Source organism: Anastrepha ludens, chromosome X (assembly GCF_028408465.1).
Source record: "Anastrepha ludens isolate Willacy chromosome X, idAnaLude1.1, whole genome shotgun sequence".
In the NCBI taxonomy this organism is placed as follows: domain Eukaryota; kingdom Metazoa; phylum Arthropoda; class Insecta; order Diptera; family Tephritidae; genus Anastrepha; species Anastrepha ludens.
This window is the reverse complement of record NC_071503.1, coordinates 33287396-33359484: the sequence shown is the minus strand read 5'-3', so window position 1 is coordinate 33359484 and position 72089 is coordinate 33287396. Positions and strand designations below refer to the sequence as shown.

At 39.1% G+C, this 72089-nt stretch overlaps 3 protein-coding genes and 1 pseudogene across 3 annotated transcripts in view; 1 reads left to right on the top strand and 3 right to left on the bottom strand.

The window, feature by feature from the left end:
• Nucleotides 1-2037, bottom strand: part of LOC128869913 (uncharacterized) — a 3696-nt gene extending 1659 nt beyond the window's left edge. The window contains exon 1 of the mRNA XM_054112512.1: nucleotides 1-2037. This exon is cut by the window's left edge and continues 1659 nt beyond it. Coding sequence (XP_053968487.1) covers nucleotides 1-2037 — 2037 coding nt within the window.
• Nucleotides 2038-21758: 19721 nt separating this feature from the next.
• LOC128869912 (uncharacterized) lies at nucleotides 21759-22634 on the bottom strand. The gene has a single exon (XM_054112511.1). It carries the CDS (start codon nucleotides 22632-22634, stop codon nucleotides 21759-21761), a length of 876 nt encoding a protein of 291 aa, XP_053968486.1.
• A 69-nt stretch (nucleotides 22635-22703) lies between these two features.
• Nucleotides 22704-23048, bottom strand: LOC128869662 (uncharacterized). Its single transcript, XM_054112241.1, has 2 exons — nucleotides 22968-23048; nucleotides 22704-22922 (listed from the first exon to the last, which is right to left on the bottom strand). Exons 1-2 carry the CDS (start codon nucleotides 23046-23048, stop codon nucleotides 22704-22706), a joined length of 300 nt encoding a protein of 99 aa, XP_053968216.1.
• Nucleotides 23049-66446: 43398 nt separating this feature from the next.
• Nucleotides 66447-67753, top strand: LOC128869649 (cytochrome c oxidase subunit 3-like; annotated as a pseudogene).
• The last annotated feature ends 4336 nt before the right edge of the window (nucleotides 67754-72089 follow it).

Sequence of the window (72089 nt, the reverse complement as noted above, 5' to 3'; positions counted from 1 at the left end):
ATTATTACCGCCACCAAAAATTGTCCACCCTAATCTTGTTTTCGCCCCTACGGGATCTGGACATCCACCTTCACGTACCTTCTGTGCCATTATCAAATTGGGGTTATTTACACCAATAATTAGCTTAGGAACTATGTCAATAAAGTTTGGCAAGGGAATGCCTTTTAAATGTGCATATTTTGTTTTCAATTGGTCAGCAATCAATGTTGATGATGACATATTTAAGCTACTAACCGTGTAAACACCTCGGAGTGGGTATATTTTCGCACCTTGAATATTACCTGAAATTCGTAAATCGAGTCGTTGCGAATCAGCTTCATATCGGTTTATGTCTCCAGTCCAGTGAATGCATAGAGGATCGGGAACGCCAGCCTCACCCAATTCATCTGCAAGTGTTTGATCTATAAGTGTTAGTGTAGATCCATCATCCATAAACGCGTATGTGGATATTGTTTTATTTCTTCCATACAAAACTATCGGCAAGATTCGAAAATATGTGGTGTTGTTGCTGGAAATCGAACGGTGGTTATTCAGCATCGTTGAAACTTCACTATTTTTGTTAGCATCAGAATTGTGAAGGAGTTTGTGGTGACGTATTGTGCAGCTATCCACCCCACACGACTTATTACTCCAGCAGCGGCGAGAGTATGTTCCCAAACACTGGCGGCATAGATTTTTCCTCTTAACAAAGTCCCATATCTCATTCATAGTGAGTGCTTTAAAACGGTCACACTGAGGAACCTTATGCGGGTTATTACATACTGCGCATCTGGGCATAGATTTTGCTTCTTCGTATTGTTTTAAAACGGCATCAGATTTATGCGTGTGCAAATGAGCTTCACGCTTGTTAAGTTTCTCTGAGAGTGATGCCGGATTCGTAACACGGCAAGCTGCTTCAGCCAATGTGGACAACCAGGTAGAAAAATCTTCCAAGCAAGGGTTATTCATGCCAGTTGAATAAATTGCCCAGTTAAGTTTTGACTCCTGAGAGAGCTTCTCTACGAATTCCTGCAATAGTAATGGGCTGTTGAGGTAACCGCTTAGTTTGCTTGCATGAATTATTGCTACTATATTCTTGATAGCAAATGCAAAGTCGATGAGTAGATCAAGTTTACCCTTAGGCGATGGTAATTGACGCGCCCTATCAATAAGTACTCTAAGTATTTGCTCAGGACGTCCAAAATACATTCTGAGCGTATTTATAATATCAGGTACCATCTCCGGTAATACCAGTAAATTGCGCACGACCTCCCTAGCCTTACCACGTAGACATTTTTGAAGGCGAACTAAATTCTCATGATGAGAGTAACCAGCCATTTGCGTGCTCTGTTCATATGCACTAACAAAAATATGCCACTCTTGGGGGTCACCGCTAAATACCGGCAAGTCTTTTGGCACGCATTGCCGCGCTGCAAACTGCGAAGTCGTCAAATTACAGGTATCGGCTGATTGAGTTGCGAATACCTGATTTGGCGAACGTGCTGTACTTGTTGGTGCTGTGAATGTTGTAAATATGTTTGGTGAATTACCGTTGCAGTCTACATGTAAGGCCTGACTACGCTCTGCCGCAGTCCGCGTCGACGGCTGACGTGGTGACTGCATAACCGTATGTACCGGTACCTCACGCGCTGGACATATGTTGGTTCTGTTATTTTGTACAGGCTGCATTGGAGTAGGAGAAAATGCTGTGTTACCGCTCACATTAGTTCCACACATTTTGGTGTGGCCAATAACACATGGACCTTCTATTTCCTCGTCTGCATCTTCTGCGTTTAAAATACGAAATTTTTCCCGTAAATACTCTTCTCTTAAACGCGGGGTCTCTTCTAGTTGCTGTAAACGGAGCTGTTTTTTTCTGCTATGGATTAGCAATTCTTGTGGTGCGCTGAGACTGCCACCGTCGCCATCTAGATTTATTTGTAAATTTTGATCTGCAGGCGGTGCAGGACTAGTGACGTTATACTCACAATCATTTTGCACTACAACTTCTTCAGCCATTGTGTTTAGCGTTGCTGGAGCACCGTTTAATTCCGCCATCATTTAATAAGGTTTTTTAAAGATTTTGTTGTAAAGAAAAGAGGATTCTAATTTTTAATAGCTTCTTTGATTGATGCTTTAAAAAACCTGTAAAGGTATTTATTTATTTTATTCTTTTAGTTTTTACATATTTTTTACAATTCATAGTTTAATTATATTTCAGTTTTTCTTTACCTTAGTTTTCCTCTCTTATTCTTTATTTCTTTCAATTAGGCCTTATATGTGTCCGCGTGCACCGATAAAAATGAAATGAGCGATATAAAAGAGTAAAGCTTAGTTATAGTGACAAGTCATAATTTCGCGCAGAGTTGCTCTATTTCGTAAATTTTTACGGGTTGCTTAAGTCGGCAACAATTAGTATATGTTTATTATTTGGTTACTATAAAACAATAAATAATCGCAAACAACTTTACTTTACTTATATTTTAACAAATTTTCCCACAATACGCTACACAATCGAAAGCAAAATTGCATTCGACTCTAAATTCGGTATACAACGAAAATTTCAACAGGGATGCACCGCTCATAATACTAAATTCACATTTGATTTTCGATCTTCGACAACCATCGAATATCGAAGATCGAATCCAACTCATAATAGGGGCCTATGTCTTTTTCACTCGAGAGCACTTTCGCAAATGAACGTACAGTAAAACGTTGTGCATGTGCTAGCGTCGACTGCCCGTTATAGCTTTGCTTAGCGAATCGGTGGCGCCGGACTTTTCGGCGTTGTCACTTAACGAACAACAACAACAATGCACACACACTTTGCAAATGCGGCGTCGGTAAAAAAACGGTGTCGGCAGAATTCGTCGGGTCTGCTGCGCCGTTAGCGAGAACAGAGTGACAAAAACAATGCGTATTTCGCAAATGTATGTATGTATGTACTTTGCAGTTTTGTAGTTTTGTATTGATCATTTTCAACGATTCCGTCGAATTGTTAAATTGAAAGAAAGATTATTTTTTTGTATTTTTTTGGTATTTTCTTTTGTTGTATGCGGCGATTATAAGCGTATGATTTCGCCCTACAACATTACAAAAATAGTTTTCGTTTGCACTATGATTGTACCAAAACCAATCTGTATATAAAATAATATAAGGCAAATTTATTCTTCAAATTAACCTGATCGAAGCACTACCGAATGTGGACTGAGGACTGACTTCTAATTCTTCCTCTTTTAAACATATTTTAATTATTAAAAGCAACAACAATTGCTTGCACTAAATACGCCAGACGCAGGCGTCAGCATTTAGCAGAAGCAATAGCGTTTTACCGGATGCGTGATAACCAATATTTGGCTTGTTGCGCCAATTCGTGGAATTGGTTGCAACTTCATTTGTGAGACAGGAAATGCAAAAATGTAATTTAGCAAAACTTATGAAGAATTCACCTGTGGGAAATTCTGATTGCGAAAGTTAATATTAAATTGAATTATCAGCGTCAATTTGTTTACGAGAAATCAAATAGGTGATTATGTAAATATGTTGATCGCTGTGTTATAGCGGAATGAAAGCTACACTTTAGTTAATATTGATTTGGAATATCAGCATTAATTTGTTTATGAGGAATCAAAATTGTAAGTATGTAAATATGATATGTAAATTGCTTTATAGTGCAAACAAAAGGAAATGATTTATTGTGTGTTAACTCCTCCGCCCTTAAAATCGAGCGTCCTCGGTCGATGAGTTAACGTAAAATTTTGGTACGTCTTCGATTTCTATTTCTATTGTACTTCGATTTGGTTGGGTTTCTTTATTTATTCTTTGTGGTTCTAATTTAAACAATCTATATATATAAAAATGAAATGATGTTCGTTTGTACGCATTTTTTTGAGCCGATACGAGGCCAATTTTATTCGTTCTTTTTTCATATTATAGGGATCCACTAGGGGAAGGTTTTTAGCAAAACAAAAATTTTTTTTTAATATTTTCTTGATATAAAAAAAAGAAAAAATCAAAATATTCTACACATTTTTTTGTACAACTTTTTTTGAATAAATATACGAATTTTTCGTTATTGTGAAACGATTTGTGTCGCGTTGCTAAGTTGCAAAGTTTTTTCGACGGAGAGTAAACATAAACACAGAGGTTTGTACGCTCTTTATGAAGAGAAATGCTTCAGTACACATATGAATTAACTATATTCGACTTTGCCTAATGAATGGCATAACTATAATGATAAGTTCTTCTTTTAATATTTCTAATTTGTATTTTATTTGAAATGCAAGATCATTATCAATTTCTTTTTCTTTCTTTACGAATTTAGATATTTTATTAATATTTTCAATAACTTCGTTTATTTTCTCATTACTTAATTGGCTTATAACAACTTGCCTGTTGTTATTTTCTAAAACATTGTTCATTTTTTCCATGAGAATATTATAGTCGCTATGGTCTGGATTTCCCGCAATCCATTTCCATGGGGTTCCTATAAAGTCCAAAGATCTCTTACTAATGTGGTTATTTATCCTAATATAATTATATTTAAATACTTTTTAGATTGATTTACAACCGATATGAGGATTGGTTTTAGGAGGTGGTTTGGTAGTTGCTCGTTTATTGCTGTCTCTAAATGGTTTATAGTATTTTCGTAGTCTTGTAGTTCTATAACATACATGATTTTAAAATGTCCTATTTGTAGTTTTTCTGGTCCTGAGTCTATTGTCACGAGTTGAGTGATGAGTAGTCCAATATCTGCACATTTGCGATTATTGGTACTATCAAGGTAATCAATCTAAAAATTTATTAATAAAAGTAATACAAATTTTTATTTTCATTATTTTCTTCATTTTTATTATTAGTTACTTATTTTTATGTGTTTTCTTCTCTTTTTTTCTTTTATTGTTTTATAAGGCTTTTATGGACCACTTTACCTGACTCTGTTATGACCGTTGACGATTTGTTTTCTTTGACTATTTCTTTTTTATAACGGGGTGTAAGTTTCGTGTTGTATCTTTTATTAATTTGAATGTAGATGGTTGGTCCTGGGGAGTAATCCTTAAAGGGTGTTCTGTTTTTGTTGCGGTATTGCAAGTCTTTTTCCTGTTTGTCTTTTAGTCTCTGTATGTTATTTCGTCTGGCTGCTTCGTATTGTTCAGGTTTAATGTAAATTCTACGTCCGAAAAAATTTTCTATAGGTTTCTGTCCAGTTGTAGAGTGGATTGAGAAATTATATTCGTAAATTGCTCTGTCGAGTAATTCTTCAAAGGTCCTATCTATGGCTTCTGTTTTAAAACATCTTAAGATTTCGGCGAGGGTCGAATGGAAGCGTTCGATCTGTCCATTTGATTTGCTATTATGGGGTGGTGTTTTGTAGACATGTATTCTTAATTGGTCCTCTAACATGAACATTATTGAATGGGAATTTAGGGATTTTTCATTGTCAATGATTACAGTTTGTGGCATTCCAAATGTGAAAAGCAGTTGTCTATGAGGTTCGCGTATATCTTCTATTGATCTGGATTTGATAACTCTGGCTTGGACATATTTTGAATATTTATCTATAGCTGTAAGAATTTGTCCTGGATATTCAGGAATCGGTGTCGATTTTATTGGGAAGTAAAATTTTTCGATAATTTGTTTTTTATTTTGTCTTGCATTTCTGTGGGCTCGTTTGTGCTCGATCAGAATTTGTTCTTCGTCTGTTTGTAAGTCTGTTATTTTCGATTGCGTGAATCTAATTTTGAATGTATTAAAGTAGATGGGGTATAATTTTTGAATTTGGGCCATTATTTCCTCTGAGGTAGATAAGCAGTTTATTACACAAGGATTTAAGTATCGTCGTAGTAAATTTTTCAGATTTTCGGTAGAGTAATGAGGTTGAGAGCATTTACACCGATAACAATGTCAGCCTTGAAATCCAACGTAGAATCTCTCTTGCCAACAAGTGCTACTTTGGACTAAGTAGGCAATTGAGCAGTAAAGTCCTCTCTCGACGAACAAAACTAACACTCTACAAGACCCGTCCTAACGTATGGCGCAGAAGCTTGGACGATGACAACATCCGATGAAGCGACGCTTGGAGTGTTCGAGAGAAAGATTCTGCGTAAGATTTTTGGACCTTTGCACGTTGGCAATGGCGAATATCGTAGACGATGGAACGATGAGCTGTATGAGCTTTACGACGACATAGACATAGCGCAGCGAATAAAGATCCAGCGGCTTCGTTGGCTGGGTCATGTCGTCCGAATGGATACAAACGCTCCGGCTTTGAAAGTATTCGATGCGGTACCAGCTGGTGGTAGCAGAGGAAGAGGAAGGCCTCCTCTGCGTTGGAAAGATCAGGTGGAGAAGGACTTGGCTTCACTTGGTGTGTCCAATTGGCGCCGGTTAGCACGAGAGAGAAACGACTGGCGCGCTTTGTTAATCTCGGCCAAAATCGCGTAAGCGGTTATCGCGCCAATTAAGAAGAAGAAGAATGAGGTTGAGAGATTGTATGTCTATGGTATGTCGGAAAGGAAATTTTGAAATTATAGGAGCTTTGCTTTCCAGTAAGTAGCCAAATTTGATTTTTAAATACGTTTATTGGAGCTTCAGTTGATGGTACGAGATTGTGTCCTGCACTGTCGTCGGAATGGGTGGCGATGGTTACTGAATTTAGTTCTGGAGGTCGAGAGAGTGTATGTTTTTGGGTATGCAAAGTTAACAATGGCTTGAACTTTAGTAGGATTTGTGGTGATACCTTTTGATGAAACTAGGAATCCTAAAAATTCTATGTCTTTTTTAAAAAAATCGCATTTGTCTATCTGTACTTTCATGTTTGCTTCCTGTAGGGTTTTGAAAACCTCTTGAATATTTTGGGCATGAGTTTTTCCATCTTTACTGAAAATGATTAAATCATCGATATAAAAGTAACAGATTTTCCCAATGTGATTTCTCAATATATCGTCCGTAGCTCGTTGAAAAATTTCGGGAGCGTTTTTGAATCCAAAAGGTAAACGTGTAAATCCGTATTTACCGTTAGGTTTTACTGAAAAAGCAGTTTTTTCAATGTCAGATTCCTTCAGAGGAATCTGGTGAAAACCGCTTTTCAGATATAGGTATTCCTGAAAATAAGCTATTTTTACCTAGTTGTGCCAAAACCTCATTGATGTCGGGTATTGGGTAACGGTCAGCTATTGTTATGGAGTTGAGTTTCCTATTGTCAATTTCCAATCTGTATTTTTTCTGTGAAGCGTCTTGTGTTTTTGGAGCAATCCATATGGGTGAATTATATGGTGGTCGGGAAGGCCTTATTATTCCATCGTCTAACAATTTTTGAATCTGTTTTTCAACTTCCTCTTTTAAGGACGTAAGGTATGGGTAATATTTCGTATAAACTGGTGCATTAGAATTTGTTCGAATAGTGGCTACAACTTTTGTGGTATAGGTTAATTTTTCGTTGGGGTCGGAGAAAAGGTCAATGTGTTGATTAATTAAAGAACTCATTTCTTGTTTATGAAAAATATTCATACGCTCGTTTCGGATATTGACATGGTTGACATCTTGTGAAATAAGCTGTTTGAGTTATATATTAATTGAATTATTTATGGTGATGAAACTTTCTCTTGTGTGAATAACTGCCGATAATTCTTTCAGGCTGTCATTACCGAGGATTGCGAGAAAAGAGACAAGGGATGGAAGGAGGTAGAACTTTAAATTAATGTTCGGCAAGTTGAAAAGGTTGATTTACGTGTGATGGGTTATTTCTATCTTTCCTCCTACTGAGTTTGTCAGGAATTTATTGTCATTTGGAATTTTCTTTTTTGCTAACTGAGGCTGTATGTAGTTTTTATTTGATCCTGTATTTACTAATATTTTTAAGATTTTTCCGCTCTTCGTACTACAGTGGAAATAAGGCAACGAAGAGTTTTTTTATTCTAAAAAATGGATATCTGTGAAATCTGCGCATTCCTTGTCGTAAGGGTAATATTGAGGATCGTTCTGATATTCGGAGCTCTCGACACCATAATGGTCATAGCTGTTGGTAAAGTTATTTTCGTTAATATCTGGTGAAGGGTTTTCTTCGCCAGCGGTTACGTGGAAATTTCTTTGTGTTTTAATAGGTTGGTTTGTTAAATTTGAGTCATTTGGCCTTTTTCCGGCGTATTTCATGTTAGCTCTATTTGCATAATTAACAGCGTTGGTTCTGATGCTTGGATCAATATCCATCGGTTCCGGTTTTGGTTGTGGTTTCGGTGCAATAGGCCTTGAGGGTGGTTTATATTGTGGATTGTGATATGCTTCGTTGTATCCCTGTGGGTATTGGAGTGGTCTTGTGGGTAGGTCTGCTCTCTGGAGTTATTGTTGCCTTGCAAAATTGTAAGGTCCGTGTTGATATTGTTGTGAGTTTCCATATCCTCGATGTGGCCTTAAAAATTTTGATTGGGCCTAAATTGCTGTAGGGGTTGTGGAAGGTGCGCCAGCTCTGGATAGAATTGGGGTGGTTTTAGATAGTTTCTTTGTGGTAAGGGTGGCTTATAATCATTAAATCTATTCTGTTGGTAAGCATGCGTGCTCCTAAATTTCTGATTCTCTAGCTTTAAGCACAAATGAAGCGCTTCATTAAGGTCTTTAGGTTCTCTCATTCCTAACAGCCGTGGAAGATCGCCGTTAAGGCTTCTAATGAAAGTATCAAGGGCTTTTGTTCTATATGTTCCTGTAAGCAGTCTAATTGACTCCCGGCTGACTTCCATACAACCAATTTTGTTCAAAATTAAGGAAAGATGGGAGTATACTTTTTGGTAAAAGTCTTGGATCGAGTTTTTACTTAGACCAGTCATTTGGTATTCCAACGTGCCTAGATCTCTTTTATCGGCATAATGTGTCGGGAGGCATGTTGATATTGCTATCCAATCCAGGGGTGTATTGTAGGATTCTAGCGCTGTGTCAGCGCTGCCAACGATTTGGTTCCTAATAACGCTTAGGATTCCGAAGTACTTAGGAGTTCCTTTGGTGTGCTCATAAATTTGGAGGACTCTTTCAACACTCTTCTTCCATGAGTAGAATTCTGCTGGTTTCCCAGAGAACTCCCGCAGTGATCTCACTACGTCGGGGAATTTATCCATTGCTGTGAGGTTGTTTATGTGAATGTCGTCTATTGTTTTGTCCCTAATGGGTGTCGGGTGTGTTTCGGTTCCTATAATATTCTGTATTATGCTCCGTCCGTCAGAATTTAGTACCTGAGTCACTAAGTTCCTTACTAGGTTTGTTAAGTCGGGTGAGGGTTGCAAAACATTGTTGGGATTTGGATAGGGTTGTGAGTTGCTTACCAATACTGGTGGTCGCACGAAGTTCTTCGGGTTTGCAATATTTTATTAGTTAATACTCGTTCAAAGATAAAATTCCTAGATTGGCAACAGGTTTTCAGTAAACACCTGTAGTTGCTTTATGATTCTATCATTTATTTTGCTTTTCCAAAAATGGAAAATATTTGAATGTTTCAGAAATTTTATTTCCTCTATTAATGTTATCCGATTTGGTATTTTAAATTTAATTATTTTTTCTTTTTTTTATTATAAGATTTAAAAATTTTGATTTTCTGTAGGAATACTTCTCGCTTAAAAATTTTGAATTTTATTCTTCGCTTTCCGTTTCTTTTAATTATTTTTGAAAATTTCATAACCCTTTTACAATTTCTTTCAACTACAATACAGGGCTCGCCATCTATCGTTACGGATTTGAACTAGGTATTACTTGAAGAATGGTAACACTTAGCTGTCATTTGATTTCACAGGAAATTAGTTTTATTCTTCCGCTGAACGAAAATGGTTGTGTATACGCTCAAAGAACGCTGGGAAATGTTGCGACATTACTTTGAAAATCATGGTAATGTTGCAGAATGTGTTCGAAAATTACGTACGGCAATGGGAAGAAGAAAAGCACCGAATGAAGCGTATGTGCGTTACTTTGCGAAAAAAGTAAGAGAAACTGGATTGCTTATTGACAAACGCGTGACCGACCAAAAACCGTGCGTACACCCGAAAATATTGCTGCTGTGGCCGAGAGTGTTTGTGAATCACCAGGAACATCAGATCACCGTCGTTCTTAACAATTGGACATTTCGGAGACATCATTGAGACGAATTTTGCGTAAAGACCTTGGTATGACGCCGTACAAAGTCTAAATTGGTCCAGTTGTGTTCCATCATTAACCGGGAGGATTGTACTTCAAAATAAAAAAAAACAGTTTGGAAAAATATTGAGTAGTTCCTTTTTTATAGCATTTTTAGCTCCGTAAAGTTATATGGCGGACCCTTTATTATCAAGTTAGGCACTTTTTAGTTTCACAATTTAATTTACATTTTCCGAATTAAATTTTGGTTTTTTTTTCAGAGTTTTTGTATGTATATTCTTAAATTATAACTTACTTCACTAGGTGAATCCACATCCTTTGCGGTTCCGTGGGTTGCTCCTTTTTCCTTCTTAGCAGTACTGGGGACCCTTCCTAGAATAACTGTTGCTTCTTGATCGGGTGAATTTGCCTTAGTTTTTTAGCGGCACTTTTTTGTGGCCCTTGATGGAAATTTTTAGGAGTGGCACTTTTTTTTTGTTTCGTGGCACTTTATACAATGTTCATTTAAAAAAGAAATTTTTTAAGAGTGGCACTTGTTTTTGTGGCACTTTATACAAATGTTCATTTAAAACAGAAATTATTTAAATAAGAGTGGCACATTTTTACTTTAGCTCGACTTTTTCACTTTAGCCCACCTTTTTTTAACTTTATTTCGGCTTTTTTACTTTATCTCGGGGTTTTTACCTTAGCTCGGGTTTTTTAGTTTAGTTCGGGCGCCAAATAATATAAGACAAATTTATTCTTCAAATTAACCTGATCGAAGCACTGCCGAATGTGGACTGAGGACTGACTTCTTATTCTTCCTCTTTTAAAAATATTTTAATTATTAAAAGCAACAACAATTGCTTGCACTCAGCATTTAGTAGAAGCAATAGCGTTTTACCGGATGCGTGTGCAGTAACTTGATAACCAATATTTGGCTTGTTGCGCCAATTCGTGGAATTGGTTGCAACTTCAATTGTGAGACAGGAAATGCAAAAATGTAATTTAGCAAAAATTGTGAAGAATTCACCTGTGGGAAATTCTGATTGCGAAAGTTAATATTAAATTGAATTATCAGCGTTAATTTGCTTATGAGAAATCAAATAGGTAATTATGTAAATATGTTGATCGCTGTGTTATAGCGGAATGAAAGCTAAACTTTAGTTAATATTAATTTGGACTATCAGCATTAATTTGTTTATCAGAATTGTAAGTATGTAAATATGTAAATTGCTTTATAGTGCAAACAAAAGGAAATGATTTATTATGTGTTAACTTATGTGTATGCAAGTATGTATGTATTTTTGTTTTTTGTCAAGTTTATGTGTTTTGGTAACGATTATCGCTGCTATGGTACCGATTATCGACGATTGATTCCGTTCCATTTGGCAATGCATATCATACACATCATACACTTTTACTTTCTACTGCACTTTGCTTATGAAACAAAAAAATAATGATACTTAGCTTAATTATAAGTAGATCCATTGCTGAGCCGGCTGCGTCAGATACCATCGGGAGCTGGATGGTGTGTGTGGTGGGTTTTGCCACTATACATAAAACGTCTGATCAATTCGAATGCAAAAACAGAAGTGATTTTTTATTTCAGTTTCTTACATTTATATGTGTTTGTGTGTTTTTACAAAGAATCAATGTAGGAGAAAGTGGGGCACCTGTGACACCTTTTTTGCGAAGCCATATTTCTCGCATAACTTTCGTGAAAAACGTAGATTTTAAAAATTGATCGTAACTATTAGAAATTAATCCTAATATTTAACTGGCCAAGGAGTTACAAAAAACAGTGTAAATACCTTGTTCGGCCTCTTATTAAAAAATAGCGAATTTGTTAAATGTGCACCGCTGGAGGGGTACCTTTGACTTTTAAAAGGGCACATTTGACCATCGTGTTTTTTACTTTATTTTATACTTACAATAACGTAAAAAACAAGACGTTATTTCAAAAAACAAAATAAATATATATTTTTCAACAAAACATAAGAACATGCTTCTTTTTTTCCATCGAAGCTACTTCAAAATAATATTATAGTAAAAATTTGTAAGAGAGAACAAAGGTAATTAAAAAGTATTTGATTATTTAATATGACAGTCTCCAAAGTTACCATCAAACAAATACTTCGTCTGGCATCGAGATGTGCCAGCTGGATTAGTTGGCTGTAGTAATTTAAGTTCAATTTCACTTCTTGAACTTAGTCAAAAATTAACCGATTTTAATAATTTTGGGTTCAAAATGATCGTCATTACTTACACGAGTGATTTCATGTAGAAATAGTTGCAAAAAAGTAGTTGAAAATTTTTTATTTTGCAAAAAACGAAAAGTGCGAAACAGGGTGTTTACTCAAAAATTCATTACTCAAAAACAACTCATTTTAGCTACTAGGCATGCAGCTCAATTAAAGTTTGAGATGTTTTTTTGATTTGGAAAAAGTTATAAAAAAAAAAAAAATACACTTTTTGAAATATTGAATTTTGAAAAAATTTAAATTTTTTTTCTTTTTTGCTAAATAAAAAATTTTCAACTACTTTTTTGCAATTGTTTCTACATGAAGTCGCTTGTGTAAGTAATTACGATCATTTTGAACCCAGAATTATTAAAATCGGTCCATTTTTGACTAAGTTATGGGCATTTAAAAAAAATTTTTTCTTATATAATTAAAAAAATCGAGTTTGAGGCGAAAAACAAAATTGCCGATAACTCTTGAAAAAAATTTTTTTCGGGCGAACAAAAAAATACGTGTCTCATTATTTTGACCAGAGAGCAACATATTTAAGTTACATCGAAATCGAAGAACATGACCCGAATAGCCCGGTTGAATTGAAATGGAAAGCATCATAAAAATGAAATGATGTTCGTTTGTACGCATTTTTTTGGGCCGATACGAGGCCAATTTTATTCGTTCTTTTTTCATATTATAGGGATCCACTAGGGGAAGGTTTTTAGCAAAAAAAAATTTCTTTTAAATATTTTCTTCATATAAAAAAAAGAAAAAATCAAAATATTGTACAAAACAAAACTTGCCTGATTCTTAGATTAAAGTAAGTTTCGAATTGACATTCATTTTATGTGTACAACTTTTTTTGAATTTTTCGTTATTGTATACAGAAATTTCAAATGATTCGAATGAAAATTTTTTTTTTTTTTTTTATTTCTTCCATAAAATATTACACCTGTCGTTAGACAATAAGTAATTTGATTTACAAAAAGACGGAATGAGAGTGATATTGAAGGGCCAATGCCACCAAGCTCTTTTAGAAGAAGTATATACATATTATTTAAAAACAAGTGGTTAACAAACAATGACATATACGATTAGTTGACAATTGATTACAAGGATTTTGCAAGATCTGTTGGTGTTTGACGGTTAAGCCGACCTTGGGTAGATTTTTCTTTATTTGGTAGTCTTCTCATCATAGGATTTGCATGCGTTAATAGTCTATTTATGTGTCTTCTGATAGCGCTTTGTATTGTTTCATCAATAGTATCGATGTCAAGGTCGCGATGAATATCTGCGTTAGGTATGTACCAAGGTGCATTAGTTAAGGTCCTAAGTATTTATGAAAATAATGTTTCAATTCAATTGAGCAATGCTTTCTTTGACCAATTCTATATGGAAATGAATGCGTTTGCAAACGATGTTTTCGGCTATGAACAAATGTTGGAATCGAATGAAAAAGGAAAGAAACGCGAAATGATAAAAAAAATTCTTGGAAAATTTAAAATGAATGGTGCTTCAAGGTAATAAGAACATACACAAGATAAAGTTAGAATTCGAATTTTTAGATTTATTTTGTTTATTTCTCATTTTTTCAGAAGTACACCACACAACAACTCATTCCAACTCTGATTTTGAAATCCTGTTGGAATTGGTGATCGATAATTTTGTCACTATAATGGTCAATGGAAATTTGCGTGTATTAGACCCTGCATATTATTTACCATATCAACTTTTTATGGAACATATGGACCAAATGAACACAAAAAAATAATTTAGTTTTGTTGTGATTTTTTGCAACATTTTGGTTTTCAGTTAATACAATAAAAACAATACTGTTTTTTCGTGAACACAAAATTCTAAATTTATTACGTTGTTTGTTTAGAATTTTTTTAGAAAAAAAGTAAATTTTTTGATTTTGAGGAAATTTGTTAATTGTTGCTATTTGTGAAAGCGTAGATATTTGTAAGTATTTGACTATAATCCTAAAAGTTAATGGAATACCACTATGACACATAGAAAACATTCTTTCAAAGGGGTGTTTTTCGAAAATTATAAAAAAAATTGTTTTCAAAAATTTTGAAGAAATAAAGTAAAATAAAAAAATTTCGAAAGCATGAAATTTTTTTCAAAACCAAATTTTCCTCAAAAAGATAAAAGAAATTTCTTCGAAGAGGTGTTTTTCTAAAATTACAAAAAAAAAAATTTCAAAAATTTTAAACAAATAAAATAAAATAAAACTTTTTCAAGGGTATGAAATTTTTTCAAAACAAAATTTTCTGAAAACCAAACAAAATTAAAAAAAAAAAAATGGTGTTTTCAAAGCATTTCATATTCCACTATTAATAGAGAATACATTTTTTCGAGGGGGTGTTTTTCAAAGCGGAAAAAAATCTTTTTTAACAAATCAATTTAAACTTTTACAAAAGTATGAAATTTTTTCAAGATGAAAATTTTCTCAAAAACGTTAAATTAAAAAAAAAATAGTTTTTTCAAAATATTTAATTTTCAGCAATTAACTGAGAAGAAATTTGTTAGAGCGAAGTGTTTTTCAAAACTTCAAAAAACACTTTTTAACCAAAAAAAATAAGCCTTTTTTCAAAAACAACAGGAATGATAACATTGCCTAACAATTTCTGCACTTTTGCACAGTCTAAAGAGGCATTGATACAGAGTGTATTTCCAAACATAGTTCAACATTACAAAAACCATGATTGACTCAGCGAAAGAGCAATTTTAGCTGGGAAAAATAAGGACGTTAATGATATAAATTCAGCTATTTTAGATCAAATACCTGGTGACATAGTTGCGTATAAGTAAGTCAATGGACACTATTACTTATCAAGATGAGGTCGTAAATTATCCAACTGAATTCTTAAACTCACTCGATTTGCCAGGCTTACCACCTCATAATTTACGATTAAAAATTGGAGCACCGATTATTATGCTGCGCAATAGTAATGTGCCCCGACTTTGCAACGGTACCAGACTCGCTGTGAAGAAGCTAATGGGTAACGTTATCGAAGCAACAATTTTGGAGAAGACATTTTGATACCCTGAATTTCACTGATTCCGGCGGATTTACCATTCGATTTCAAACGTTTGCAGTTTCCTATTCGCCTTGCCTTCACTATGAGAATTAATAAGGCGCAAGGACAGTCTCTACAAATGTGCGGTATTAATTTAGAATACCCAATTTTTTCTCATGGACAATTGTATGTAGCTTGCTCACGAGTTGCAAACCATCGTCATTATTCACGCGAAAGATGAAAAAACCAAAAACGTTGTCTACCAAAAAGTGTTACAATAAAGTTCGAATGAAATTGTATCAAAGAATTTGCTTTGTTTCGTATTAATTGTATTCTCTTTCAGCAAATCATTGAATTTATCGTCTAGCGAAGCGGGCGAGGGTACGCTAGTATCTTATATATCTTCGTCGGTTAATTTCCATTTAGATAAGTCGTTATCTTCGGTGTCATAATTTCCTTCGTCGTCGGAAATGGGACCAATGTGACTCAATTATGTCATATTTTATGGATTTTTTCTTTAAAAGCGTTAGTTTTTTTTTTTGATGAAAACACAATAGTTCGCCTTAGGTTATGAATTTTTTTTTTTTGGTAGGTTCCATCATCTTCTGTTTCTCAGCTGAACTCGCTATGATACGGGATGTAGAATTTCTGGTCTTTTTTTTAGAGGCACACAAAAGTTTAATTGATTTCAGGAGTTCGGTTTTGGGCCGAATTGCTTTGTGGGCTTTCCTGCACGTTTATTAACTTTTGTCTGTTTTCTACGTTTTCGCTGACATTAATAACTGGGCGAGCTCCTTCTTCCGGCAAGTCTTCCAACGTAAACAAGTCGTCACTAAAAATAAGTAATAATAATAATAATAAAATAATAAGTATAATAAAAATACCTCCACTTTTAAACCCTTTCAATATATTTTCTGACGAGAATGACCTTTGGAAAGGATGATTCGTTAATTTTGCCACATCATAAATAGTTATTCGTTTTCCGATGTTTGAAACAGTAAAATCGTTGAAGCTCTTTCGGCAAAGTTGTTTAAATGGTCCGAATATGGACACATCAAAGGGCTGCAAACGGTGCGAGGTATGAAGTGGAAAAGATAGCATCACAATTCCATTATCTCTGCAAAAGTTAATACTTTCTAGACTACAATGAGATGACTGGTTATCTAGTAAAACGAGAATGGGCTTATCTCTTGAACAATTAATGCCGCATTTTATATGCTTCTCTACTTCGATAAATAGTTCTGAAGTCATCCAGCCAGGTTCTGAGTTCAGAGCCAATGAACCAGGGAAGGATCCATATGTGAATCTTTCGGTGAAGCGTATACGAGGAAACACATACACCGGAAGCAAATGGTTTCCACTGGCATATACAATGTTCAAAGGTCGGGCCAAATCCGAGCGACGCGGTTTTTCAGCCGGTTTGTAAAATGCCGCATTTACAGTGCTTCTTGGAGGAACAAACTCCTTGTGGACGATACCTCAACAGTCGAAAAAGATGATCAGCCTTTCAGATCGCTGTTCGTCTTCGACGTCCTCACGGCCTTCCTTGAACGACTTGTGTCACCGTTTTACCTGGGCACTGGACAGAGCCTCCTGGAATAGCTCAATGGTTTCCGTACTCGTTTTGTTTAACTTTACTCAAACTTTGATCAAGTAACGCTGCTCCAACGATCGCTGCATTTTCGCCACTGCAAAACACACTTTTAAAACAGCTTTCACGCGAGGAGCGATGTTGACTGCACCGCTGTTGCCAGCGAACTGGGACCGGTTTCTAGTAGAAGGTAAGGTCCAACGATCATTTTCCCCCACCAGCCGATTCGGTTGATCGCTTGGCAGGCGCTCCTTGCGGGAAGGCTCATTACTTTTCAATCAAACCCTTTATTTATAGTCGTTTTTGTTACGGCATGCGTATTTATATATGTATGTAGCCACTTCTTTTATAGCTAGAACCTCTTCCTGATAGACGCAGCAGTAGTCTAGTAGTCGAACAGATAGTTCCATTCCTAATTCCTTCGAGAAAACTCCATAGCCAACCTTACCGTCTAGCTTGGAACCATCTGTATAGAAATTTAATTCACCCTTTCTCCAAGGCCTTGGTGTCTGCCACTCCCTTCTTTACGGTATACTCGTCTTGAAGAGCCTTTCGAAAGTGAATCTAGGAATAGAGCAGTCTATTTCTTGTTTGTGACTATTCAGAGACTACAAAATAGAAGCGGGGCCAAACCAGCGGTATTTCCATAGCGCCATACTTTTGAGTCTGAGCGCCGAGTTTAGTGCACGTAAATTGATTAGCACTTTCAACGCTTTGATTGGAATGTGGCCCATGTTAAGACAACTTCTGATGATAATTTTAAAAACGATGAGATAATGTCCAGTGATTTCCGCAGTTCAGCAGGCTATATACCGTCTAGTCCTGGCGATTTATAAGGACCAAGAGTGTTAATAGCTCATTCAATGTTTGCGTTTGTAACTAATAGAATTCCTAGGTCGGATTGCATTTCATTATTAGCGGAGTCGTTTTGTTACACCGGCTTGTTTTATGGAAAGTAAGTATGTGTCTAGCAGAAGTAGAAACAATAAAACTTTATTTGTCCTCGGACAAGAACTAGAAGCTGGGAATGCTGTCGCTCAAAATAACTCGCGCACAGCCCTCAATATATTCAAATCGAAAATTCCTTAACCCATGAAGACCATTCTGGCTTGCAGGAATTCAGATACTTTTGAAGGAGCGATGAATATCCTTTTCGAAGCTGGATTTGCTCACCTTGGAATATACAATCAACAAAGCAAGCCAAATTTCAATCGCCATAGGCAAATTGTCCCAAATTTTAACCCACACTATTCTCATCAAAACTTGAAACGATATTTTAAATCCCAAAATAATTCAAATCCCAACAAAATTTTAAGCCACACAATTTTAATCAAAATTAAAACCAAAATTTCAATTTACAAAAAATTCATATAGATGAAATTTTCATCAACGGAATTATAATTCGCGCAGCTCCAGACAACATTCCCAATCTAATATTAATTTCAACCATAATAGACGAAATCTCGCTCTCAAAACGAGAACTACAACCAATCTAATCGATTCCCTTTACCCGAGCCCATGGATATCAACCAACACGAAATAACCAAAAATGAAAGTTTTCGTTATACCGCTTCAGAGAACTCCCATATATAAAAGTAAAAACATAACTAGGACATATAAAATTAATAATAGATACAGGCGCAACTAACCCAATTTTAAATCACGGATTTGTAATTCAAAATAGATCCAGAAAAAAAATCCCATTTACATAAATACGTTACAACATAAAATATGCCTAAGTGAAAAAGCAAACATTACAACTTTAGAAGAATTTGGAAAAGGACTTGACGTAATCGAATTTTACATAGCAAAATTTCATGATTTCTACGACGGATTAATAGGCAATGATTTATTAAGGCTTTTAAACACAAACATAAATTATGCGAATAACACAATTACATTTGGAGAACGTATATTACCTATTTTTGCCAAAAGCTAAGATGGCGACAAGACAGAAGAATATGTAACTCTAGGCAGAGACCTCATTAATAATAAAAAATCGGATTTAGTTGACGAATCACACACCACATTCACACATAACGAAGATAACGCAAATTTTAATATCATCGAAGCAAAATAGTATAAACCATTGAAAGAACAGATTAGGATTCAACACCTTAACGTTGAGGAAAAACATAGGCTTTTGCCAGTTATAAACAAATATTCCGATATCTTTTATCTGGAAAACACTAAACTAAGTTTTACATCAGTAATTAAACACCAAATTAGGACTACTGATAACATTCGAATCGTTACCAAATCATACAGATATCTCTATATTCAGAAAAAAGAAGGAGAAAAAAATCAAGAATTGCTTGAAATAACATTAAAAGACACAACAATTCCCCATATTCAGCACCCCTCTGTATCATAGCAAAGAAGGCTGACGCCAGTGGAAGTGCTAAATGGAGACTTGTAATAGTCTATCTAAAACTGAATGAGATAACGATAGATGCGAGGTAACGATTTCAAATATCGATAAAATACTGTACAAATTGGGTGGATGCCAATACATTACCACCCTCGATTTAGCGAAGGGCTTTCATCAGATTGAAATCGAAGGAAACGATATTCACAAGACCGCCTTCAGTGTCGAAGGAGGGCACTATGAATTCTTGCGAATTCCGTTTGGTCTGAAGATAGCACCAGCGACATTCCAAAGACTCATGAATAATATCCTTAAGGAATTTATAAATAAAATTTGTCTCGTTTATTTGGACGATATTATTATTTTCCCAACATCTCTGCAAGAGCACATTGAGTCCATCAAACTAATTTTTAATTTTAGAGAAGCTAATCTTAAGGTGCTTCCTTGGCCACATAATTACACCCAATGGTATAAAGGCAAGCCCGAAAAAAATAGAATGTGTCAAAAAACTCACAATCTCTAAAAGTCGTAAACCAATTAAGCAATTTCTCGGTTTAACTCGTTACTATAGAAAGTTAATAAAAGATTACTCTTTAATCGCCACACCCATAAAACAAAACGACTAAGCATATAAAAAAGGAAGCAAAAATACACACATCTGATCCAAAATATCAAGAAATATTCAATACCCTTAAACCATTGCTAATTAACGACCCAATTTTGCCATATCTTGATTTTTCCAAAAAATTTACTCTCACAACGGACGCTAGTAACATTACTTTGGGAGCAATACTTTCACAGGACAACCGCCCTATTTGTTATGCGAGTCGTACTCTTAATGAGCACGAACTTAACTATAGCACTGTAGAAAAAGAACTGCTAGCAATAGTTTGGGCAACTAAGTATTTTCAAGGCGGCTAGAAACGACTCAGTAGACAGATCCTTGGCGAGTTCCATATGAACAGCCTTCGTAGTAAAACATATGAAGAGACAAATATAACATTTGGTTGGTGGTCTCCCTCTTATTTCAGATCGGTAGTGAAAAGGTCCGCAATAGTCAACACCAGTGGTGAGAAATGGTCGGCTGGGTCGGACGCGGCCTTCAGGTAGATTGCCCATGATTTGTTCCCACATCTTGGGTCTGAGTCTAAAACATCGCACGCATTTGTTTATGATGTGACTTACGGCTTTTTTGCCACCAACGGGCCAGTATTGTTGTCGTATTGCTGCCACTAATGCTTGAGGTCCGGCATGTATATTCTGGTGATGAAAATGCATTATTATAGAGTTAGTAAGTGGATGTCCCTTCGGCAACAGTATTAGATGGCGAGACTGAACATTAAGCAACAAGTTTCTTAAAAGACCTCCAACTCGAATGAGTCCAAAAGAATCTAAAAAGGGTGTCAAAGATGTTAGTTTACTTGATGGACTTATGGGCAAATTCCTTTTCAGAGCCTTATATTCCGAACAAAATGGGCTGGGTGTACCATACGAAGTAAATACCAAGTTCCTTGTTGAATGTGTGCTGTAGTGAGATTACCTGAGCGGTCCATCTTAATGAACATATGCACATAGCCATATATTCGCTGCATTGCTGCAAAGGAATTAATGTATTTGCAATTCAGCGAGGCATCAATTACTGAAGACGAGGACAGTAAAGTAACTTTCCCTCGTTCAGGTAAATTTTCAAGTTTAATACTATGTTTGGGCCAATTTAATTCTGATTCGTGTAGAAATGGAGGCCCGTTGGTCCAAAACGATGAACTTGCCAATTCGATTGGCGAAGCACCTCTTGTTAAAATGTCTGCCGGGTTGAGACTCGTTGGCACATAGCGCCATTCCATGTCTTTTGTGGACTGTTGTATGGTTGTAATGCGATTGGCGACAAAAACATTAAAACTAGACGGTTCCTCCTTTAGCCATGATAAAACCGTTGGGGAGTCCCACCAACAGAAAAACGAACAATTGAAAACGCGTAACTTGTCAATGGCATGGACTACTTGCGCCAAAAGCGTAGCTGCACATAACTCCAGCTTGGGAACTGTAATTGATTTCAGGGGTGCAACCCTGGACTTTGAGCAGAGTAATGTAGTGCGAACGTTTCTCTGTAGGCGAGCAACAATATAGACACAAGCGCCGTACGCTGAGAGGCTAGCGTCGCAGAATGTATGTAACTCCAGACTAGCATTCCAAAGTATGCATTGCAAGTAGTTATCAGGGGCTGCGACTTTAATGCACCGATACATCTTACAAATGTCGCCGCTCAGAGCGACCGAATGTGATCGAAAACGAATGAGAGTATCTGCTTGCTATGCCTGTATCGTTGGACCCGTCATTAGTACCTCATTCAATGAATACCCAGTTGTCGTCAGCGCCGAGCCATCGAACACAACTCTGAGTTTGGTAAACAGGTACTGTTGTTGGTAGTTTTAAGATAGGAGACATATGATTGAGCTCAATATACTCCTTCATGAATAATGAATATTGTGCTTACACTTGCGCGGAAGACGCCTTTCAAGAGCAAAAAACCGTTGCAAAGCCTGTTGGTACGAATCTCCAAGTAGATGTACGCTAGGTTTTAAAGGAAGGCGAACCCAATATTCACCTGTCGCCATAAGACTGCAATGCGCCTTGAAATGAGCCTCACAATCGATTTCCTCCTTTGTAGCCTTTCGAATGGGCTCAAAACTGGTTTCTACCTCCCAAAGTGAACGCACCATATCGTTGGTAGTTTGATGAGCTGCATCAGACTCAAATGAATTTGTTGCTGTAGTTGTGTAGGATGATAACCTTGACGAGATACCACGACCGCCAGACACAACCCAGCCAAAATGAGTTTTTTGCAAAATATGATTATTATTTCTTAAATGAAATTGACCAATACATAGCAGGTCAAAGAACATGCTTGCGCCGATCAAGAGGTCCACACATTGCGGCTGGCGAAATTCGGGATCTGCCAGAGTTATGTTCGCTGGAATATCCCAATGAGTTATGTCAAGTGAATAATTTGGTTGGCTATCGATGATTGTTGGAGTTACTGCTGCATCTATAGTCTCAGTGAAGTTGCTATGTAATGACTGAATGAAGATGTTCACGCTGGAGTTGATAACGAGTTCTGAGTCTCCAATGCCCGAAACTGTCACTAATGACTTCGATTTTTTAAGCTGTAATTGACTAGCGAGTCTAGTTGTTTCAAAATTAAGCTGGGAAGCGGAATCAATAATGGCAGGACATGGCACGAGAGAACCGACATAGTTGCGAATTAAAACAATAACAGTAGCAAGTAGCACACATTCATTTGAGTTAGCAGTTGGGTGAGCTGGAGACGAGTTGCTGGCTGTCATGGCTATGAGCGGTGCTGACTGCGCTGGACTAGGTAATCCTTCAGGTGGTCTGAGATTCGTCTGATCCGTCTAATTAAAATGCAATATAGTGTGGTGCATCAACGAGCAACGGCGACATGCAGATGATTTGCACTGCTGTACCTGATGGCCTGGTTTAAGGCAGTTAATACACAATTTAACGTTTTTTGCCTTTTTCCAGCGTTCACTCGGGCTAATACTGGCAAGCACGGGACAGGAGTAGACGACGTGATCGTGCTTATTACAGACAGCGCAGATTTTTTGAGCAGTCTTTGATACGACAAATGAGGTTTTTCGATATTTTGCATTGCTCACCTGAGTGCTAGGTGTCTTCGTTACCGTAGCGTGGGCCACATTTTCTATTGCTTGGCATCTCTTTTGCAAAAAAGTAACCATGTCCGTCCAAGTGGGCAGTCTGTCAGTGGATACTCGTTCTTCCCATAGCGTATGCGTGGTCGCATCCAACTTCTGTGCCGTAATGTGCTGGAGTAAACAGTCGGCTATTTGTTCGGTGGTGCCCAGCGACTGCAAACCTCGAACATGCGATACAATTCTGTCCACAAGCGACCGTAGTTCTCCTGATTGCCTATCAGCACTCACCCTTTGCAGCTTGAATAACTCATGAATGTGCGCCTGAAAAATTAAACGTCGGTTATCAAATCTTTCAACTAGTAAGTTCAATGCAGTTATGTAGTTTTCATCACGAATTTCAAGAGATTGAATGGTGTCCAGCGCTGCAGCCTTTAAGCAGGATCGCAGGTGCTGGAATTCGACAATTCAGAGTCATTGTTAACAACCGTTTGAAACATGCCAAAAAAGTTCGGCCATTCTGTGTATGCTCCACCAAATTGTGGTAGCTGTAATTCTGGTAGGCGCGACCTTGGCTGCTTCACTATGACGACGGATGGCTCCTCCTGAGGTGGTGGATTCCTCGTTGACGACATTGGTTGGTAATCCACCTTGTTTAATTCTCTGGTAAATGCTGCCTTGTTCCTAATGAACGTGGCTGCAAATTCATCACGAATTTTGGCGTCAAGTTCATTAGGGTCTTCCTCTTCCAGTTGAGATTGCGTTGACTCAAATTGATCTTGAATACGATCTAGCTGCTCCAATCTCACTGATAGCTCTGCGTGATCCATGGCGTGCAGTTCCTCTACACTAGGTTGATTCAAATTAAGTTGGCGTAGTCAGGTTACGCTTTTCCGTTTTAAGAACGACATTTCTTAAAAGTTAGTTCGCTTCTCTATTAAAAACTCCCAAAGTTTTTTGTTGATTCAAAAATGATTTGTACGCGGCAACTGTTTGCATGGCAAACATCGAAGAAAAAAAAAATGCGACTTTAACTCAGGTAACTGTTGAGTCGCGAGATTTTTGTACTGTGCTTATGTACAAGCAGAACGGTGCTTATGTGCAATATACAGCAAATTCACATCGGCATATAGCGGTGCCTATGTGATCACGTCGGGGTCACCAAAAATGTTGTCGTCGCGCAAGAGTTTTTGCGCTCGATCGAGTAGCAAAGAATAGCAAAAACAAAGACAAACAAGAAATGATACGCAGATGTGCAGATGTTCACACAATGAAATCCAAAATCAAAGTATATTTTGTTTTACAGGTTTGATATAAAGTAAAGTAAAATGTAGTAGGTGATGCCACTTAATTATGCTATGGCGCTCTGAACACATATAATAAAATGGCATGAAATGGCTGCCAAGTCCAACTCCACCTGGGCAAACCAGCTCACGTATCTGTGTGTTTTCTTTTATTATGTGAATTAATTTGCGTAGGCAACATCATACATATCTACATATGCGCGATAATATGTGCAAATATAAAAATTCGTTTGACCATAAGTTTTTCAAATGTATTTATTATATCAAGCTGTAAAATACATACATATGCAATATTTATTTTATATATGTGACATATAAATATTTACAATTGTCACACAATTTATTCGTACATTCTGCGTAGTACGTAAAAAACTTTAACTTTGCACAATATATTTGCTGTGACAATATATTTCTTTTGGGTCACTGTAAGAATGTTACATTCGGAGAGCAGGCAGATGTAGCAAAATGCTGCAGCACATGTATTCTTACTCTTTCAGCTCATGGTGTTGTTGCTGCAAAAGTAATAGTACTTAAAAAAAGTGTTGCTAAAAACGAAATAAGATTGGTTTTTCTTAGTTTTTATCGCCGATTCAGTTGCTCGTTTGAAAATGACTCAATGGGACGAAATGCGGATTTACCATTAGAAATGCGTGAAATTGTTATTGAATTGTACTTGGAAAACAAGTTTCTGCACAAAATCGGCAAATCGCTTTCTGGAGTAAGAAAAATGGTGTTTACAAATGACAAACAGTTTAGAGAACAATTTGCATGATAGGGCCGTTGAACTGGACTGAATGCTAAAGGGTTCTTGTTTTAACACGACAATGACCCATAACATTCATCTTATCTTGTACAAGAATGGCTCATATACCACTGCAAGCAGCTTAAAACTCCATCTCAATCAACGGATCTGAACCCAATCGAGCATGGCTGGGTGCTCTTAGAAAGGAGAATCAGAAAGCACAAAATAACATAAAGGCGTCAAAGACAGCTTTAAGTGTTGAGTGTGAGAAAATTGCAGCTAATGAAACCAAGGTATTGTAAAAAGTATGCATCGACGTGTAGAAGTAGTTTTTTTTTTCTTTGTCGGGACAACTAGCAAGTGCAGCACTCAGACATTAATTGAGTCCATTGTACTACACTTGGATTCCCTTTTAATTTTCTTTAAGTCTACCCGATCTCCGAAGAAATCTGAGTAGATCTTGTGGGGCCAAGGAGCCAAGATGGTCGCTTCTTAACACATCAGTGCCAAAGACCTCAAACCTGATTCGAGCGAAGGCAGGGCAGACACATAGGAAGTGGTCCGCCGTCTCATCCTCCTCTTCACAAGCTGGGCAGAGCACACTGTCTGAGATGCCCAACCTTTCCATGGGCTTTGCCCACAGAAAGTGTCCCGTCATCAGTCCAACCAGCTGTCTGCACTCCCCTCTGCTTAATGGCAGAAGGGTTTGCGACAGTCGATCGGACATGACAGGTAACATCAGTTTTGTCCATCTGCAGCCTCTCTCAGCCTGCCAACTCGTTTTTGGGTGGTAGTTACGCATTTGCTAACCGTGGCCGTGATGGTCGCAGAAGGGAGTGGCAGTAGCGTAGATAGGGGGGGGGGGGGGGGGGGGGGGGGGGGGATCAAGGGGATCACCTATTGAATAACCCTATACAATTTTTCAAAAATTTTAGTTTCAATTTCTCATGGGGGGGGGGGATTGGGGGGGATTGATCCCCTTGATCCCCCCCCCCCCCCCCATGAGAAATTGAAACTAAAATTTTTGAAAAATTGTATAGGGTTATTCAATAGGTGCGCTTCAACTTTTTTCCGATAGGGAGGGCGAACGACGCAATATTTTTTATTTTTCGATTGCCATTTGTAAACTTCATTAGTATACATTTCATCATGGAACGCTACGCACTTGAGCAACGATTGCAAATCGTGCAAATTTTTTATGAAAATAATCGTTCTGTTGCTGCTACTTTAAGGGCATTACGGCCATTTTACGGTCCATTTAACAAGCCGTCCCGTTTTGGGGTTATGTGAAGTCATTGGTCTACAGTAACAAGCCGGCGACGATTCGTGAGCTCAGAGCCAATATTGAACGGGAAATTGCTGGAATTTCGGCCGATTTATGCAAAAGAGTGGAGTGAATTAGTTAAAAAAGTCAAGCCGTTTGTGTTTTATTCAAAAAAGTTCAAAAGTTGAAGCGCTCTTACTGAAAAACCCTATACTTATACATGTAGGTATATGCGTCCATTTCTCGAAATGCCTTCAACCTTTTTGCAGTATGACACCATTTAAACCACTTTAAAATGAGAAAGAAAAAATCTTTTTATAATAGTTTTAAATTTGAACACAATGGAATTCCCGCGCCTAAACGGGCTTACCAATTGAAAGGCATGAAATGGCGCTGTCATCGATAAGGACGTCTTGAAGTTCGATAATCGAACATAGAGTCATTATATCGGATTTATAACCTATTCCATAATCCCGTTTGCATTGTTATTTGTTTATCATCTCATGATGAAAAGATTTTTAGTGGCAAGAATAGCGAAAATGAAGAAAATGCAGAATTATCTGCTGAAACGACTGCGAAGAAACTTCGTTGTGAAGCGTCAGGCAGTGAAAATACAGTCGAAGAAAATGCTCTCGATGAAAGTGGAGAGAGTGTTATAAATAAAAATGACATCGGAAATTTTGTCGACACACGTTTGAATGATTCCCAAAGGTTCGATTTATTAAAAAATGTTTGGGTCCCATCTAAAAATTATGTGTTTCCGTTGCTGCAAAAGTTTGAAGCTCGAGGTTTAAAGTTTTGTTATAAATGGCTGGAAGAATTTTCCTGGCTTACCTACTCAGAATTACACCAAGGGGCATTTTGTATTTCGTGTGTATCATTTGCTAAAAGTGGTGGCAAGGGATCGCAAACTTTGGGTCATGTCTACAATTTCTTGCATACCCCTAAAAGAAAAGCCATTTTGGAAAACACGATTGAAGAACCTGATGAAACTGTACGAATGAAATCTTTGAAAAGATTGAATCTGACTCGATGGGTTTCGAAATATGAGGCCGTCAACGACTTTTTTGAGTTATTCCCGTTTGTTTACGAAACTCTAGATGCAATGAGAACCTCGGGAAAAGACGCCAAAAATCTTAAAAACGCCATGGATTTCGAATTTTTAATATGTTTACATATTATCAATGTAATTTTTCAACTTTCGTTGCCTTTGAGTCGTGAATTGCAAAAGGTTAATTTAGATTTGGTCCAAGCCATGAATCTCGCCAAAGATTTGCGCGAGGAAGTAAAAAAGATTCGCGCAAAAGAAGACGCTTTTTCTGCAATTTACGAAGCTTCGAAAAAAATTGCTGAAAATCTTGACATTGAGATCAATCACAAGAGAATAACGCGCAGACAAAAAAATCGAGCAAATCCTGAAGTTCAAAGCACGGAAGATTATTTTCGTGTGACAGCGTTCAATCCTTTTCTAGATTTTTACATCATGGATCTTGGAGAAAGATTTACCAAACATGAAAATATATTAGAAGGATTTTCGGCCCTATTCAAACATGGTTTGAACGAAATCGACAAAGTAGCTGATAAATTCATCAAAACAGTCGAGTTTTACCAGGAATTTTTCACTGCGAGTCGAATTAAAAGTGTGGAAGAGATATTTAATTCGTTAAGGCGATATCAAACCTGGAAACTCATTGGATGTACTTGATCATTGTCCAGAAGAAAATTTTCCGAATATCAATGTGTTGCTAAGGATATTAGCTGCTTTACCAGTATCAACATTTACTGCGGAACGCACTTCCTCTAGTTTGAAACGGATAAAGACGATTTTGAGAAACACGACAAAAGAAGTAAGTTTCTTTAAGATCTTAATCTTTTCTCTAAGATCTATAAATTTTATTTCAAAATTAGACATTTATTTTTGACTCTTTTTTTTATTGTAGGATCGCTTGAACGGATTGACTGCTCTAGCTATTCATCATGATATTCCAATCACAGCTGATGAAGTCATAGATGAGTTATCGAAAAAATCCCGATTGATTTTCTTCTTTAATTGATGCAAGAATTTTTTGCATATTGAGGGCATCCAAGTGAAAAAATTTATCCGTCATTTTTTGTTTGTTTATATAGAGTATGGTAAATGATTCCCATGATTATGGAAAAAGAAAACCGATAAGAATATATTGAATGTAAAAAAAAGATATTGTCAAATCATATCCCCCCCCATCACAAAAAGCTATCTACGCCACTGGGGAGTGGCAAAACGGGCTCTGGGCCAAAGAAGTTGACCTCAGAGCCCATCTTAGCTAAGGAGTCAGAGGTCTCGTTACCCGCGATACCCACGTGTCCCGGGACCCATGTTAGCATCAGGCTATTATGTCCACCGACATAGTTCAGCCTGGATTTACAGGACTTCACTACCCCTGATGTGGTTTGAGGGCTGTCTAAGGCCATAAGCGCTGCTTGGCTGTCGCTGCAGACACATTTAGATCTGCCTCTCCATTGCTTTTTCACAACAAAGTTCATCGCTTCTTGAACTGCATACACCTCCGCTTGAAACACAGATGCATGCATTCCAAGAGCAAAGTGCAGTTTTGTCCCGCTGGATTCCACGTAGACCCCAGAGCCGGAGCCATGCTCGGTCCTGGAGCCATCCGTAAAAATGCGAAAACAGTGTTTGCCGTGCTCATTTTCTGAGTCTCCCCACAACTGAGCCTCTGGTAGCACTACACTGTATCTCTTTTCAAGTACTACTCTTGATAGCATGGAGAGAATCGTTGGATCGATGTCCATGCCTTCTCTGTGTTCCAATGCCGGACAAGGGCCGTGCGAGCTCCCACTGTGTTTCAGTCTGCAGATGGCCTTTAAGGCCTCTCCCTGGATGAAAGCATCAAGAGGTGGTAAACCAATCAGAGCATCTAGTGCCGGACCTGAAGTAGTCGGAAAAGCTCCGGTGCAACAGATGGCCACAGTGCGTTGTAGTCTCGATAAGGTCCTCCTGACCCCCACTAAAGAGAGTCTACTCATCCAGACCACTGATGCATAGGCGATAATGGGTCTTATCATAGCCGTGTAGATCCGTAAAACCTTGCTAGGAGAGAGACCCCACGTTTTCCCAAAGACACCTTTGCACTGCCAGAAAGCTGTCAGCGCTTTGGATGCCTTTGTTTCAACGTGTGATTTCCATAGGAGCTTACTATCGAGGATTACTCCAAGATATTTAATTTCCTTGGATAGCTGGATTGTGACTCCTTTTAGCTTTGGCAGAACGAGTCCATCAAGCTTCCTCCTTCTGGTAAAGAGGACAATACCAGTCTTGGCGGGATTTGCCGATAGCCCATTCGCACAGCACCAAGTGCCAATCCGATCCAGAGTTTTCTGCACTTACCTGCAGATGTTCATAAGCGAAGAGCCTGTTACCAAACAAGGAACATCGTCCGCATATGCTTGTGCGTAGACTCCCGACTCGTTTAAGGTGGTGAGTAGAGGATCGATTACCATGCACCAGAGCAATGAAGACAGCACACCGCCTTGGGGCAGACTCTATTAACCCAAGATGACACCAGCAGATCTTCCTCTGCTTGCACCGAAACGATTCTTTGGGCAAGCATCGAACGAATCCAATTTACTAGCAACCGGTCTACGCCGTGCCTACTAGCAGAGTTACACATAGTATCAAAAGTGGCATTATCAAACGCCCCCTCTATGTCTAAAAAGATGACCATAGCGTAGTCCCTCCTGTCGATGGCCAGCTCTACCCTAGCAACAAGGTTTTGCAGTGCCGACTAGCAGGATTTTCCACTCTGATAGGCTTGCTGAAATAGAGACAGAGGGTGAGCCTTCAGCGACTTCTGACGTATGCGCAGGTCCACCAGTCGTTCGAGACTTTTCAGCATGAAAGAGGTCATGCTGATGGGCCTAAAGCTTTTAGGGCTGGTGTAGTCGTCTTTTCCAACCTTTGAGATGAAGGCGACCCTCACCATCCTCCAAAAGCGTGGTATGTAAGCCAGTGCCAGGCATGCCGAGAAGATTTTCTTCAGGGCTGCTGTCACGAACTCTTCACCCTCCTTCAGCGTGGCGGGATATATGCCATCTGGTTTGGGCGACTTGTAGCCGCCGAAAGAGTTGATGGCAAATCGAATGGCGGCCTCATTCACCACAGATCTGGCCACGAATCAGTTATGCCGAGAAGGTGTAACAGCTCTGACAACTGCCTCTATCAATAAGGGCTGTTGCCGGCTGATGCTTATCTGATTACCAGGAAAGTGAGATTCCATCAGCAAGCTGAGTGTCTCACTTTTCCGCTCGGTGCAGGGGCCATCAGATTTCCAAAGTGACCCCAGCTTTGCAGTTGGGTCTCTTTTCAGGACCGTAACCAATTTCGCCGTGTCACTCAGAGACCGCTGCAGAATTCCCTATATGAGGCTCTTTTCGAGTCCCGAATAAGCCTCTTGTAGTTCTTCTGAACATCACGGTATCGCTCCCAGTCGTCTGCAAGATTAGTATTGAGGGCCCGGTTTAGAAGTTCTCTCGACTCACGCCTCAACATCTGGAGGTCTCGATTCCACCAAGGAACGGGAGTCCGGTTAGGCTGACTCAAAACATTCAGTTAGGGCAGCGTTGAGTTTCTCAACAGACGCCTCAATGGCCTGTTCTTTTCGAAGTCTTGGTGGCGTAACGTCGAGGTCCCGCAACGCCTCCCTAAACTTCTGCCTGTCTGGTTTCTAGAGGGCAATGGCATTTGTGCCTCCTCGCCACACTGAAACTCAATGTACCTGTGGTCCGAGCACGAATCTTCGGCAAGGACTCTTCAGTTCTTGATTGGCCACCCAAGTTTTGAGTTTGATAGGGTTAGATTAATCACCTCCTGCCTTCTAGCTGTTACAAACGTTGGCTGTGAGCCCTTGTTATGTATGTCTAGGCAGGAGGACGCGATAAATTCGAATAGTCGAGAGCCCCGTCCATTGCACTTGCTGCTGCCGCAGATTGTATGCTGGGCATTAGCATCGCAACATAGGATGAGGCCCGCACTGCGCCGCTCCCAGAACCTCACGAGACTAGTAGCATTCCCGGGTGGTGGCCCTTCCAGGGCATCGTAAGGAAAATAAGCATATGCAATCACAAACTTCGACCATCCGCGTCTACCTCTGTAACACACCTCAGCCGCTACCAGGTCTTGGCAACAGAATTGCTCAAGACTCCTCACAGTGAGATGGGATGATACTATAAGACCGCTCCTAGGTCTACTAGAACTCCTGTCACATAATAACGTGGCCCCTTTCAGCGCACTTAAGCCACGGAGACGGCCCCTAAAGACCCAGGGCTCTTGCACTGCTGTTATGTGGGGTAATGTGTGCAGCTGGGAAAGCCTTCTACTTAGTAGTGCAGTAGGGGCTTTGGAATGCTGCAAGTTAATTTGCGTCACCGTCAAGGGACGGTAGCTACAGGAATCGTCCGAGCCAATCATTTGGGAAAGACATGGAAGCTGACCGTCCCAAAGAAGAGACTCAAACGGTACCCGTACCGTAAGCCCATGACATCAACACTGGCCTCGTCCACTCGCACCACAAGAGCAGCCTCTTCCTTCTCTTCCCGGTTTTTGCTCTTGGTATACGAGACGACTCGCCAAAGCCTCGTGTTGATGCCCGGATTCTGGGCACGTATACAGGATAGGACCTCCGCCGTAGACAGGTCTGGATCCGGAATCCAGCATATGCCCTTCCTGAGGGGCACACTCTGCGCGCTGTCGACTGCGAAGCGAGTGGTCCCCATGGGGGGCACGTTATTGACCACGGTCCTGATCCACTCGAAGTTGGCCAGAGACGCGAACGTCACCTTTATGGTGCCGTCCTTTGTCTCATAGCCCTTCGCGTTGGCTTCCGGACCGGAGGCAATAACTTGACGCATCAGTCGACTTTTGCAGTATTTGATTTCTGCATCCGTCAGCTGATGGTCAGGCCCCAGTTTTCCAATCACAGCCACAGGTCGTGGGCCAGCAGCCTTCTCGCTATAGGATGGCTTGGCCGCACCCTTGGATGTGCTTGGGCGAGGGCCAGCTCCCGATCCTCCACTGACGAAGATTTCGCCGGGCAGACAACTGTGCTGGACATTTTGTCGAGGCGCCGATAGGGACGTGACTCAACAGAACCTTTTCCCGCCACATTGACTGGCGCCAAGACCGCGCTCGTACCTTGGGCGATCGTGGCTCGGCCATTGGCGGCAACCGCAGGGCAGGGAGGTGTGCTGCTTTCAGCCACCGTCTTTCTCCGCTTACCTCGAGAGCGAGACAACTTGGGAATGCCCGTGCCCACCGAGGATTCGGCAGCTTCCGTGGGTGTCACTTCCGCTGACCGAGGTCGTTTGGAAGACACAGACGCAGAAGGGTCAGCAGAGCCACATGAGGATTTCTCTATATGTATCTGTTTATAAACTGTGAGTGCACGAATAATTGTGTGACCACTGTAGATAAAAAATAAAATATAGCAGAGAAAAAAGAAAATACTATAAAATACTTCATATGAAATAGAACGTAAATTAAAATAAATAAAAAATACCTGCATAAATAGCAATTCATTCAATAAATTCGAAATATTGCCAAAGCATCAAAGATTCTAAAGAACAATGTACATACAAACATACACCGTACGCTTACTCCGTGTTTAGGCAAAGACAAATCGACATCGCATTTGCTTCGTGTTGATATCTTTTTGTACATATATACGATCAAAGACATCGTTTCTCGCGTCTCGAACTTGTTGCAACAGTTTGCTCTTTAATAAATTTAAACAAGAATATAAGATACAATGTCCCAAGTTGATCTTTCAGCATCTGTGACTAACATGTGTTATATACTTTTGTCATAGTAGTTATTACTAAAAAAGTTTGCACACCAATCATTAATAAATACAAACGTAGATTATTTTAGGAGTGTATTGAAAAAATTAAAAAATAATCATTATACAAACAACAAATTTATGGGGTATAAGATAAAATCAGACGATACAAATTAAAAAACTTAATATCATATTCATACACTGTGTGAAAAATGAGTTTTGGTATTGAAAATAAATTAAAATTTTAGATTCATATCCGGAGAGATTATTTCAAAACTTTTTATTTTAACAATATTTTATCATAAACAAACGGTATGAAACATGCACCGAGCAGTAGCTTCATGAAAAACGGGCCAGACACGAATGAAACTTCAAATTCTTGGAAAAACAACAATTAAAGCAGTAAAAACCGATAACACACTATTTCGACACTGTCAATAAAGTGTTTTTGCAAACATTAATACATACTTTTCTTATTAAACAATGTGATAATGTTAGTACGTCATTTTTTGATTAATTTAATATTTGGTATGATAACCGTTAGCTTCAGTAATTTTGAAGGCGCTTTTTCATGGAATGGACTAATTTGTTTACGTCGTATAGGTTCCGTAATTCCTCCATTATTGCAGTTATTAGTGCAGCTGCATTCCTTGGACGCCTCTTAGCGATTATTTTCTTCAAAAATAATTAAAAATTTTCAATCACGTTTACGTCGGGACTAACTTTACCGCAATTATAAAGAATAGACTTCTACACATTATGCTCCTTATGCTTTGGATTGTTATCTTGGTAAAATTTACAAATGATAAACTCAAGTTTCTTAGCACTGCCGACTAAGCCTTCGGCTTACTGTATCTTAAACTAGAGTAACAAAATACATAAGTAACTATGCACCATCTTAGGGGTCTCAAGAGAATGGGAGAGGGTTGTTGAGGAAGTGTTAGAAGATTAGTGGATAGTGAGAGATTAGGTAGAGTATAAGTTTATACAGAGTTTTCGCAAAGAGTTAAAGTTTTAATTTATTTGTTAATTAAATTTTCAAATTAAGTTAATGCTATTGTCACCTGTGTTGAGTAGATTCGAAAGTTTAAGTTTAGGATGAATTGCATTTCTAGTGCATTTCAATCCTGTGCAGGTATCGAGGAGGTGTGTTGTCGTGTAATCGTGTGAGTTCCAGAAAGGGCAGTCTGGTTTGACTGTGCATGGGTGGCTATAGTGTGATCGATTCGAATGCATGTAAATATCTTCAGGCTCTGAAAAGACATGGGTTTGATGCCAGTAGGATTGTACTTTTTGTAGTGGTGTTGGTAATTAATCCATTGACTATTGTACGCTTCCTGAAGACATTTTTGTATAATTTTCCGAAAATCGCTGATGGTCAAATGTGCACTGAAGTGAAGAGGTTCATGAGCGGCTTCTTTGGGTCTGGTATCAACGCAGTCGTTGCCTTGTATTTTTGCGTGACCCGCAACCAACGTGATCCTTATTTTATTTAATAAGATTTTATTTCGAATTTCGGTATTTAATGGGGTTTCATTAGAATGGTTCAATAGTGCGTCCATTACAGATTTACTATCGCTGCAAACAATGAATTTGCCGCCTTTGTGAGAAGCATAAAGTACCGCTTCAAATAATGCAGCTGCTTCCACTGTGAATACTGAGTAGTAGGAAGGTAAAGCACCGACTGAGATTGTGACACCAAGCTGGTTTGTGACTGCCAACGATGTACTGCTGTCTGTTTTAGATCCACTTGTATAAATGAACCCTCATTCTGTTCTTAAAGGTGCAGCGGTTTCATTGAAATTTTGGACGTGGAGGTAGTGGACTCTTTGGGAAATTTTAGCAAATCCGAGATAAAAAAAAATACCAGTCTAACGGTTAGACGCGATAGAAGTGAAACCTTCCGTAAAACAAACTGAGAGAGAATGAGACGAAAGCAGCATTAGGAGCGGGATAATTATAGGTTCATTATAATATTGCTATAAAGTTCATATATTATTTTCTTCATTTCATTATTATTCATCCTCAATGTTTTCAATTTCAACAAATGATACGAGTGGCTTATGATAGGTAAAATATGATACAAATGCTTTGGTTTCGATGTTGTCAACATACCTTTGAAATACCGCGTCAATTCTTGTTTTTGATCGTGTTGTCGATTCAGTGCGATTGTTACACATTTTTAAATTGAATGTTGTATTGAGAAAGTCAATTAAAGGAACCGCTGTCTCCAATGCAAAATTTACGTTAAAATCGCCAGTTAAAATCATTGGAACTTTATCGTAATCTTTTCTAAGTATCCGCGATACTTCTGGTGTATACTTTATTAAATTTTCTTGAATGAATTGCGTGATGCTATTTATTGATTGATTCGGTGAAATATAAATTGCCACAATTAAAACTGTTTTAGTTTTAGTTTCTTTTTGTTTTTTTTTTTCTGTCGATATTCACGACACTTTTCTGCATTATTTTTCGGCATAATTGCGGTAAATATTTAAAAATGAAAATATTTACGAATATAAAAATACGGCCGCAATACAGCACACGCGGTTGCTATTATGAGCTTCGTAACGGGTATATTACACAGACGTAATATGCCTTCTCGCTCACCGTGGCTCCGTTATACGCAGGCACGCACACATACGCACTAGCATACATACAAACATACATACGTATGACGCTTGAACTAAACACCAAAGCAAGTAATAGGCAGTGTAGTATACATACTACAATACTCACTATACTAACGTGCACGCAGCCGCACACATATACGTATATCAACATATGCCTCTTTTTAGTGTCGCTTTTTCGTTTCATCGAGTCTCAAATCACTCCCAACGATTCTAAAGAAGTTTTCACTTCAATAGTTTGTTGCTTCGCCGAGTTCATCAGTCAAAGTAATATTTTATTTCTGCAGTGAAGAAGCTTGGGTAGAAGCATTATTGTGTTGCGCTTGACTCTGTCGGATATATCCGGTAATCCGGCATCTGCAAGAACAGCTTATATTGGCGATATCGGAAACGCGCACGCATGGTAAGGAGCATTTAATAATTTGATGTCTTCCTTAGCACAATGCCCCTAAATACAAAGTCCAAAATCGATTTTGGATAACCGTAGGGCCTTTGTTACGTTAACAAGTGTGTGAGGAAGAACATGGCAATGCTTAGAAGATAAAAACTTAATTATGTTAAGTCTTAAAAATAAGCTTATTCTAATGACATTACAGTGTTTCTTATATGTATTTTCGAGCGCTTGAGTTGGTTAAGAACCACATGAAGGCCGATTCTATCGAACGCGTTCTCGAAGTCTAAACTTAATACAGAAACGTGATTACCTGATGCTATTCCTGAGGATGCGAAAAGTTCAAAGTATAAAAGCGACTCGATCACTCCGATGCCTTTTTGGAAGCCAAATTGGTATATATCGGGGCTCTGGGCTGGTGTATTAATAACATTACCGCAGTTGTGGAGAAGACACATCTGTGTCTTATGATTTGGATCGGTATCTCGGTAAAATTTAATGCTCGGTTCATTCTCAGTGATAAACATAAATTTTTTAATACTGCCGACTAAGTTTTATATTCAACTAACGGACCCGACAGACTTCGTTCTGTCAAATAGATTTTGAATGTGGCAGTTTAGATTTCGACCTTGAGACGCTTTTACTCTGCTGACCCTCACACACCGCCCTATCATCATGGTGACGGTTCTGTTCAGGAGAATTAAAGAAAAGGGTCAGCTCGGGTGACCTAAGTATCTGCGCTTCCCCGAACTTTGGCCACCCTTTTGTGACCCACTAAAACCCCGACTGGGATGCCTGCCAGAGAGCTTCAAACTAAGAGGGGAACTTAAGGTTCAAACCTGATTGAAAAATAATCTAAAGGGATAATGGGAACCTAAGGGTGACAAATATTTATAAAGTGGACACTTCAATGACAAAACATAGAGATAATTAATATAATTATTTATTATTAGTATTATTAACATAGTGTTAATAACCGATATAATAAAGAATAATGAAATAAAACGTATATAAGTATTTTCAGTAATCGCTTTATTGTAAATCAAGTAAAATAACGTTTAGAAATTACAACTAGTACAACTAAATAAAGATACTAACGAGGAATTTTTATTGAACATATATATTAAAAAAGGAGAAACTAAGACGCCTTAATATTCATAAATTCATTATGAATGTATAAATATATAAGGTACAGCTGCTACTGGGTGCCCATCTGGTCTAAAACTGTTTTACGCTTAAGCCGCCGACGATGAGTATTTGGTTGAAGCAAAGCCAATGCTTCAGCGTTCACATGTGTACTTAAACGTTGTCTGTGAGCCGTGGCAGTGACGAGTAGCATACCAAGATCACGATGGAGGTCGAGATTTCTCGCATAGTACGGCGCATTGACGATGTTGCGCCACATTTTTATTTTCGCATCGTTGGATAATAGTCATGCAAGATTCGCTTGATTATATAGCAGTAGTTTATTCTTCGCTGACAGAATAGAGTGTCTACCAATAAGATAAAGAAGGTTTTTTGTTTTTAATTCCAGCTCTTCACGCTTTTTCTTAACATGCGCCTTCCAACACAGTTTAGCAACAAGGTTTATTCTAAGATATTTTGCCTCGTTAACGTACGGTATATTTACGCTGTTTATGTAGACTGGGTGGTAAATTGTTTTTTTTTTCAGGCCAAATACGATGTGCACTGATTTTGAATTATTTAGTTTGATACGCCATTTTTTTGCCCATGTTGCAATGGAGCTCACCGCTGATTGCAATTTCGTCGTTGTAGTCTCGATTAATTCTCCAACTGCTAGGATAGCCGTGTCATCTGCAAAGGTTGCGGTAACGTGTTGCTCTTGAACCGGTAAGTCATACGTATACTAGAGGTACAAGAGAGGGCCCAGGATGCTTTCTTGAGGTACCCTCGCGCATGCGAAAGTATCTGCCATCAAGGTATAGAGTGGGCCATGTAAAATTTGCTTTTTGAATCGGCTATAAAAAAAAAAAAACGAATCAATATTTTTCCAAAAATTTTTTTATTTTAAAGATTGAACATTGCCACTTATGAATGAAAAATAATATCGTTCAAATTACTGTCACGACTGGCGTTACAGTAGGCCATTCGATCAACCCAATTTTTAAGCACATTTTCGATTGTTTGGGCTCCAATTTCATGAATGGCAACTTCGATTTCGTGTTTTAAAGCATCAATCGTGTCTGGATGGTTCGCATTTCACTTGTCCTTAACGGCTCCCCACAAAAAATAGTCCAACGGGCTTAAATCACAGCTCCGAGGCGGCCAATTGATATTGGAATTTCGGTTGATTATTCGGTTTTCAAAAACGGTAGCCAAAAGTTCGCGTGTAACGTTGGCAGTGTAACAAGTTGCACCATCCTGTTGAAACCAAATGTCGTCCATGTCATACTCTTCAATTTTTGAAAACAAAAACTCGTTGAGCATGTCACGGTAACGCTCGCCATTTACTGTAACCGTGGCTCCTCCCTCATTTTCGAAAAAAAATGGCCCGATGATGCCGCCAGACCAAAACCGCACCAAACAGTGACTCGTTGTGGATGCATTTGCTTCTCTACAGTAACGTGTGGATTTTCTAAGCCCCAAACCCGACAATTTTGCTTATTGACGTAGCCACCGATGTGAAAATCAGAAAAGAAGAAGAAGACTCACCACTTTGGAAATAGGTTTTCAATATTTCCCAATTTTGTTCAAGCGTATAGCGTCCCATTTCGTAAATGTCAAGCCTTTAAGTAAATTATGAACACATTTGACATGTCATTTGTGTTACCATACTCAAAAAAATAGTTGGTTCAAAAAGCAAACGCTATATGGCCCACCCTGTATTTTGTTTAAACTTTAAGGAAGAAAGGATTTCGCAATAATTCCTGGGCAAAATCAATTTTAGTTTGTGGAGTTTGCCAAACATTTTGCCTGCGAGACGTCAAGGAACACCGCAGCGCAAACTTTATTTTCCTCTATCGCACGCACTATGGTTCTAAGAACCCTGTGAACTTGGTCAATTGTAGAGTGATTTTTTTGAAAGCCAAATTGGTGCATTGGAATAACTCCCTTGTTTTCTATATCCGCAACATTCGAGTCAGTAACAGTCGTTCAAAAAGTTTGGACAGCATTGGTAGCAGAGAAATAGGTCGGTATGAAGACACGTCATTTGGCGATTTTCCGGCGGTCTTCCAGTACATAGGAAAATATTTTAACAAAAAACACAAATTAACACAAATTAATCAATTGACACAGACAAGTAACACAATTATTGGGCAATCTCTGAAGAATTCCTGCAGTTATGAGATCGAAACCAGGCGTTTTTTTTGGTTTTCATTTTGAAAATTTCGCTCATTACTTCTTCGTTACTAACTGGCTCAATACTGACATCGCTTTCAATCCACTTTGACGCGGTGTCAATATCTTTAGATCCATCATTGGCATAGAAAGTTTTACGAAGATTCTATGCAAATAAATTTGCTTTTTGCTCATTGGTTTTTGCCCATTGGGTGTCGTTTATTTTGATAGGTGCTATGTGTTTTATCGGTCGATTAAATGACTTTGCTGCCTTCCATAAGGAGTAGTTTGTGGATTTATCAGATGTGAGGCTCTTAAGAAATCGATTGAAATTATCATTTTTGAATGTCTGAATTCGAACGTGTAGTTGTTTTGTTTTTTGGTTGAGTTTCAATTTATCCTAGGATATCTGGTTTGCTGCCAACGGCGTCTAAGCTTTCGTTTTTTATTTATCAGCAACTTGATATATGATGGGTATTTTTTCTTACTTGATGCGACATCTTGTTGGTGCGTACTGTTCCATGCTGCGTTTTGAATTATTTGCGTGAATTGAAGCATGGCATCATCAAGATCATCAATGGTCACGATACGGTCGGTGTCTACCACTGCAGCTTGTAATTGCAGTGGGAAGTACTGCCAGTCGGTGAAGTTATTAAATATACGAGGAGACGTTTTACTTAGTACCGCATTTCCTGATATTTCTAAAAGGATTGGTGAGTGGTCAGAGTTCAGATCGAAGCCTTCGGAAATATAAAGATGGTTTGCGGGAATATTTTTGCAAACAAAAAAGTCAATCAAATCATGTACTTTGTTGGTGTCTGAAGGCCAATATATTGGCTTGCCAGTTGAAATTATTTCGCAATCTCTTTGTCCTATAGCTTTAAACATTTCGCGCCCTTTTGTCGTTGTAGGCCTAGACCCCCAATGTATTATATATGCTTGGCGTTGAAATCGCCTCCTATAATAAAACGTCCTTTGTATCTGGGTCTGTATAAAGCTGTTAGTTACATTTGTTGCTCGAAGGCCTCGACAGAAACGGAAGTTGTTTGAAATTCCTTGGCACTGAGTTGGTCTTCCAACTAGTGAGTTATATTATTTTTTATGAGAACGGCGCTGCCACCTCTTGCACAATTGTTGGGGTGAATAGTATGGTATAGGGAATAATGTTTAAAATTGAAATATAAATGTTTTGTGAAGTGTGTTTCAACTATTCTTCTTCTTCTTAATTGGCGCGATAACCGATTACGCGATTTTGGCCGAGCTTAGCAAAGCGCGCCAGTCGTTTCTTTCTCGTGATAACCGGCGCCAATTGGACACACCAAGTGAAGCCAAGTCCTTCTCCACCTGATATTTCCAACGCAGTGGTGGACTTCCTCTTCCTCTGCTACCACCAGCTGGTACCGCATCGAATACTTTCAAAGCCGGAGCGTTTGTATTCATTTGGACGACGTGACCCAGCCAACGTACCCGCTGGATCTTTATTCGCTGCGCCATGTCTATGTCGTCGTAAAGCTCATACAGCTCATCGTTCCATCGTCTGCGATATTCGCCCTTGAAAACGTGCAAAGGTCCAAAAATCTTACGCAGAATCTTTCTCTCGAACACTCCAAGCGTCGCTTCATCGGATGTTGTAATCGTCCAAGCTTCTGCGCCATACGTTAGGACGGGCATGATGAGAGTCTTGTAGAGTGTTAGTTTTGTTCGTCGAGAGAGGACTTTACTGCTCAGTTGCCTACTTAGTTCAAAGTAGCACTTGTTGGCAAGAAAGATTCTACGTTGGATTTCAAGGATGACATTGTTATCGGTGTTAATGCTGGTTCCTAAATAAACGAAGTCTTTTACAACCTCGAAATTATAACTGTCTACAGTGACGTGGGTGCCGATACACGAGTGCGCCGACTGCTTGTTTGAAGACAGGAGGTACTTCGTTTTGTCCTCGTTCACCACCAAACCCATTCGCTTTGCCTCTTTATCCAGTTTGGAGAAGGCAGAACTAACAGCGCGGTTGTTAAGGCCGATGATGTCAATATCATCGGCATACGCCAGCAATTGTACGCTCTTTTAAAAAATTGTGCCTGAGCGATTAAGTTCTGCGGCTCGTACAATGCTCTCCAACATCAGGTTAAAGAAGTCACACGACAGCGAGTCACCCTGTCTGAAACCTCGTTTGGTATCAACCGGCTCGGAGAGGTCGTTCTCAATTCTGACGGCGCTGCTGGTGTTGAGCAACGTCATCTTACATAGCCGTATTAGTTTTGCAGGGATACCAAATTCAAACATAGCGGCATACAAGTAACTCCTTTCCGTACTGTCGAATGCAGCTTTGAAGTCGACGAAAAGATGGTGTGTGTCGATTCTCCTTTCATGGGTCTTTTCCAAGATTTGGCGTATTGTGAATATTTGGTCGATGATAGACTTTCCAGGTCTGAAGCCACACTGATAAGGTCCAATCAGTTGGTTGACGGTGGGCTTCAGCCTTTCACACAATACGCTCGCTAGAACCTTATAGGCGATATTTAGAAGACTAATCCCACGGTAATTGGAACAGATTGCAGGATGGCCCTTCTTATGGATTGGGCAGAGCACACTTAAATTCCAATCGGCAGGCATGCTTTCATCCGACCATGTTCTGCATAGGAGCTGATGCATGCACCTTACCAGCTCCTCGCCGCCATGTTTGAATAGCTCAGCCGGCAGTCCGTCGGCGCCCGCGGCTTTGTTGTTCTTTAGCCGTGATATTGCTATTCTCACATCGTCATGGTCGGGTAACGGAACGACAATTCCGTCGTCAACGATTGGGGTATCGGGATCTTCACATTCTCTATGATATGCGCAGCTGTCACTGTTTAAGAGGTTCGAGAAGTGTTCCCTCCATAATTTAAGATTGCTCTGTACGTCAGTCACCAGATCGCCGTCTTTGTTCTTACAGGAAAACGCCCCGGTCTTAAAACCTTCTGTAAGCCGCCGAACTTTCTGGTAGAATTTTCGTGCGTTGTTCCTATTGGCCAGCATCTCAAGCTCCTCGCACTCACGTATTTCGGCCTCTCGTTTCTTCTGTCGGATAATACGTCTCTCTTCCTTTTTCAACTCTCTGTAGCGATCCCACATGGCTCGCGTTGCGCCCGATCGCAGCGTGGCTCTATAGGCGGCATCCTTTCTTTCTGCGGCAGCATGACATTCCTCGTCGTACCAATTGTTTTTCGGGCTCGCCGGAATCCGATTTCTTCTTCGGCGGCGGTACGTAGGGAACGAGAAATGTTGCTCCATTGCTCGCGCATGCCGGTTTGTTGGGCAGTGCTCTCCGAGAGCAGGAGTGAGAGTCGAGTGGCGAATCTTCTGGCTGTCTGTTGTGATTGCAGCTTTTCGATGTCGAACATTCTTTGCGTAGGTAGATGTACGTTTTTTGCTGCACAGAGGCGGGTGCGCAGTTTGGCTGCAACAAGGTAATGATCCGAGTCGATGTTGGGTCCTCGGATCGTACGTACATCTAATACACTAGAAGCGTGTCTTCCATCTATCACAACATGATCGATCTGGTTTCGCGTTTTTCGATCAGGAGACAGCCAGGTAGCTTGGTGTATCTTTTTATGCTGGAATCTGGTGCTGCAGACTACCATGTTTCGGGCCCCGGCGAAGTCGATCAGCCTCTGTCCGTTACCGGATGTTTCGATGTGCAGGCTGAATTTTCCGACTGTGGGACCAAAAATTCCCTCCTTGCCCACCCTGGCGTTGAAGTCGCCAAGCATGATTTTTATGTCGTGGCGGGGGCAGCGCTCATAGGAGCGTTCCAAGCGCTCATAGAAGGAATCTTTAGTCGCATCGTCCTTCTCTTTCGTCGGGGCGTGGGCGCAAATTAGCGAGATGTTAAAAAATCGCGCTTTGATGCGGATTATTGCGAGACGCTCGTCCACCGGGGTGAACGACAGTACTTGGCGACGAAGTATCTCTCCCACAACAAATCCGACACCGAATTTGGGCTCCTTTACATGGCAGCTGTAGTAGACGTCGCAAGGTCCTATGTTTTTCTTACCTTGTCCCGTCCATCGCATCTCTTGGATGGCAGTGATGTCAGCCTTTACTCTCACGAGGACATCAACCAGCCGGGCAGAGGCACCTTCCCAATTAAGGGACCGGACATTCCAGGTGCATGCTCTCAAATCATATTCCTTATTTCGTTTGCAGGGGTCGTCATCAGTAAAGGCAGTTCTCATCCGAGGCTTTGCAGTTCTTTTCATTGGGGGGGATTTTTAAGTGGCGGGTCCCAAACCCAGCGCACAACCAGCTATTTCAACTATTAGGCAGGCGTCAATTTCGTCGTTGTTTAACAGAACTTCTAGCTCTGTTTGGTGTTTAGCTAGACCGTTGGCATTCCATAATATTATTTTTAGTGTTTTGTTCATAGTCAAAAAATTGCATGTTTTGTTCAAGGGCGCACAAGCGTTGTTCAATTGATTTGAAGATTTGGCCTTGTTCATTTAATTTGCTTAATATAACTGAAAGGGGATTTTGCACAATAGGTTCGTTCGGTAATAAATTTTTGGTAATTTGTGCGTATGTAGCCAGTTTATTCATTATAGAGACTTTTTTGGGATTATTTGTAAGACTTGTAGTGGTTGTAGCACGTTTTGGGATTGTGTGTTGTTTGTTTGTACTGTTTACTGGTTTTGGTGTTCTTTTGCCACTATACAGCCTCTGTAATTCGCAGGGTGGGACTCTCCGCAGTTACAACACTTTGGGCTTTCTAGTTCAGTTTTTTTGCAATCAATGTTGCATGCTTCCCTGCACACTTGACGCATCGTGAGGGTTTCCCGCAAAAGTTTTTAGTATGGCCAAAATATTGGCATATTTTACACTGCGGTATCGGATTTGTAGATTTGATAGGCTTAACTTTTACTATGATATTCTATATATTTTTAATGGCGTAAATTTTTTTCACATCTTCAAACGGATCGGAAGTGACGAGAAACATTTCAAGTGGTTCCTTTGTTTTCCACTTGAGTTTGTTTATGGCGCTTAAAGCATTTATTGGTATTGGCCGTATGGTAACACTCTTTTCGCAGGGTCGATAATACAGTCAACGGTGACAGCTGCTTGTCAGCCACACGAGATTTGTTTACACTCGCGATAGCGGAGTTTTGTTTACTGTAAGTTTTTTCTTTACAGTTTGCTTTTGTTTGGTTTATTAACGTTAATTTTCCAATAAAATTAAATGTCGCGATTTTAAGTGCTGGTTATATACTGGTATTCGTTTGCAGTTTCACACGCCTACAAATTCAGTTCTTGCTGTTGTAGATTTTAGTATTCTTTTAAGGAATTTTGATCCCTTTTCATCACCCTTTTTTCAATTCTCTTTGACAGAAATTGTATTTGTAACACTTTCACACTATCGATTGTCAACTGCCATAATTTGTGGGTTTATCAAGTATCTTATTGTGAGTTTTTCAGGTATCTAAAAATTTTATTTCACAATTTCGCACCCGTCTGTTATTTTAACAACTTGTTTATATTATTCCGATATTTTTTCAACTATTTCAACATTAATTTTGCAAAATTCCCGCAGCCGAAAACCCAACGACTATTTCGCACGACCGTTCAGTATCAAAAAATGTGAATCAAGTGAATCATAATTATTAACAAAAATCTGTTTTATTTTTATTGTAGTGCTTTATGATATACAATGCTTTTTGTTTGATTACCTGGTGAATATAAATTGATTATCACTACATTGATAATTTTAAAAAATATAATTTTTTCCGGAGCAAGCTCCGTCTTTATTTCACAATTCTAAATTATTACCAGCACTTTACAAAATTTCACACGGTTTATTGCAGACATAGCGTCAGCGAAAAGATCGAGCAACGGAGGTGGATAAACTTTCAGCGTAAATAGCGTTAAACGAAAACGCGTGTAGTGGATGAACTTTTAAAATAAGCAGCGTTAACTTACATATATGTACAAAAAATCTTATGGTTTTCCAACACGGGAACAGGCAACATACAATTCACCATGTGAGAAACATGGGTTTTCTAGATTAATAACACGCCGTGCTGGGAACTGTTGTCGTTCAAATTCAGTCGGAATCATTGGGATGCGTGGTATCAAAACGTCTTCTCCTTTATACTTTCCTTTCAGCATAGTTGCTTCTATCACGTTGTTCAATAATTTTTTTTATCGCTAACCGTGTGCCGTTGCAAAGGCGCGGTTGGTTGATATTTCTCAACATTATAACTACCGATCCAACCTTCAATTGAAGATTGTGAGGTGGCAATAATGGTACATCCAGCGAGTTTAAAAATTCAGGCGGTTAGTTGACGACATTATCTTGGTTTGTAACCGAATCAACTGATTTATATATCCTCAATTCGCCTGTAATTTGTTCTTGAATTTTGAAATTTAATTCATTTACATCTATGTTTTTTGCAGCCAATATTGCCCGTTCGTTCAACCAATCATGGTTTCTATAATTTTGAGCAACATCCCGAAACACTTTTTGAATAAGTTCATCTCTTGATCGAGTCAACTGACAACAACTTTGAGGAAAGTTAATGCAACCAGTCAAGGTGTCTATAGGAAATTCGCCATTACCAATACCAATAAGTTGTTTATAGAATATGTCACGACACGCATATTCTTGCTTAAACGTAATACCTTGACATTTTTCCACAAATAGGAGGACTTTAAACATATATTGAGTTCATCAGCCGGCGTTGATCGTGGAATTACTGGCAATGTTTGACGAAAATCTAAAGCCTCCAAAGATTTTGTATGTGCCATCGTGCATTCATTCCAAACAATCGATTCACATTGCTGCAAAACCTTTGCCGTTGCAAAGTTCTTCGAAATGTTGCAGGTTGGAGTTTCGTTGCTTTGTATGTTTAATGGCAATTTTAGTGCTGAAGGGGCTGTTCGGCCACATTCAAGCAAAGTTGCTGCGATTCCCGACGAAGCGAGTGCATGTGCAATTTTATTTTGTGAACGAAGTGTTGCTATGTCGATGAAATCAAAAACGTTTTTCCTGTGTCACCAGGTGCATCTAAGAAGTAAATCCCTCCTGCTTTATCATTTGTTGCTTTCATAAGTGTATCAAATACATACTTCTGTTGTCCATTCAATAGTGGAAGATTTGTTTGAATTAATTCTTTCAAAGTGTTGAGATCATACAATTTTTCTCGGTGCAACTCTTGGTTAAAAGCATCATGCATTGAAAGATTGGGCGAGGCCAGGCGTACATAATTCATATAATAGTGTGTTTGACATCATCAAGCACATGCCCTCAATTGAAATCAATGAATGTTTCATTGTAAATTTCTTTGCTCATTTGTATATTTTTTTTTTTTTTTTTTTTTTTTTTTTTTTTTTTGTCGGGACAACTAGCAAGTGCAGCACTCAGACATTAATTGAGTCCATTGTACTACACTTGGATTCCCTTTTAATTTTCTTTAAATCTACCCGATCTCCGAAGAAATCTGAGTAGATCTTGTAGTGCCAAGGAGCCAAGATGGTCGCTTCTTAACACATCAGTGCCAAAGACCTCAAACCTGATTCGGGCGAAGGCGGGGCAGACACACAGGAAGTGGTCCGCCGTCTCATCCTCCTCTTCACAAGCTGGGCAGAGTACACTGTCTGAGATGCCCAACCTTTCCATGTGCTTTGCCCACAGAAAGTGGACCGTCATCAGTCCAACCAGCCGTCTGCACTCCCCTCTGCTTAATGACAGAAGGGTTTGCGACAGTCGATCGGACATGACAGGTAACATCAGTTTTGTCCATCTGCAGCCTCTCTCAGCCTGCCAAGCTCGCTTGTGGGTAGTAGTTACCCATTTGCTAACCGTGGCCGTGATGGCCGCAGAGGGGAGTGGCAAAGCGGGCTCTGGGCCAAAGAAGTTGGCTTCAGAGCCCATCTTAGCTAAGGAGTCAGAGGTCTCGTTACCCGCGATACCCACGTGTCCCGGGACCCATGTTAGCATCAGGCTATTATGTTTGCCGACATAGTTCAGCCTGGATTTACAGGACTTCACTACCCCTGATGTGGTTTGAGGGATGTCTAAGGCCATAAGCGCTGCTTGGCTGTCGCTGCAGACACATATAGATCTGCCTCTCCATCGTTTTTCCACAACAAAGTTCATCGCTTCTTGAACTGCATGCACCTCCGCTTGAAACACAGATGCATGCATTCCAAGAGCAAAGTGCAGTTTTGTCCTGCTGAATTCCACGTAGACCCCAGAGCCGGAGCCATGCTCGGTCCTGGAGCCATCCGTAAAAATTCGAAAACAGTGTTTGCCGTGCTCATTTTCTGAGTCTCCCCACAACTGAGCCTCTGGTAGCACTACACTGTATCTCTTTTCAAGTACGACTCTTGATGGCATTGAGTCAAGGGGTATGGAAAGAATCGTTGGATCGATGTCCATGCCTTCTCTGTGTTCCAATGCCGGACAAGGGCCGTACCAGTTCCCACTGTGTTTCAGTCTGCAGATGGCCTTCAGGGCCTCTCCTCGGATGAAAGCATCAAGTGGTGGTAAACCAATCAGAGCATCTAGTGCCGGGCCTGAAGTAGTCGGAAAAGCTCCGGTGCAACAGATGGCCACAGTGCGCTGTAGTCTCGATAAGGTCCTCCTGACTCCCACTAGGGATAGTCTACTCATCCAGACCACTGATGCATAGGTGATAATGGGTCTTGTCATAGCCGTGTAGATCCGTAAAACCTTGCTAGGAGAGAGACCCCACGTTTTCCCAAAGACACCTTTGCACTGCCAGAAAGCTGTCAGCGCTTTGGATGCCTTTGTCTCAACGTGTGATTTCCATAGGAGCTTACTATCGAGGATTACTCCTAGATATTTAATTTCCTTGGATAGCTGGATTGTGACTCCTTTTAGCCTTGGCAGAACGAGTCCGTCAAGCTTCCTCCTTCTGGTAAAGAGGACAATACCAGTTTTGGCGGGATTTGCCGACAGCCCATTCGCACAGCACCAAGTGTCAATCCGATCCAGAGTTTTCTGCACTTTCCTGCAGATGTTCATAAGCGAAGAGCCTGTTACCAAACAAGCAACATCGTCCGCATATGCTTGTGCGTAGACTCCCGACTCGTTTAAGGTGGTGAGTAGAGGATCGATTACCATGCACCAGAGTAATGGAGACAGCACACCGCCTTGGGGGCAGCCTCAGTTAACCCCAGATGACACCTGCAGATCTTCCTCTGCTCGCACCGAAACGATTCTTTGGGCCAGCATCGAACGAATCCAATTTACTAGCACCCGGTCTACGCCGTGCCTACTAGCAGAGTTACACATACTATCAAAAGTGGCATTATCAAACGCCCCCTCTATGTCTAAAAAGATACCCATAGCGTAGTCCCTCCTGTCGATGGCCAGCTCTACCCTAGCAACAAGGTTTTGCAGTGCCGACTAGCAGGATTTTCCACTCTGATAGGCTTGCTGAAATAGAGACAGAGGGTGAGCCTTCAGCGACTTCTGACGTATGCGCAGTTCCACCAGTCGTTCAAGACTTTTCAGCATCAAAGAGGTCATGCTGATTGGTTTAAAGCTTTTGGGGCTGGTGTAGTCGTCTTTTTCAACCTTTGGGATGAAAGCGACCCTCACCATCCTCTAAGAGCGTGGTATGTAAGCCAGTGCCAGGCATGCCGAGAAGATTTTCTTCAGGGCTGCTGTCACGAACTCTTCACCCTCCTTCAGCATGGCAGGAAATATGCCATCTGGTCCGGGCGACTTGTAGTCGCCAAAAGATTTGATGGCAAATCGAATGGCGGCCTCATTCACCACAGATCTGGCAACGAACCAGTTATGCCGAGAAGGTGTAACAGCTCTGACAACTGCCTCTATCAATAAGGGCTGTTGCCGGCTGATGCTTATCTGATTACCAGGAAAGTGAGACTCCATCAGCAAGCTGAGTGTCTCACTTTTCCGCTCCATGAAGGAGCCATCAGATTTCCTAAGTGACCCCAGCTTTGCCGTTGGGTCCCTTTTCAGGATCCTAACCAATTTCGCCGTGTCACTCAGAGATTCAACACCGCTGCAGAATTCCCTAAATGAGGCTTTTTTCGATTCCCGAATAAGCCTCTTGTAGTTCTTCTGAACATCACGGTATCGCTCCCAGTCCTCTGCAAGGTTAGTCTTGAGGGCCCGGTTTAGAAGTTTTCTCGACTCACGCCTCAACATCTGGAGCTCTCGGTTCCACCACGGAACGGGAGTCCGGCTAGGGAGAGGTCGAATTGGACAGGCTGACTCAAAAGAGTCCGTTAGGGCAGCGTTGAGTGTCTCAACAGCCGCCCCAATGGCTTGTTCTTTTCGAAGTCTTGGTGGCGCAACGTCATGGTCCCGCAACGCCTCCCTAAACTTCTGCCAGTCTGTTTTTCTCGGGTTTCTAGAGGGCAATGGCATTTGTGCCTCCTCGCCACACTGAAACTCAATGTACCTGTGGTCCGAGCACGAATCTTCGGCAAGGACTCTCCAGTTCTTGATTGACCACCCAAGTTTTGAGTTTGATAGGGTTAGATTAATCACCTCCTGCCTTCTAGCTGTTACAAACGTTGGCTGTGAGCCCTTGTTATGTATGTCTAGGCAGGAGGACGCGATAAATTCGAATAGTCGAGAGCCCCGTCCATTGCACTTGCTGCTGCCGCAGATTGTATGCTGGGCATTAGCATCGCAACATAGGATGAGGCCCAGACTGCGCCGCTCACAGAACCTCACGAGACTAATTTCCTTCCCGGGTGGTGGCCCTTCCAGAGCATCGTAAGGAAAGTAAGCAGATGCAATCACAAACTTCGACCATCCGCGTCTACCTCTATAACACACCTCAGCCGCTACCAGGTCTTGGCAACAGAATTGCTCAAGACCCGTCACAGTGAGATGGGATGATACTATAAGACCGGTCCTAGGTCTACTAGAACTCCTGTCATATAATAACGTGGCCCCTTTCAGCGCACTTAAGCCACAGAGACGGCCCCTAAAGACCCAGGGCTTTTGCACTGCTGTTATGTGGGGTAATGTGTGCAGCTGGGAAAGCCTTCTACTTAGTAGTGCAGTAGCGGCTTTGGAATGCTGCAAGTTAATTTGCGTCACCGTCAAGGGACGATAGCTACAGGAATCGTCCGAGTCACTCATTTGGGAAAGACATGGAAGCTGGCCGTCCCAAAGAAGAGACTCAGACGGTTCCCGTACCGTGAGCCCATGACATCAACACTGGCCTCGTCCACTCGCACCACAAGAGTAGCCCCTTCCTTCCCGTCCCGGTTTTTGCTCTTGGTATACGAGACGACTCGCCAAAGCCTCGTGTTGATGCCCGGATTCTGGGCACGTAGACAGGATAGGACATCCGCCGTAGACAGGTCTGGATCCGGAATCCAGCAGATGGCCTTCCTGAGGGGTACACTCTCCTCGCTGTAGACTGCGAAGCGAGTGCTCCCCATGGGGGGCACGTTATTGACCACGGTCCTGATCCACTCGAAGTTGGCCAGAGACGCGCACGTCACCTTTATGGTGCCGTCCTTTGTCTCATAGCCCTTCGCGTTGGCTTCCGGACCGGAGGCAATAACCCGACGCATCAGTTGGCTTTTGCAGTATTTGATTTCTTCATCCGTCAGCTGATGGTCAGGCCCCAGTTTTCCAATCACAGCCACAGGTCGTGGACCAGCAGCCTTCTCGCTATAGGATGGCTTGGCCGCACCCTTGGATGTGCTAGGGCGAAGGTCCAGCTCCCGATCCTCCACTGACGAAGATTTCGCCGGGCAGACAACTGTGCTGGACATTTTGTCGAGGCGCCGATAGAGACGTGACTCAGCAGAACCTTTTCACGCCACATTGGCTGGCGCCAAGACCGCGCTCGTACCTTGGGGGGTCGTGGCTCGGCCATTGGCGGCAACCGCAGGGCAGGGAGGTGTGCTGCTTTCAGCCACCGTCTTTCTCCGCTTGCCTCGAGAGCGAGACAACTTGGGAGTGCCTGTGCCCACCGAAGACTCGGTAGCTTCCGTGGGTGTCACTTCCGCTGACCGAGGTCGTTTGGAAGACACAGACGCAGAAGGGCCGGCAGAGCCACATGAGGATTTCTCCCGCATGAGCCATGCCCGCCGCTTTCTTCTCTTCCTCCTTGCCGCGCTCTTCGATTTCCCTGCTTCTTTGGGAGGTCGTGCAGCCACCGAAGAGACCTCACAACTCAGGCCCTCAGAAGCAGGGAAACGTTTTTCAGACTCTGAAGGAGAGGAGATTGCGATAGCAACCCCCGTCTCCTCCAGGATGCGCTCTCGCTCGTAGAGCTGAGAGACTTGGGTAATGGTTGGGGCCTCCAGAATCCATGCCCCTGCCGCCGAAGCGGGTGGATTGCCACTTGTGTGGATTCCACCTGGAGTAATAGAACCATTGTTTTCCATTACCTTTTGGTTTTTTTCGGGACTCCTCCCTAGCCAGTTTGGTGCGCGGATGGCACCCTGATTCTATGCCAACTTTGAGTCATCACACGAGTGTTGAACCCACCCCATCAGGGAAGGCCACTCTTGTGATGCCAGGGCTCCCTATCCACCACCTGGGACGCGCCCGATGGGAGATCAGGCAACTCCACACGGGATTTGTATATTTGGATTTCCCCTTCTAGTCCGTATTTGATACAAAATATCATCACACATATTATATTTGTACTTGATCCACAAACCATTTGGGTTTGATGGGAAGTAGGAAGATGGTTAATGTATTGGATGGTGGCTGAGCAGCTCTTTGTACTGCGTTCTGTGCTGTAAAATATACTCTTTGTCCATTTTCTAAATGCACAGCTAAATGAACAACTGTAGTATGTCTCTCATGAATACGAAAAGAAAATATTCGCCAAACTTCTCCTTTACTACTAACATAGCGACCCATTTGGTATTGGGTAACTTCGTCATTGGAATCCTCTGCATTAATACTAATCACAGCCATATCACTCCCTTTGGTAACATATTTGCAAATCTATAATATAATAATGAATGGCCAAATGCCAATCTTAACAATGTTTGTTTAAATGTTCCTTCAAGTCCAAGGATGGTTTTTACGGCGAGAAAAATTCAAATAATTTCTGGGAAAACCCTTAAACAGCCCTTTCCATTTTCCCATACAAATATTTTCTAACTAAATGTAGAGTCAATTTGAACTTTATTGGTATCTATTCAATAAAGTTCATATTAAATTACAAGCACTCATTGTTGTCTAAACAATGTAGGTGTGTTCCTAACGTCGAAGAGTCAAATCGAGCTTTATTGTCGCTGCACAAAATTCAAATTCAATCAAATGTATGTGTGTGCGGGTTCGTGTGTTTTTTTGTTTTGTTTTTTTTTTTTTGGTTATCCGAAGGGAGAATCTTTCATAGATACCGTCAGCCTAGACGGCATTGACGATTCATACTGATCGCTATTACTACTAAACTGGACTTGTGAAACAGTACACGTACGTACTAAACCCTAACTCCGACCTCAGTAGTTTTAGTTTGCCCTGCGGCTTCGCCATTTAAGCATTGCATCGCTGGGCCAAGCTAGCTAGTATGGCTCTTCATATATGTTTCTTTCTCTGTCTACCCTTCACTACTTGATTTTCTTCTTTGTTTACTGCGTTCCCGTTCCTTTTTCCGCAGTTCCTGTAGCGCCTTTGCGGACTATTCTTTCATCTTGGCCCACACCAACTTCGATTGCAGCATGTGATTTACAATGTTGCCTGCGGTTATTCTTTCCTCTATCATTTCTTCAATGGACATTATTTCGGATGCGTATCGCGGGCAGGAGAAAAAGACATGTTCCGCGTTCTCACTACCGTTGCCGCAGAACGATCAGTCTGCTACGTCCTCGCGTCCGAGTCTTTCTAGATACTCTCTATAGCATCTATGTCCCGTCAAGAACTGTGTCACCATGTCCTCTCTCAACCCAAGCCTGTACGCCTCTGATAAGTTTGTGCGTCCTCCTCACTTTTGTCGCTAGGTCATACCGATTTTGTCACTCAATTATGCTCCCCCGTCTTTCTTCCTTACGCTCTTCCGCCGTTTGGGCTTTTGGCTTTATCGTAGACTCTACCCAGTTCAGAGACCATTATATCTGATATGATCCATACTACTTCAAACGGCACTGTCCTGAAAGCAGAGTCAACTCTAAGGGCACTTAGTCTAAACACTATTTCCGCCTTCTTCGCGAATGTTTTTTGTATCAGGGCTTTACTCCATATGGGTGCTGCATACATGAGTGTAGACTGGGTTACTTCAGCCAGGAGCGCTCTTATACTCTGAGTGAGATCACCGATGTTGGCCATAATTCTTGTCAGTGCCGCCGTCACCATGGCTGCCTTTCCACACTCTTTTTTAATGTGCTCCTTGAAACTTAGTCGAGCATCGATCATTACACCTAAATATCTTATTGCCGCTTGTGCTGTGACATTAAACCCATCAATAATTAGTGTGGTCGCTTCTAACTTTTTTCTACTCGTAATGAGAACTGCTTCTGTTTTTTATCCTGCAATGTCAACGCAATGTCGTCCGCGTATCCTATTATTTGCACTTCCTTCGGCATTGAGAGTTGCAGTACCCCATCATATAGTACATTCCATAGGATCGGGCCCAGTACAGATCCCTGCGGTACTCCGCCCGCCACTGCATATCTCTTAGGATCTTCATCTGTATTGTATAGAAGTACTCTTTCCTACACATAACTGTTTATAACCCGTTATAGGTATGCTCGCGTTTTTTTCTCTTCCAGAGCCTTTGTAATATGGGGCCAGTATGCCGAGTTGAAGGCGTTCTTGACATCCAGAGTGACAACTGCACCGTATTCTTTATCACCATGCATCCACCTGTCACCCTCAATAGCGTTGCTTGCAATGTTTGTCACTTTCCTGACGGCGTCGATGGTTGAAACCAAACTGATGTTCGGATAGTTCAACCGGCACTTTCTCCAGATGCTGTTCCAGGCGCGTGCAGATTAGTTTCTCCAAGATTTTACCTGTTGTATCTATCATGCAGAGTGGCCGATAAGAACTTGGGTCACCCGCTGACTTATTTGGTTTCTGAAGTAGGACTAGTTGTTGCTTCTTCCATACTTTCGGAAACATGCCTTCATTTATACACTTGGTGAAGTGCTCTGCAAAAGACTTTGCGTTGCGCCTGATAGCGATCTTCAGCGGTTTGTTCGGGATGCCGTCAGGTCCTGCCGCCTTAGCATTGCCGAAACTTTCCGTTGCCAAAATCACCTCTACTTCACTCATGGTGACACTACTTTCGGTTGCGTGGAACTGGGTCTGGCTTGGTTGCATGTCTTGCTTTGGAAAGAGTATATGTACAATATTTTCAAAAAGTATGGGGCAAGTTGGTGCCTGTCCTCTACCTCCTTTGACCTTGGCCATATCAAGTTTGTAGCCATAACCCCACGCACAGTTCTATAAAGCTGGCTGCCTTACTGATTTTAGTAGCTTTCTTTAATTGCTTCCGTTTCTTTTTATAATTCTCGCGAAGCCTGTAGTGTTCTGCCAGCCCACAACTCCTTTAAGAAAGGCACTTTGCTGTTTTGCATTCGCTTCTTAGGGTCTGATTTCCTCGTTCCACCACTATACAGGCTTTCTGGGCGCGCTCTGTCTTTTCCTGCACATAGCGGCATCGCAAGCTCTGCTAACATGCTTTACTAGCAGCTCCGCCTGTAGTTCCACATCGTTGGTGCTAGTCAAGTTCTCTCCGGAACAGTTCTTCGTCAAGCGTCCCCACCCTCCAGCCCTTATTCTGTATTTTCTGTACGGCTTCTTTTCCATGCGAGAAGTCTACCTTAATGGCAAGGTGGTCATTGCCTGTGTAAAAATCACACACTTGCCAACTTGCTGATCGTACTAGAGCCCTGCTGGCGTAAGGGGTGTCGAATATTTATGCACGACCATTCACTTTGAAGGTGTTTTTTCCCCCACTGTTTAGCAGAAACGCATCAAGCAGTGAGAATGACTTAATCAAGGCATCTCCCCTTTTATTGGTGTATCTGCTACCCCATTCCAAGGCCCACGCATTGAAATCATCCGCAATCACGTTTAGTGTGATACCACGAGCGCTTTGCACAAGTTCATCCAGCAGGTTTTCGAACTCTGCTTGCGTCAATTTCGGTGGCGCGTAGCAACTGTAGAAATAAATGCCACATATTTTTGCTCGGGTACAATTATCACTGTCGGTGTGCGGTTTTTCCTGCAGAGTATTTCTTCTACAGGCCAATATTGCAGCTTTACTTTTCCTGTCCGAGACCCACGTTCCAACGTTTACGTTTTTATGCTGGTCGCTGACGAGCACCACATCAACCTTATTTTCGTATACCCTTTGTTTCAGAAGCTTTTTTGCAGCCTCGCAATGGTTTAGATTGATTTGCTCAATCCTAATTTTTTCGTTTTAATATACGTCGCTTGATAAGGGGGACATTTTCTGCTTCCAATCTGGTGGCGGCCGCCGTGGCCGAGTGGGTTGGTGTGTGACTACCATTCGGAATTCAGAGAGTGAACGTCGGTTCGAATCTCGGAGAAAGATCAAAAATTAAGAAACAGTTTTTTCTAATAGCGGTCGCCCCTCGGCAGACAATGGCAAACCTGCAAGTGTATTTCTGCCATGAAAAAGCTCCTCATAAAAAAATATCTGCCGTTCGGAGTCGGCTTGAAACTGTAGGTCCCTCCATTTGTGGAACAACATCAATACGCACACCACAAATAAGAGGAGGAGCTTGGCAAAACACCCAAAAATGGTGTACACGCCAATTATATATGTAATCTGGTGGTTTGTATTCGTTTGTACACGCCCTCGCCAGGTGTCTATACTCCAGGCATTTGTAGCATCTCCTCAAGTCAGGCTTTTCTCTTATTCGGCATACCACCTAGGCGATTTTGAGTTTTTGATTATCAAGCAGTCGCCCAATTGCGTCCAATGCTTATGGTAGGCTTATGACCGCTCTTTGCGTGCCTGCATACGCCGCTTTAACGCTTTTTATTGCGCTTTCACTAAATAGGTTAAGCTCGTTAACTTGCGTTCGTATTGCCTCACCTATGTCCTCTTTGGTTATGATTTCATCTAAATCACGGATCTCCACCAACATTTCGTGGGTCAGGACCTTGATTTGCGCCTGGTCTCCTAGCATCTTGCCAATCTTCTTCTGGTATACTCCTCTATTGGCCATCAGCTTTTTTTCAATTGAAGCCTTTGAACGCCTTTGGCCGTCTTTATGCGGGTCATATTTTCGCCGAGTTCTTGCAGGGCATCATATTTTTTAACCACCCTGAGAATGTCACTATACTTCATTGCTCCAGCACGCGCCATGACAATCGCATACGGCCTCGGGGGTAGTTTATTTGCCACTTTTTTCTTTTTGGCTGGTTTGCGCTTAACACTCATCCAGCCATTTTCCATATCCCCGTTTGTCTTCTTGGCATTAATCTCTCCTTTGCCTTTCTTGCCCGCACTTGTTGCCATTTTGTGCTCTTCCTCGTGAGTGGTTTTGCTTTCCTTGGGTGGCGTTTTTCTGCTCGGCTGTTTGTCGTCGCGTGGTCTTTTCGGCGTTCCTTCTGTCATTACGCTTCCATGAACGTTTCTCTTGGCTTCTTTGATTTTCATTTCTTCTTGAGCTCTCGAGTGTAGTTTAGTGATTGTTTCAAGGAGTTCCTTTATGTGGTTGCTGATCGAGCGTTGCGGTAGACGCATTGCTTCTGTCAACTTGGCAATCATCTCACCAAGAAGCGTTAGGGTGTCACTACCCGATTCTGCTGCTTTCTCATTATTTTGTTGCAATGCAGATGGCGACGATTTTGCTCTCTCAGGCCTTTCTACACTGAGCGTCTTGATAGGACTCCGCCTCAGCTTTGGTGCGCGCTTAAAAGGATCAGTCCCCGTGATTATACGGCCTCTGGGGTTGTTATTCTCCTCAGTTAAGTCCACTAGTAGATCACTCGATCCACTTGCACCTGGTGCCTTTTTGATAGCCTCTTCCAGGCTTTCATTATTACTTTCCATAATGGCTCCATATATATTGCTGCTGTTGTTTGCTGTATTTCTCATTTTGTTTTCCATTCTTTTTTGTTTACCAGCGAATCGTGGCCGAAATAAACAGGAACGGGTATACCGTTGGGAACAGTACCCCTACCCCAGTTCCCTGAGGCTTGTTTTTCGCATTACCGGCCCAAAAGACACGGACGGACCATGGCTTGCCCGGGGCAACGCATACTACTAACTAACTATAAATATGTGAAAAGGGTTTAGTCTTGAATCTCTTGAGATTTCCATTTGGATTGCACTATGATCGCTATTATAATCGAAGACATTTATGCAGTTCATAGTATTATTTACTTTTTTAAAAGATAGTCTGGAATCCATTATACAGTTGGTTCTGGGGAAAGACGGTTTATCTGAACCGTAAAGCTCACGACTGGTGCGCTTTGTTAAACTCGGCCGAATTCACGAAGGCGGTTATCGCGCAAATCCAGAAAAAGCTAGCTGGTTAGCTCTTGAGTTTTTACTTGTATCTCAGTTTAGTATGATGGGCGTTCATCCAAAAGTGAATTTGGGATAAGCATTATCCTATGGCCTTATTCATCTGCATTATATCTCAGTACTTTCTTATTAAAATACTTAATACTTTCATATTAATTGCTCATATTAAAGTATGACTTTTTGAGAACATAAATGTTAAGCCCATAATAATTTAGCTTCTTCATTGAACTGCGCTTGAGGAGGTTGAAAGTTATTTCAAGGCTCATATCATACATACATATTTGTCTTTAAAAGGTTCCGGTTTGGTTTTTTGTACGCAGTTTATTGTTTTCCTTTAAACAGTTATTTCCTATAAAATTTGGCTATTATATTAGTGCTATATAATAAAATCGTATCAAATGTCTGCCAAGTCCCAACTCTGCATCAACGTGGCTGAGAAACACCAGGGATTTCTATTCAAAATGCTAAATGTTATATTTAAATAGAACCCGAGTAGACCTACGGATTGGGAAAACCTGATTATGTATCCGTGTATTAATTTCTTTTATTGTTTTAATTTATTTGTATAGCCAACATCATTGTAGACCATCTGAGTAAAAGATACGTAAATACGCATCAAATTATCTACTTTTATGTGGCATATAAATATTACTAATAATAATAGTAATACTCGTACTTCATATATGTATATGAAATAAAACGTAAATTAAAATAAATAAAAAATACTTGCATAAATAGTAATTCATTTTTTAAATTCGAAATATTGCCAAAGCATTAAATATTCTAAATAACAAAATGTATGCTTATATGTTACATTTGGACATACATACATACATATATACATATATGTATATGAACGTTTACCGTACACTTGCTCAGTGCTTAGGCGAAGACAAATCGACAACGCATTTGCTTCGTGTCCATTTCTTTTAATGAATACGAGCAAATACATAATTTCACGCCTCTAGAACTTGTTGCAATGGTTCGCCCTTCCTCTTATTTCCCCCCGACCCACGGCATCAATACGCCCGTTTGCTAAAAATTGAGTGATTGTGACTCTATCTTATCTATTACTTACTCAATTCATAAACTAAATATCTGACGGCAATACGAGTATATATCCACATATATGGCGGAGAAAGTTGATGTATAGAGAAGTCTCAATGACGGGAGCGCACAGACACATTTTTCACCAAAAGTTAACAGAAATATACTCAACTGGTCAAATTAAACAGCAGTTGAGTAAAATTCGTTTGAATGTAGGACGAAAGAATGTTAATGCTGAAGGCTAGCTACAGGCACTTTATCATAAAAAAAAATATGCTAAGTTCAATAGAGACTTAGAAAGAGCAAGTCATTGAACAATATATACATATCTCTGTCTAACGCACCACTGTTAAAACTTTGTTGAATTCCCTCCAACCAAATCAAATCCTTCATAGAGAATTCAAATTCAAATATGTGAATTTATATATGTATGTACATACATATAATATGTATGTGGCTGCGTGCACTTGTCACAGCAAACAAATTACGATCCCTCAAACCTTCTCAAGAAATCCAGCTCACGTTCATAGAGACAGCATTGTATGAACAGTAACCTTCAAATTGTACAGTAACCTTCAAATACTCTGATTTCAGAGTAAGTTCCTAACCTTGCAGGGATACATACCTGTATGCATATGTTTTTGTGCACTTTTTATCAATTGAAGAACTACATATGTATGTACGTAAAGTAATTACCTACTATCAGAGAACATAAAATAATTGTTTCCAAATTTTCTCCCAGTATTGAAATGTCCGACATAGAACTTTTTATATAAGCTACTTGTGCTGGTTTCTGCAACTTACTCTATGCTCATGCGCCCACTTGACGCACAGCAGCTGCGGTTGTCGAGCATTTAGAAGACTTACATAGGTACATATATGGGTGCAAACATATATACGGAGCCGCGACCATTCGATATGATAAAAATTCATGGTTTGCCAAATATTAGCAAATATTTGTGTAAGAAATATTCCAGTATTGACTATTTTTAAGTTTATAATTTTGGTTGTGAAAATAAATATATTGAATATATTAAAAATCATTTATAAACATCTTTTGCATGTCTAATTACATAAAAAGTAAAAAAATAAACATAAAAAGTATGATGGAACAAAATGTCGCATGCGACATGTCGCCCACAGTAAAAAAAAGAAAATATTAATCCTGGCAATCCTAATGGAAAACTTTTATCAAATTATTGCATTGTCATCGGCCCTTGATAGGTGTGCAAAATTTCAAGTCGATCAGATTTTTAGAAGCCAGTGAAAATTAAGCTCAGAGATTCCGTTACATACATACATACATACATACAACCCGAGCTAATAAAAGTGTGTTAATTACTAATGAAGTTTTCTAAATCACTCATTTATTCGATATGCACATATTCTGCGTTAGTTGAAAGTTTGTATGCGTAATTATATGCTTATGTATGTGTATATGCGCGTTTGGCTTTCTGGACGGATATTTGAATGATTTTTTCTCATTAATATAATTTGGATTTGATGAAAGAGATTAAAGCCATATGTACATATTTTCTGTTTTGATAGATTTATATAAAAATCAGGTCATATCCAGTATGAACTATTTTATACCGAAAAGAAATTTCCATTTATGAAATACAAAAAAAAAACAGTATTTTAAAGAAATTTTAATTAAAATAAACTCAAAAATTTTACCAAACTTTCCTGGTTTGAATTGAACAAAAAAAATGTGCAAGGAAAAAATATGACTTCAAGACTTGAACCTGAATCAAGTACGTGCCAAAAAACAAAACGAATAATTCCGCCGACTTTAGCTTCTGCACCACAAATTAACTGCCGCACGGCCTTCTTAATCGCAAATTTATTCGCTTCGCTGTGGGCATGAAATAAGTCAATTTCCTTAGTAGTGTGGCGAAAAATCTTATGAAATTCCTTAGTAGTGTGGTAAACGCAGAAAAAATCTGAATTCCTGTCCTAGCGTGGTAAGTAAATATAGAAACCCTCCACTTGCGTGGTAAATATCTTCAATCCCCCACTAGTGAGGAAAGTTGAATTTGAAAATCCCTTAGTTTGAATCTACAAATTAGTACTCGAAAAAAGCTCATTTAACATTTGCTCCTTCTCATTGCATTAACATTCTCTGATACCACGGCGGTGGTTAGACTTCACTTTTGACAATTCGCACTATTCGTCGCTCGTGAGACTTCTCCATACATTAACGTTCCCTGCATATGGCATGGAAGAAATTGTTGCACATCGCACATTAACCTGCGCGGCACAAATAATTATGTATGTTTGTTCGAAATAATCCAAGCTTTTGTTTTGTTATTTTAAACTATATAACAATCGAAAACTTTAGTTTTGTTGTTTTAAACGTTATTAGTAATCAAAAACTTAAGTTTTGTTATTTTAAAGTTTATTTTTGTACATAACCGAGCTTTGTCCGGTTGATTACAAGATTATTCTTAAACTAAATTAGGCATTTGTTTTCCAGCTTACAACTGCTAGATATTTGCTACTGTTCTTATTTCTAAATTATTTTTCAACGATTAATACAAAAATACAATACTTCCGACTACTCCAATATCACTATTGTCCTGGCTTGTCAAAGGTCGTTTTCCACGAATTTATGGTAATCATGTTTAGATAGATAAGATTGTATTCAAATACCATCTATTGTCTCAGGTCAGTCTTACTCTTTTTAATGTACCTTTTAACCCTAGAACACACACCCAGAAAATACCACGTAAACACACACCCGGGATACGTTTGGACCCGGGACCTTATTTTGCGGTATTTTTAATGCTTATTCAACCGATTTCTATGATTTTTTTTTAAATGTATATTTTAATATATAACAAGTATTTTGTCTTTTGTTTCATTCGAATATTCCTACTGGTTCCAGCGATATGGGCAAATAAAGTCAGGACATGCAACAGTGGATTTTTGTTTTTGTTGTTGTCCTGATAAATGCAAAACAAAATAATATAATTTATAATAATATACTTGTAGAGTACCAACGAATACACATTTTGGTTTTTATTTCATTGAAATATTCTACCTGGTTCAAAAGATATGTGCAAAAAGGTCGCGCAAGGTATGGGTACGTAGGTAGCAAATACACTGGTATAACTGGTTTTTGTATTTTATATGCAGCTGCAAGGGTTGTTTTCACACGAGGTGTTGTTATAAATGCTGCCTGTTGATATTTTCATTATTGTTTTGGTGCTCAAAAGTGTAAGAAGTGAAAATATAAGTGAAAATAAATATAACTGAAACTATAAATAACTGGATACGAAATGACTTCAAGAAGAAACGAATATTTATCAAGTGCAGCATATAGAAGGTAAAAAATGTAAAATAAGCAACAATGTAAACATATACTAATTTTTTTTATTATGCAGGCTAACTGAGGAACAGCGAGAATCATATACACAATCTTTATTTGATGAAATTTGTGACGATGACGCTCCCTATGACTTTGACTCAGAAGATGAAGAAGAAATTCAATTCAATGACATTGAAATTGCTGATGACGATGCTGAAGTTTCGCAAAGTGCCGCAGAAGTATTACCTGATTATGCGGACTATGAGGATGATGAAGAAGACGATGAAGAAGAAGAAGTAGAAGAAAATAATGAATTACCTGTTAGTGGCGAACAATTTGTTGCACGTGATGGTACTGAGTGGATGAAAGAACCAAATGTAAGTTGTCAGGTACTCAGACAAAATATTATAAGAGAACGTTCGGGACCAGCTAGATGCACTGAAATGTTGTCAATAGAGCAAACATTCAAATGTTTCATGAACGTTGAAATGGCTGATATAATTATGCACCACACAAATAAGTTAGCAAAAGAAACTTATAATGCTTACAATAATGCGCATCCAAACACAACTCCTAAGTCATGGACGCCTGTGTTAATAACAGAGCTGTTTGCATTTTTTGGCATACTTAATATGACTGGTGCGAACCATAGCAATGGAAAACATGTTCGAGATTTATGGAGCGTCAAAAACTATCCTTTATATCGCGCCACAATGGAAGTCAACCGTTTCTGTTCGATATTGCGGTTCCTAAGATTTGACGATAAAAACACTCGCGCAACACACTTACTAACTGATAAAGCAGCACCGGTCAGTGAGTTGTGGACGATGATGAACAATAATCTTGCTGCACATTACAAGCCCAGCTCATGCTTGACGATTGATGAACAATTATTTCCTTACCGTGGACGCACACGGTTTACGCAGTACATACCGTCAAAACCTGCTAAATATGGTGTCAAGGTTTGGTGGATTTGCGATGCCACAAATGTATATCCACTGCATGGACAAATATATACTGGCCAAGCAGAAACTGGTGGGGAAACGAACCAAGGCGAACGAGTGGTGAAGGATTTGTCTGCCAAATACCAAGGAAGTGGCCGAAACATTATAATGGACAATTTTTTTACGACCTTGCCAGTTGCAGAACTGCTTCTCACCTGGAAACTCACGATCGTTGGAACCTTGCGCAAAAACAAATCATATATTCCTCAAGAAATGAAGCAGAACAAAAACAGGACAATTGGTTCAACGACATTTGGCTTCAAAAATAATGTGACAATGTGCTCTTATGTTCCCAAAAAAAATAAAGCAGTAATTTTGCTTTCGACCATGCATAATGATGCTGAAATAGCTGACAGTGGGAATGGACCAAATGTTTGCGGAATATCCAACACAAAACAAACAAAACGATGGCCACTAGCGATGTTCTTCAACATGTTGGACATTACAGCTCTTGCAGCCTACATTGTCTACGATTTGAATAACCCTATGTTGCCTTGGAGAACAAACAACAAGCGTAAGCAGATCCTGCGCAGCTTGGCTGAAGCATTGTGTATGCCCATTATTGAAGCCAGAGCCATAAATCGTCAAGTGACGCGAAATTTTTCGACTAAAATTGCTATTGAAGCATATTTCAACCGACCGCTGGAATCAACGGTGTCAACAGCAGCATCAACATCTGCCGCAGCGCGCACGCCAAAACCTGTGTCCGGATCTTGCTATTTATGTTACGCACAAGAGGAAAAATGCCGTAGAAAAACCAGAAAGCTGTGCGCCAAATGTAAGAAGCCAATGTGTCTTGAACATTCGGTCACATCAACAAATTGCTCTATTTGCCATGATTTTCCTTAGATATAAGATGCATTTTTATAATTTTTATAATAAAAGTCAATAATATAATGTGTGAAATGAATATTTTTAATTTTTCAAATAAAAAAATAATATAAAAAATGTTTTTTTTTGATTATTATGAGGATTTTTACTATTGGGGTACAAACGTATCCCGGGTGTGTGTTTACGTATATAATGTGTTTGGAAGGCTGTAACTCCTGAACCAATGGTCCGATCTGGTTCAAATTTTGAATTTGAACTCAAAACTAAATAATCTTCCTAGATCCGAAGTTAGCGGTATAGAGGTAAAGCGGTTCAAAAGTTACAACACTTCAAAGTTGAAGTGGATACATTTGTACCCGGGTGTGTGTTCTAGGGTTAAGCTACTCAAATATCAAATTCTTTTGGTTTACTTGTTTTCCACGAAGGAAGCAGAAAAGAGAAATAGCAAGGGCAGGGAAGTCAAAGCAAGAGCGTATTTACCTACTTAAGTCTACGGGAGAGGGAGTTTGAGGCGAAGACGTAAATCGCTCGGTTAACTTTATTACACACAGGGCATTCCTAAATTAGTTTAATTAAAAAGAGTTACTGTCGCAATAGACAAACAATTTGTATCGTCGCAAATTATTTCTATGTAAATTCTTTAGATTCCCAATCTCAATAATTATTTATTTGCATTATTACAATGATAGCAAAAATAAAGAGGATAGTTTGAAAAAATATCAGAGCGAATTATTTATTGTATTTTTATTTAAATATTTATTTTTGAACTCAAACATACAACTATAGGTGATTTTTACAATTATTGACCTTAAGAATAGTTAACAATTTAAATCCTAGATTACCAAAAACTAACAACAAAATTAAAATTAAAATCACAGTTGGTACTAAAAAGATTGAAGTTGTAGAAGGTATCAAAGAAAAAATAAACAAAATCGTAGTAGTAGTACAGGTAGAGATTGACTGGATTTGAAGAATGAGAAATTATTTGAGTGCATTCAGCAATATTCGGCAAAACAACGAAACAATTCATCTCTGAAGCGCAAGTCCTCTTTTGTAAAGGCTGGTTAAATTTCAAGGGCCAGTGTTGAATGTGAACCACACCTAAACGTCAACGACACCGTTGGACTTCTTTTTTTGGGATTATTTGAAAGAAAAGGTGTACGTCGATAAGCCAGCAACAAGAGCTAAATGACGAGATAATTCCGCACATTAACGGCATAGAACCACAATTATGCCTCAGCGTCATCGAAAATTCGGACCATGGGATGGAGCTGTGGCCGATATTTTGTTCTATGCGTAATTGAGCCATACTAATATTATCATAATAAAGAGAAATGACAGTAATTTCCAAAAGAATTGTATTTTATTTAAAATCAACACCGGCCCTTAAATTTAACCACCATTTCGATAAGGAACTATTTGCATTTGGTGGTCTTTGGAGGTGTGCCGCCAGGCCGCGGCGGTCATTTGGCCAATATTTTGTTCCATGCGTAATTGAGCGGAACTCCTGGACGATTAAATCAAATTAATTTTTTAATAAATCGACCAGGATTATTCTACGGTCAATGTTCTGAAATTTGTGGTGCTAATCATAGTTTTATACCTATTGTTATTGAAAGTATTCCTGTTAACCATTTTATTAAATGAATTACAAATAGAGTAAATTCATCATTAGATGACTGAAAGCAAGTACTGGTCTCTTAAACCACTCAATAGTAAATTAGCACTTACTTCTAATGATTTATAAATTATATTTTAATAAAAAAAAATTAGTTAAATCTATTATAACATTAGTTTGTCAAACTAAAATTATTAAACTTATTAATATTTTTTAATTCCACAAATAGCCCCAATTGGTTGATTAAGTTTATTTATTATTTTTTCTATTACATTTATACTTTTTAGAATAATAAATTACTACTCTGTAATTCCTCAATCTCCTAAATCTGATTCAACTAAAAAATCTTCAACTCAACCTCTTAATTGAAAATGATAACAAATTTATTCTCAGTTTTTGACCCCACCTCAAGTATTTTTAATTTATCTCTTAATTGAATAAGAACTCTATTAGGATTAATAGTAATCCCTTCAACATATTGATTAATACCATCACGATATCATATTTTCTGAAATTCAATTTTATTAACTTTACACAAAGAATTTAAAACTTTATTAGGATCTGCAGGACATTCAGGATCAACTTTCATTTTCGTTTCTTTATTTTCACTAATCTTATTTAATAATTTCACAGGATTATTCCCTTATATTTTTACAAGAACAAGTCATTTAACATTAACTTTAACATTAGCTTTACCTTTATGATTATGTTTTATAATCTATGGTTGGATTAATCATACACAACACATATTTGCACATTTAGTTCCCCAAGGAACACCAGCAATTTTAATGCCATTTATAGTATGTATTGAAACAATTAGAAATTTAATTCGGCCAGGAACTCTAGCAGTACGATTAGCAGCTAATATAATTGCAGGTCATTTACTATTAACTCTTCTAGGAAATACAGGTCCATCACTTTCATATGCTATTATTTCACTATTAATTATTGCCCAAATTGCTTTATTAGTGCTTGAATCAGCTGTAGCAATTATTCAATCCTATGTATTTGCAGTATTAAATACTTTATACTCTAGAGAAGTAAATTAATTTTAAATAATTAATGTCAACACACGCTAATCATCCATTTCATTTAGTAGATTATAGTCCATGACCTTTAACAGGAGCTATTGGAGCAATAACATCAGTTTCAGGTTTAGTTAAATGATTCCATCAATATGATATTTCACTATTCTTACTAGGTAATATTATTACTATTTTAACTGTTTATCAATGATGACGAGATGTTTCTCGTGAAGGAACTTTCCAAGGATTACACACCTTACCTGTAACATTAGGCCTACGATGAGGAATAATTTTATTTATTTTATCAGAAGTTTTATTTTTTGTATCATTTTTTTGAGCTTTTTTTCACAGAAGACTATCCCCAACAATTGAGTTAGGAGCTTCATGACCACCAGCAGGAATTAAACCTTTCAACCCATTTCAAATTCCCTTATTAAACACAGCTATCTTATTAGCCTCAGGAGTAACTGTAACATGAGCTCATCATAGTTTAATAGAAGGTAATCATTCTCAAGCCACACAAGGGCTATTCTTCACAGTATTATTAGGAGTATATTTTACTATCTTACAAGCATATGAATATATTGAAGCACCATTCACAATTGCTGATTCAGTTTACGGCTCTACATTTTTTATAGCTACAGGATTTCATGGAATCCATGTAATAGGACTATGAATAAGTTCATGCGGTTTTTTTTCGAAATTTGAAACTTTATTGACGTAAAATGGTTACAAATTTAATATTCAAAATATTGTCCATCGCTTACTACTACTTTTTGCCATCTTTCTGGCAATTCACGGATTCCCTTTGTGAAAAATTCGGTCGGTTTTGCCGCAATCCACGAATCGATCCATTTTTTGACTTCATCGTAATTACGGAAGTGCTGGTCAGCCAGGCCATGTTGCATCGATCGGAAGAGATAGTAATCGGATGGCGCAAGGTCTGGACTATACGGCGGGTGGGGTAGGACATCCCATTTGAGCGTTTCTAAGTATGTTTTGACCACTTGTGCAACATGTGGCCGAGCATTGTCATTGCTCGGCTCAAACGCATCAATTGTCGTCGGTAGACATCCCCCGTAATCGTTTCATTCGGTTTCAGTAGCTCATAATACACAACACCCAGCTGGTCCCACCAGATACACAGCATAACCTTCAGGCCATGAATATTCTGCGCCGACGTCGATGTTGAAGCATGGCCAGGGTATCCATACGTTGCCCGACGTTTTGGATTGTCGTAATGGACCCACTTTTCATCGCCAGTCACAATTCGATGCAAAAAACCCTTTCTTTTGCGCCGTTGAAGCAGTTGTTCGCATGCCATAAAACGGCGTTCAACGTCTCTTGGCTTCAATTCATACGGCACCCAATGGCCTACCTTTCGGATCATTCCCATGGCTTTTAAACGTTTGGAAATGGTTGATTGATCAACTCCCAAAGTTTTTGCAACCTCTTCTTGCGTTTGAGCCGGATCTTGATCGAGCAATTCCTCCAATTCGGTATCCATGAACTTTGGCGGCGCACCCTCGCGTTCTTCGTCTTCCAAGCCAAAATCACCACTTTTAAAGCGTGCAAACCACTTCTGGCACGTTCGCTCAGATAGAGCATGCTCACCATAAACTTCCACCAAGATACGATGACTTTCGGCTGATTTTTTCTTCATATTAAAATAATGAAGAAGAATTCCCCGCAAAAACACATTATTTGGCACGAAATTCGACATTTTCAAGTGTGGTAAAAATATTGTTGTTTACGCTTCAAATAAAAAACTTATACTGACGTTTGTGCCCTACGACAGTAGCTCTCCAATGAATGTTTGGAAATGTGGATCGATGGAATAATAATCAAGTTACGCCATCTGTTGTGAAACCGCACGAACTTATTCATAGTCCTATTATTAATTGGAACAACTTTCTTATTAATCTGTTTAATCCGACATTTAAATAATCATTTTTCAAAAACACATCATTTCGGTTTTGAAGCAGCCGCTTGATACTGACATTTTGTTGATATTGTTTGATTATTTCTATATATTTCAATTTATTGATGAGGAGGATAATAAAATAATATAATTAATATTTATAATATCTATATAATATATAAAGTATATTTGACTTCCCATCATAAAGTCTACTAATCAGTAGTATAGATAATGTTCTCAATTATTATTATAGCTCTAACCCTTATAACAATTACAAGCATTGTAATAATTTTTTTATTTTTATTTATTTATTTATTTAAGTCTATGAATTACAATCCTTACAGACTATGATACAAAAGTTGCTTAGATTAAGCTACAAATATATTATATGTATTTAAAAACTATACTAGCTACTAACTAACTATAATATAGAATTCAAAAGATTTAAAAGTGCTGTTCTTGAAAGCGAGAAATCAAGAAGAACATCATTATGAACGGCATTTAATTCCCGTAAAGCACGAGTAATGGGAGCATTACTGGCATACGTAGTTTTAAAGTTTCCCCCATAATAAGGGTAGAAGTTCCTAAGAGATCGCTGGGGAACATTAAATCGAATCCTTTCCAACAAGTAGGGACAATCAATTACTCCAGTAATAATATTATGAGTAAAAGACAGACACAGTATAGTCCTACGAATCTCTAAGGACTTGAGACTTATAAGCATGAGACGAGCAGAATATGATGGCATGAGATCAATAAAATTCAGGGACCGAAGGGCATATTTGAGAAATATTTTTTGCACACGTTCGATTTTATTAATAGCTTGCTGACTACAAGGTCTCCAAATAAAAGCAGCATATTCTAAATGAGATCTAACAAAAGATGTATAGAGTAACTTAATGGTATAGGGATCAGAGAACTTAGTGGCGTTCCGTCTGACGAAGCCCAACATCGAAAAAGATTTAGAAGTAATATAATTTATATGGTTATTAAAAGAGAATTTGTTATCGAAGATGTCGCCAAGGTCCTTAAACCCACTAACACACTGCAGGACACATGCCGAGATCCTGTACTTAGTGCACAAAATGTTAGATGTTTTAGAGTAAGATATTTGGAAGCACTTAGATAAGTTCAGCGAAAGTCGTGAATTCTGGCACCAGAAGTAAAGCCTATTCATATCGGCTTGAAGTTTAATGGCATCCTCTTGCGTCTTGATCGTTGAGAAGATCTTAAGGTCATCAGCATAAAGCAAAAATTTAGCAAATGTGAAACAACTTTTGATGTCATTAATAAATAACACAAATAAAAGCGGTCCCAAGATACTTCCTTGCGGAACACCTGAGGTGGCAGCAAAGGAGGTAGATGAAATACCATCGATTGTTACAACACAGCGTCTATTGCTCAAATAAGAGTTTATCCATTGCAGAAATGTAGAATGAAAACCAAGACTAGCTAATTTTTTAACTAAGATTCTATGAGAAACTTTGTCGAAGGCTTTCGAAAAGTCGGTGTAAATACAGTCGACCTGGAAGCCCGCGGAGAAAGAATCAATGCAGTATTCACTAAAAACGGCCAGATTAGATACTGTAGATCTGTTAGCAATAAACCCATGCTGATTAGGGCAAATTAAAGATTTAACGGCAAAACTCAGCTTTGCATAGACCGAATGCTGAAAAATTTTGGAAATAGTTGACAGCTTAGAGATAGGCCTATAATTTCTAACGTCATTTTTATTGCCACTCTTAAAGAAGGGCGTAATGAAAGAGAGTTTCCATGCGTCAATGAAACACCCCTTTTATCAAAAAAAAGTATAGCAGATCGAGAAAAATGCTCCCCATTTGAATGTGGATTTGATCCAAAATCATCATCACGTCTTCCATTCTCTATACGATTCTTCCTGATTACAATTATTTTTTTAATTTTTGATGTAGAAATTGCATTAATCTTACCAATAATTTTAATTATTAATTTATCAAACATTATAATATGAACAATTACATCAATTATTTTTATTATAATCTTAATTATTGGTTTATATCACGAATGAAACCAAGGTATATTATATTAAATTGGTCTAACTATATTAATACATAAATAATACAATAAAATAGGATTGTAGTTAATTATAACATTTGATTTGCATTCAAAAAGTATTGAATTTTCAATCTATCTTATTAAATCTATTTATTTAGTAAATTCCTAATTATTAATTTAATAAATAAAAACGAATATGAAGCGATTTATTGCAATTAGTTTCGACCTAATTTTAGGTAATTTACTACCCTTATTCTAAAAATTTAGTATTTAGTTAAATCTATTTATTTAGTAAATTCCTAATTATTAATTAATTGAAGCCAAAAAGAGGCATATCACTGTTAATGATAGAACTGAAATTAATTTCCAATTAAGGAAGTAAGATGTTCAAGAAAAAGCTGCTAACTTTTATCTTTTAATGGTTAAATTCCATTTATACTTCTATTTATATAGTTTAACAAAAACATTACATTTTCATTGTAAAATTAAAAATATTTTTTTATAAATTACTAAATTTTATTATTTACATTAATAGTTCATTATAAAATTATAGTATAAATTTTTATAATGAACTATTACTTATCAAATAAATTAAAAATTCAATGAAAACAGCCTATTTCATTTCAAATAAGTTATCTACATGTTATATATATATATATATATATGTAATATTTATATATAACATGTATATATTTATAATTTACTAAAACTTATTCACTATATTCAAGAATTAAACAATTACCCTAACATCTTCGGTGTTATACTCTATAATTTGAGCTACTTGAATAAAATAAGAAAAAAAATCTAAAAAGGAAAGTAATTCATAAAACAAATAATAAAAGATAAATTTTTAAATTATTATTATGTAAAAAGTAAACTAATAGGGCTATGAATAAGTTCGTGCGGTTTTACAACAGATGGCGTAACTTGATTATTATTCCATCGATCCACATTTCCAAACATTCATTGGAGAGCTACTGTCGTAAGGCACAAACGTCAGTATAAGTTTTTTATTTGAAGCGTAAACAACAATATTTTTACCACACTTGAAAATGTCGAATTTCGTGCCAAATAATGTGTTTTTGCGGGGAATTCTTCTTCATTATTTTAATATGAAGAAAAAAGCAGCCGAAAGTCATCGTATCTTGGTGGAAGTTTATGGTGAGCATGCTCTATCTGAGCGAACGTGCCAGAAGTGGTTTGCACGCTTTAAAAGTGGTGATTTTGGCTTGGAAGACGAAGAACGCGAGGGTGCGCCACCAAAGTTCATGGATACCGAATTGGAGGAATTGCTCGATCAAGATCCGGCTCAAACGCAAGAAGAGGTTGCAAAAACTTTGGGAGTTGATCAATCAACCATTTCCAAACGTTTAAAAGCCATGGGAATGATCCGAAAGGTAGGCCATTGGGTGCCGTATG

Coding starts and splice junctions, on each gene's coding strand:
- LOC128869912 (XM_054112511.1), bottom strand. CDS start 22,634: ATGACAGCCAGCAACTCGTCTCCAGCTCACCCAACTGCTAACTCAAAT.
- LOC128869662 (XM_054112241.1), bottom strand. CDS start 23,048: ATGGTTACTTTTTTGCAAAAGAGATGCCAAGCAATAGAAAATGTGGCC. Junction 22,923..22,967: donor CGAAGACACCTAGCACTCAG/GTGAGCAATGCA, acceptor GTCGTATCAAAG/ACTGCTCAAAAAATCTGCGC.